This window comes from Condylostylus longicornis, unplaced genomic scaffold, assembly GCF_029603195.1.
Source record: "Condylostylus longicornis isolate FDR11 unplaced genomic scaffold, ASM2960319v2 ptg000027l, whole genome shotgun sequence".
NCBI classification, from domain to species: Eukaryota; Metazoa; Arthropoda; class Insecta; order Diptera; family Dolichopodidae; genus Condylostylus; species Condylostylus longicornis.
The window spans coordinates 7,620,742-7,688,862 of NW_026577996.1; the positions used below are offsets into that span (position 1 = coordinate 7,620,742).

General features: G+C 22.2%; 4 protein-coding genes across 4 annotated transcripts in view; 2 read left to right on the forward strand and 2 right to left on the reverse strand.

Annotated features, from left to right (window-relative positions):
- The first annotated feature begins 433 nt into the window (after positions 1 to 433).
- Positions 434 to 22,475, forward strand: LOC129607286 (SPARC-related modular calcium-binding protein 1). The gene is made up of 10 exons (XM_055518175.1): positions 434 to 562; positions 19,512 to 19,671; positions 19,739 to 20,208; positions 20,316 to 20,430; positions 20,511 to 20,723; positions 20,824 to 20,927; positions 21,039 to 21,316; positions 21,399 to 21,533; positions 21,611 to 21,741; positions 22,231 to 22,475. Exons 1-10 carry the CDS (start codon positions 476 to 478, stop codon positions 22,293 to 22,295), a joined length of 1,758 nt encoding a protein of 585 aa, XP_055374150.1. The 5' UTR covers positions 434 to 475; the 3' UTR covers positions 22,296 to 22,475.
- A 1,810-nt stretch (positions 22,476 to 24,285) lies between these two features.
- LOC129607518 (cyclic GMP-AMP synthase-like receptor) lies at positions 24,286 to 26,019 on the reverse strand. Its single transcript, XM_055518550.1, has 4 exons — positions 25,829 to 26,019; positions 24,913 to 25,682; positions 24,626 to 24,800; positions 24,286 to 24,533 (listed from the first exon to the last, which is right to left on the reverse strand). Exons 1-4 carry the CDS (start codon positions 26,010 to 26,012, stop codon positions 24,286 to 24,288), a joined length of 1,377 nt encoding a protein of 458 aa, XP_055374525.1. The 5' UTR covers positions 26,013 to 26,019.
- Positions 26,020 to 27,300: 1,281 nt separating this feature from the next.
- LOC129607519 (uncharacterized) lies at positions 27,301 to 33,007 on the reverse strand. The gene is made up of 5 exons (XM_055518551.1): positions 32,611 to 33,007; positions 30,344 to 30,500; positions 29,661 to 29,979; positions 28,511 to 28,562; positions 27,301 to 27,353 (listed from the first exon to the last, which is right to left on the reverse strand). Exons 1-5 carry the CDS (start codon positions 32,990 to 32,992, stop codon positions 27,301 to 27,303), a joined length of 963 nt encoding a protein of 320 aa, XP_055374526.1. The 5' UTR covers positions 32,993 to 33,007.
- A 33,717-nt stretch (positions 33,008 to 66,724) lies between these two features.
- Positions 66,725 to 68,121, forward strand: part of LOC129607520 (cyclic GMP-AMP synthase-like receptor) — a gene marked incomplete at both ends in the record, with an annotated part of 2,100 nt that continues 703 nt past the window's right edge. Inside the window, one exon of the mRNA XM_055518552.1 lies at positions 66,725 to 66,805. Within this exon, the coding sequence (XP_055374527.1) occupies positions 66,725 to 66,805 (81 nt within the window). The remainder of the gene's footprint in view (positions 66,806 to 68,121) is intronic.

Below are 68,121 nucleotides of genomic sequence, written 5' to 3' on the forward strand. Positions count from 1 at the left end.
ACAATACCATAGTGCTTATGTAGAATAAAATTTTTTTCTTTTTACCTTCTATAAATTGTTTATGTTTAATATTATTTTTAATTTAAATTCTCCATATTTAACATATGTATTTAAATTTTTTTTCTCAATTTTTTTTTTACAGATATCTTCAGAGAAAAAACGATGCATTGATTGAAAATGAACGAATTTCGATTATAAAGAGGAGATCTTTTTCCTAAAAGTGAAAATAAACCAATTACAATAATACCGAAAAAAAAAATTGTTTGCAAAAAAAAAAATAATTGATTTTTATTATTTATTTTTTGTGTTTGTTTGCTGTTTTTCATTTATTTTTTGCAAAAAAAAAAAAATACTGTTATCATTTTAAAAATTTATTAGTTTATTTTTACTTTCAAAATAATATTTACATTAACAGAATAAAGAAAATAACAGAATATATATATATAAAATAAATATATAAATAAGGAAAACAAAAATGATTATAAGAAGTTTTATGGTATTATTTTTATTTATTAATATTGGTTTAACGGCAGCACCAGACAAGGAAAAAAAAGAACCTCCCGTAAGTCTTTCTAAAAATAATTGAAATTAATTTTGAAATTATTAAAATTGTATACTTTCTGTGACTCTTAAAAATAATTATCAATTCAAATACAAAAGGTTATGGCCTTTAGGAACAAATGCTTTCTATATAATATTTTAATACACGCGTTTATTATACATAATATATATATTTACATATATTATTTATTTGTTTATTATATTGTAAATTTATATATATTTAAATGTTTAAGGGTGGAACGAAAGTATACTAAAATCATTATTAAAGTTTTGATGGAAAATTGACTGAAGCTCACAAGACCAATCAGTAATTAGGAAACGTTGCTTAAGCGTCATACAGCGAAACCAAATCAAACAATTGTAACAAAACCGGGGTGATTCCATGTTGACAGCTGTATGACTTAAACGTTGAAGTTTGTTTTGGAGAAAAGGCGAGAAAAAGATTTATTTTACAAAATTGCAATACAAAAAATCTATTATACAATATTTTTGGTTATGCTTTATTTGGTATATGCTTTATAAGGTATTGCTTGATAAGATCGCCACTAATTTATATAGAAAAATAAGTGAGCATGTTTTAAAATATCAAGTTTATGAGAAGAGATAGATGAAATCTCATTACAACTTCTAGTGGAGATCACCAATACGCTTATAAAAGAATGGAGTTTTAACATATTCGTATTTAATACAGAATGATAGGTGTCAACAGTTTACTTAAATTTCAATAAAATTTTCAATAATTAATTTTTATTGTTAGACCACCTTTTGTAGTGTACATACATACATATATAACAAGTTTTTACAAAGGAAAAAATAAGAAAGAAAAAGAATAAAAATAGAGTTCAATCCGTGTTCTTTTTAAATTTTATTTTATTTACATATTTATTTTTCTGCGATAATATTATAATGTGTTTTACAAAAAGTACTGGAATATTTAATTTATGATGGGGAGAAGTATAAGTGTTTTTTTTTTTTTGTGCAAAAGTTATTATGTGATTGTCAATGTCACGCGTTTGAATGTTTACGGAGGATGATCTAAAATAATGACGTTTTATATTTTGATTAATCGATTCGTAATAAAATTTTATGCAATATAATAATATTATACAGAAATTTTATATACATACATACATATTATTATTTATTATGTAGTTTATAGTACATAAATAATACCTGTGAAGGTTATTATATAGGGTATATAAAATATTTTTTTATGGGAGTATGGTGCTCTGATGCGTATAATATTTTCATATACTGGTACCTACAAATTTTATGGTATACGTATATGAATATCATTTCTTTACAAACTAATGAACTAAAAATATTCAATATTTTTTCATATTAGAAATTAACACTCTCTTTGAGCCATTAACATTCTCGTAATGAGTGTAAAAGTTATAATAACATTTATAACAGTTTATGGGATAGTATAATTATTATACAATGATTCGATATAAAATGTTATACAAAATTATATTTTTTTGTGCTTTAGAAATAATTATAGGAAGAGAAAAAAGAGGAAGAATTTTTTTCCTCATTTTGAAAATTCGGGCGTTCGTACAAAATTTTCAATCAAACAAAAATTTTAATTTGAGTGACACATGTATTTATGCAAAAATGAAATATCTTAATACTTCGTTCGTTCTTTCAGAATTCATATTATATATTCAGAATACATATTCAGTTCTTCAGAATTCAGATTATTTTCTTAATCTTCGGAAAAAATCTACTGTTCGACTTTCTGAACATTGAACAGTGTAGCAGGGTTAAAAAATGTCCGCAATTTTTTTTTTTGTATAATTTTACGTCGCTGATACTTACACTTTTTCATTTGAATTATTTATGTATACCTGTTAAAGCGATTATATAACATTAACGCTCGCTATACGCAGCTATTGATCCTAGATAAAATTTTTGCTTTTTCTATACTTTATTCTTTTATATTATACAAAATATTTTATAATGTAGCTATATAAAAACTCAATGAAAATTTACCTAATTACCAATGCGATAAACGTATATAAAAGATATTGATAAAAATCTTTGGTGTTAAAATAATTTTTTCTTTTTGTTTTTTTCTATTGAGTATTTGCGATTTATTTTATTATGTTTTGAAATTTATAAGCTTAACATTTTAATTGGAATTTTAAATAAACACAAGTAAAATAGTACGAAGTATTCAACCTTCAAATTAATTATTTTATAAAAATTTTTTTGCTAATTAGTAAACTTTAGAGAGTAAAATATATTGCTGTTTAGTTCTCCAAATTAGAATTAGTATGTTTAGAAAATACATATTTAATAAGAAATTGTAAACAATAAAATTTTTTTTTGAATTGTTTCGAAACAATGCAAGTCTGTTTCTTTTTTAAATCTTATGACAGATTAAACTATCATAGCAAAATGTCATCAATGCTTTTTTAAACTTCGTATTTTTGCAATTTTTCTTAAAAATTTTTGATTGCTCTAAGTCGTGATTTATTTTATAAACTTATACGATACGTATACGAGGTGTGTTCATCTTAAGTGTCGTTCACGACAAGTATATATCGTGTATAACACCTAGAATTATCATGCGAGTGTCAAGTATTACACAGTTGCAGGGTAATTCTAAGTGCACTGTTACGGCATATGCATTCTAAATAATATAAAATAAAGATGGGTGGAGATTGAAGAAAACGAGAATAAATAAAATAACGAACCCATTTTAAGCTACACTTACTTAATTTTGCAAAATTTAAGAAATTTGATATTGTATGTACTTTGCAACTATGCAAGTATGGCAATACTGTACAGCAAGCATACCTTTGTATATTTTTGCAGATTATTTATAATTATTTTATAATTTTATATTTATTTAAAAAGTATCAAGAGTGTATACTTAACATAAATTCCCACCAATATTATAAAAGCAATGAAAAAGAGAAAATCAAAAAAAAAACTATTGAATTCCCTTATTAATTTAAAACATGTTAAATTGTTATAAACATTTTCGATTTCGCACATATCAAATTAATAAGACAACAAAAATAGTGTACATAAATGTAGTTGCTTTATATTGTTTGAAAATCAATGATTACACGTTCACACATGCATACGAGACGTATAATTGCCAGTCAATTCATAGTTATTTGTAGTTGTTTACATGCAAAGCTTACGATGATACAGAAGAGGAACGGGTTCAGGTATTTTTAAAATATAATGTGTAGGTTTGCGTATAGGGTAAATTTATCAAATTCATCAAAATGCTAATATATTTTGTTTAAGGAAGGGGTGTGTCAAATAAAAGTAGTTATGCACAATTCAATATAAGGAATTGAATAGAATGAATGAATTGTGTAATCTGTAATAAAATGAACTTGTTAAAAAATTTATTTTTTTTTTATTATCATTTTATGGTTCATTTAACGAAAAATAACATGGCATAATAATATATTTTAACAATATACAATTGAATAGATGTGCAATCTAATCAGATATCATTGGATAAATTGAACATTTTGATGCACTTTTCTAAATTGACTTTTCTATATGTAACCAAGGCTATAAAACACAATAATTCTTATTATGATAAATGGGTTGTTGGGAAATACTACAACAATCGGATTATAAATAATAAAAAATACTGGACAGGCAGATAACAATTATATTGAGTATTAATTTTACAATATCGCATAGTGAAGTATCAGCTGTAACTGGATTTTTTATTATCACTTTCTTTAGTCACCTTCACATTTGAATTCTTATATTTTTAACTGCACTTGCCATTTTTCCCGAAAGATTACTCATTTTTTAATGGGAGTTCTTAAATTTTTCTCAATATTTAGTTTTCTCATTTTTGAAATATCACTTTTCAAAACAAAGCCACTGCGAACGTTGACTAAAATTGGTATAATTATGTTTTGATAAAGAGCGGAGTCCGTGACCGTATAGTACAAAATTACTGGCTTTGTGAGTTCACTCACTCACTTTTTTTTTGTTCTGTAATGAAAAAGCGGGATACGGAATGAGGCTTTAAATATTGGAGTAAGACACTGTTTTTTTTACTATTTCTCATGCATATACACACATAAATACATACATATTTAATATATACAAGTAACAGAAAAATATTTACAAAAATAAAGAAGAGGTTCTTTAAAGATCTAAATCTTTACAATAAAGTAAAAAGACAAAATATAAGACAAAAAAAAAAAAACAAGAAAAAAAATGAAAAAGAACCACAAAAAACATAAAATTGAACACCTGTGCGTAACAATAGCGCAAACTGCTGAGATGTGAATTGATCGAATCGAAAGTGTATAAAACATAAAAGTGAAACACTCAAAGTCAAGAGTTTTCTGTTCTTTTTTTATTTTTATGTCTTTTTTTTCTTTTTCATTATTGTTTGGTTGTTGTTATTTGTTCTTCTTTTGTATATCTTTTATGTATTTTCTTTTTTTGTCAGTTCAATAATCGACATCCCAAGTACTTACTCTTCGTTGCCGTTGTTTTGTGAAAAAAGAAGTAAAAAGAAAATAAAAACGTAAATGATAAACAAAAAAAAAAAAAGAAGAAAACCAAAATCAATTCGACATTTGAAAGAAGATGCGACGACGAGATCTTCGTAAACGTATTTGGTACTATAGAGAAGACGCTGTTTCGTCTGGTTGGTTTGCTTTGGTATTTTTTGATTATTTTTTTTATTCATTTCATTGCTATTTCATGTCTTGTCTTCAAAAAATGAAAAGAAAAAAATGACCTGTGCTGTGACCAAAAAACAAAACCAAGAAGAGAATGAAATTGTAGATGAAAAAAAAAAGAATACCCATTTAATTCTTAATAACTTTGAACAAATACAAACCGACAGTTCGACTTTTTTTTCGCTTCGCTATTTTGTTTTGTTGTTTTGTATTTGGTTATACCTGCATATCTTATTTTGGTTCCTAATTTTAAGTAAATTTTTATTTACAAAGCTTGCCATCCCTCATTTCTCATCTCTTCTCAATGTCCGCTGAAACATTTAATTCTACCAATTTTTAGTTTTAGTTTAAAATTTTAACACTAGCATCAAAAAAACGCTTAATATATTTTTAATGCTTGACATACATGTACAAGATAAGATTTAGAAGATAATATTGGAATTAGTCAACAAATTAAAAAATTATGTGATATTTCTGACTAAAGCCTTCAAAATAAACCAGTTTACAGAATTAAAACCGATATTTTTTGAGTAAATAAAGGTGCGAGCTTTGTGTCAAAACACAAAAACCTATTTTTTTTGAAAATATGAAAATGTTACTTAACATCTTCGTTTCCTTTCACTTTCTTTAGAAAAACTGCGTGTATTTTCCTTTGAAAATTGATGTCTTCTGTATTATATTTGTTTATATAAAAGTAGGTCTGAATAAAATTTTATGCATTCTCAATTTTTTTTTAATTTTTATATCGTTTATACCTTTACTATTTATGTATTGTTGTTATATACATATTACGGACTAATGTTGCGTCGAATTAAAATGTAATGTCGAACTATCCCAATTCTCAAGCCAGTCAGAGTCAGGATTTCAATATTATTATTCGTCTAAACATCCAGTGAACAATATAATAAGGAATATTACTATAATATTTCACTTTATGTGTCCGCTTTTTTGTGATATGGCAACCTCATTTCATATTGCATATTTTTTTGTTTTCAATATTTAATTTATCAAAAATTATCTCACCATTTTTCGTATACCTATACAATGTATAAAATATTTTTTATTTTATTATATTGCATACTTGTATTTAGAGTTATGTACATGTATGTGTGTGTAGTATTAAAAATTCACAAATTATAAATTGTTTACATGTGTATAAGTGTATAAAAATAAAAATTGTTATCCTGAATTTGTAAAATCTTTGAATTTTCACAGTTGATATTTTGTGGTTTCGATCAAAAGAAGAGGATTTCAATAGATTGCATTGGACTTAAAAGGCAACAGAACAATTTGTATTCATCGTATTTTGTTATTATTTTTTAATTTTTTTTTTCCACTTGTATTCATAATGGTAAAGTTTATGTTCCACTTTTTTAAAATTCTACAAAAATATTTGAAAGTATAAAAAAAAAATATTAAATTCCTTGGAGATTTGTCTGTCTGCTGTTATTAAAAGTGTCATAAAATATTAGATTTTATTTAATGTGAGCTTATATTAAAAATAGTTATTATAATTATATGAAATATGATATTATTATATTTAGATTGTATAAGGTAATAAGAGAAATTGAATAACATTTGTGCTAGATTGTTAATTAAATTTAATGTAAAAGTGCAAAAATGTGCCAATTCAAAGGAGTCTTTGACTGCCTCAATTTCAAATGTACTTTTCATCTTTATAATGAATTTGAATATTATTGATTTAAAATAATTAATTAATTAGAATATGAAATTGAAATTTTAATTGAAAATATTAATTTAGATCATAATTTTTTCAATAAATTTTAAAAAATGTGTCAATCATGATTAGAATCTAAGTATTTTCCATGACATGCTTATGGCTCACTTATTTTATTTTAAAGAAATAAATTTTAATTTTTTATTTGTATATAATGCATTTTAAGAATATTAAAATAAAATATGTCCTTGTTTTATTGATAGCACCCTACATTATATTATCATAGTCTGTAAAGCTGATAAATCCAGTTATTTCCTCATAGAAATACAAAATTTCTTTTATTTCTTTTAGAAATTGAATTTTATATAAAATTTATAAATTGCATTTTGTATACAATAAATTGTATGACATTTAAATAGCATACACTATTCTGTGGTACTAAGAAAAAACTTCGTAACTTATTAAGTTAAAAAGGGTTGTATAACACAATTTTTACAAATTATACAATACGGCATAAGGTATGAGAATATTAATAGTATGTATTATGATATAATAAAATACATATGAAGATCTATTACCAAATTAGCTCTTTCAGGGCTCAGGCAAACATTAAATTTTTAGTTTTGCAATTTTTTATTGTTTATTTGTGTTTCATAGGTTTATATTCAAGTCCGCATACTGTTACAAATTAACAAAACGTTAATTTAGTAATTGCTTATACCGAATGAGTTTCTTCATGGTGAAAATCAAACTAATTCTATTTGACACCAACGAAAGGCTGTCTTGAATTTAATAAAATGTAAAATGTTAAAAAAAAAGTAAACTTAAACCGAACAGTAACGAAATTGCTCTTAAGAAAATTATAAAATGAAAATATAAATATTGTTATGTTAGAGCAGAAATATTAATTTCATAGATTAAAATTTGTTGAGAGAAATATTGTGGTTACAGTTATTAAAATTTTAATTTTTATTTTGTGACAAAACAAATGTTTGTTTGTGTAAAAAACTTTAAAAAGAAAAAAAAAACTTTACGAAAAATTCATTTTGGAGAATTGTGGAGAGAAAAAAAAAATCAAACAGTCAAAGAAATCCTACATAAATAAATTAAAATCAAAAATATATGGAGAAGAAAAAGTGAAGTTGACATTGTTTTTGTAATTATAATTTATGTTTTCGGTACTCTTTTGTCTCTTATTTTTTTTTTTCTTTTCTTAGTTTTGTTTTCTTAACGTTTCTATTCTATTCCACTCGAGGCATTTAAAAACCTGATTATTTTCGTTAGGAGTGCTTCTTTTATCATATTTTCTTGTTTTTAATATACATTCAACATTGATATACAGAAATAAATATATATTATTACTAACATCTGCAACATAATGGTTAAATTTTTGAAAAAAGCTACACATACATATGTTACACCGTATATTTGTAGTGCAGTAATGGGACGAAAGACTAAATTCAAAATTTTTGTTTAGGGTTACAAGTTTATTGTGTTTTTTTTTTTTATTATTTCATCTTCTTTCAGAAGAAGAACTTGAAGAAATTTTGCACAAACAATAAAGAAAAAGAGAGAAAAAAAAAACAAATTTCTACTGTCACGATGATCGAGTTTGTGAACAAGTCACACACATGCATAAGTGTATGTAGATGACATTCGTATGTGTTGGTATTGTATTGGTGAAAAAAAAATCTCTGTTTTCTTGCTAGACAATTTGTAGCCAAAGGATGGCCTCGCCGTTGTTTAACAGGTAGTTTTAAATATTTGATCCCTTTAAATACCAAGAAGAAAACGTATTTTTCTTGGAAATAAAATGGTTTTTTCATTTTCTTCTTCTTCTTATTCTTCTTCTTCTTTTGTTTTATAATAATAATGCTATTGATAGTGATGAGACTTTGGATTTGTTTCTGTTATAATAATCATATATGAATGCACATGTATAGGTGACTGTATATATATTGCCGAAGATAAATAATATTTTCTTTACATGATCATTTTTATTTATAGAGCATGCTTTTTTTTCGCAATGATTTTGTTTTTGTAAAATTTTTTGAAAATAAAGAGAAGCATTAATAAAGAATTTGTAGCGGATAATTTAAAAATGAAAAGGAACTAAAAAGGTGGAAAAAAGGCGAAGAAGTTAAAATGAGATTTGTAAGAATGCTTGTGTGTACATCCATATGTATGTATGTATATACATATGTATTTATAGAAGGTTCATTTCATATTATAATTTATAGCTTATAAGTATGTATGTACATTATGTCGCGCAAATGCTTGTATATAGAAAACATATTCAAAGGTATGACCGGATAATGTAAAAGAAACTTTTTTTTTGGTTTAAAAAATTTTAAAATAAATTTCTTTTTTTGTGTTTAATTTTTAAAAAAATTTCAATATAAAAACAAAAACTTAATAATTTGTAATGTGCGCGCTTAGTAAATTTTATGTATTGAGAATAAATTTTGTTCCACTGAGGATACAAATTACAAATGCAATTGAGATTTCTCTCAATTATTCATCAATTACTCTCTCTATTATTAATAGTAATAATTTTATTTTTATAAAATAATTGAAATTTTAATTTGAATTTCAATAATAATTGTAAAAGCAGAACGAAAACGGTGAACAGTAACGGCGGACGATTTTTGTTGTTAACCCTGAACAGCATTATAATGGTGAAATCAACTGCTCTGTATTTTGCATGTAACGTTACACACACATGAAAACAGGTTATGATATGAAAATTGCAAGCAGTAAAAAAGAATTTTAGACTATTAATCCGTCTATGGGTTTGTCGGTTAAATTCGTAGCTGTAATTTCGCTTAATTTTTTTTTAAGACAATCACTTGAGCGATAAATGTTTTTCCTTTATTTTCTTTGTTTGTAAATAATTGAAATGTTTAAAATTTTCTTTAATAGATATTTTTATTATTTCTGTTTTTTTTTTGTTGTTGTTGAAATGCTCTTTATGATCTAGAATTTTGATTATTTTTAATGGACACTAAGAATCTGACTAATGAACTGCGGTTGATTAATACTGTATAGTTGAGCATTTGTATGTATGTACATATAAGATTTGATAGAATACAATCTGAATAGTTAAATACGTCATTTATGATAATCATCAGATGAAATTTATAATTGAATTAAATCCCACCTCCGTTTCCGTTTGTAGAATTAATATAATATTACATCAAGAAAATTAAAACACTATTATAGTATAGTTCTACATTTTATATGTGCAGTATATTCGTATGTAGTGTAAAAGGAAATTTAAAATTTAATTTTATTTGTGTACATATAAAAATATTATTGTTTTGTTATGTTACATGAAATTCTGTAGATGTTTTTGCTCTGGAACATGTAAATTAAATATAAAATTAAATGAAATCTTTACATAAAATTTAAATATAAGAATAAATTATTTTATTGTTACTTTTTTTTTTTATAATTGAAATAAGAAAGTGGAATTTTTTTAATAGAATGACATTTAATTTGACGTAAAGTTAAATTTAATATGTCAAATTTTCAGTGAATTCACAAATTAACCAATATAAAATATTTTAGTCGTCATGATCACCTGACCTGATGCAATTGCTTAGGTATATGTGATGAGAATAAGTAAAAATATTTAATCTAAAAAGAAATTTTTTTATTAATTAGTTTTATTTTTTTTCAATATGGTATTTATTTTTGCTATAACGAGACTATTTTGCTATAAACAGAACACAGTTTTTAAAAGTACAAAATTTTGTTTCATTGTTAAAAAATTGCAAAACTTTATAGAAAAAAAAATATTTCTAAACTATGAAATTTTTCATTTTCAATTTATTTTTAATGTAATTAAATAATTTATCAATTGTATAAATTTCCCTTTTTTTTTCCTTGAAATAAAGTTTTCAATTATTGTCATTAAAAGTCAAATAGACAAAAACCTTTGACCAAACATGTGTAAAAATTTTTATTTTTCAATAATTCTTCAAATTGTCAACAAATCGTAATTCAACTCTCTTCAATAAAAATGACAACAACAAAATACTTAAAATAAAATTCTTTTCATTTATATTAATTTAGTTTTGACTTTGTTTTATAATGGGAATGATATTCCAACTTTGTACTGTATCGTTTATAATAACTGTAAATTAAATAGTCAATAAAAGTATTTTAAAATTTCTTTTATATATTTTGTCACAGAATAAATCATGATTATCATTAGAAATGACATATAGAATGACAAATTTTTGTTACACACAATTTGCAACGCTAGCGTCAAAAAGTAATAGATTTTGTTGAATTGTAGTTTTTGTTGCTTACGCTGATTGTTTTGTTTTGTCATTTTTCACTGCAGTTATAAAACCTAAATGTTAAAAATAATTGATTTTGATTAGAGGAAAGCAGGCTGCAGGGTTTTTTTTGCCGACTTTGAACAGGAGTTTACCAGCAAAAACTGTGGTGGAATTTTTTCACAGATCCAGTAAGACTCTGGAATTTCATTCCTGTTAGCGGTCCGCATGATGTATTCGATCTCTTTATTTTTCTTTCTCTATTAGTTTTGCTGATTAATTGTGATTAATGTTAATTTGGCAGGTTTGAATGAGTGTTAACTAGCTTTGCGTATGTTTTATCTGCAGTATGATCAAACAACACGTTGAACTTTACAGTGTTCCAACATAAAAAGATGACAATATAACGTTAAAACATGGTAGGTATATACAATACCCATTCCCAATTCATACATTTTCAATTCAAAAAACATGTACCGCATTCCCAATTGAAATTGAATTTTACCAATCTACCTACAGTTACAAGACTTAGTAATATATATTTTGTCAGCTAAAGTGGATAACATTTTAATGAATCAATAAAAAATGTCTTACAGTTGTCATTTCAAAAATTAAAATATTAAAAATAAAAAACAAAAAAATCCACTTTTTTTTATTATTCTTATTTTTTAAATTGTTGTTTTACATATTTTTCAATTTCAATTTTCCATGATTCAATTAAATGAAACCATCCATCATTAGAGCAATAACTTATTTTTATATTATACATATGTGTACAATGCACGTACATGTTGTGTATGATAAGTATCACTTATAATATATCTTAAACCCATTATTCTAATAATGAACTATTAGAGTTATTTGTATATAAGAACTTTGTCAACTTAATAATATAAAAATTGAAAATTAAAGCGCCATTTTGGTATATATAAGAGGGATAAAGATCATCTCATCATCATATGATATTAAATTTAATTTTATCTTGATGGCGCCAATAACTTTACTCAATAATAAAGCGCACTAAATGTATTTGCGAAAAAAAAAAATTGTCTATTTTAAATACCTAAGCTTTTTAATTAGGTGAATGATTTTGCAAAAAGAACAAGAAAAAAATATTGAAACGCTTAGTCTCTTTCTATGATATTCTAATTATTCTAATTTATAATTTAACTCAGGCATTTAAATTACTTATTGAAATTTTGCGATTAAATTATATTTAGAATAATAATTGTTAATTTAAATTAAAAAAAAAATATTCATAAAAATGATAATGAGGGTGAGAACATGAAAAAATAATGTTCATTTTAATAAAAAACAAAATTGATTTATTTTTGATATTAAAATATTAAAAAAATTTAAGCGTAACATTTTGTTCACCAAAACAAATTTTGTGCATTCAAACATGTTCGATAATGTATGATCAATATAATCTTTTGAAGAAATCTAAATATTTTCATTTCGTAAGTGTAATAATGTTAGATGAAGAAATAAAATCACTCCCATTAAGAAAAAATTTTGTTTTCAAATCATTAGATTTTCAATGTTTGAAGATTTGTTCGAGAGGGGTAACAATGCACCGTCACTGAATATAAGAATGTATTGCGTTCTAAATGCAGGACATGGCTCAATATAACTTATTCGAGATCTACTCTCCTGATGAACCAGAACACCTTGTGAGGTCAGGAAGACCGCAATTCCGCCATCGTGAGAGACCGCAATGCCGCCGTTGTATTAAAATAATAATGATTATGTTTTTAATATAAGAAATATTTTTTTTTTATTGTTACATCTTAATGTTAAGTTTATATATAAGACAAAATCTACGATTTGATCTTGATTAATTATTATTGTACCCCATTAGATTTACTATCAAATTTTTTAAAAGTAAAGTAGCGACATTAAATTTTTTGCGAAAGTTTTGAGCAACAATCGTCTATGATTTTTATTTTGGTAATAATTTTCGTAGTAAAGCTATTTAACTTTGATGTAAAGCCTGAGTGCTATTATATAATTTTAGTCTCATATATAAACAGTTGTCAGAGTTTATCATAGTCTTAGACTTGGCCGTATATTATGCAAAATGTACTTTATGTCAAAAGTAAAAAACAATGGTTTAAAATATTTTATGGTTTTTAATGTAAATTTATATAAATTTCAATTTTACAATCAACAACAAAAAGTGTCAAAATTTTTTTATTTATCAATAATTGAATAGTTTTATTTTTAGATATTAAGTTTAAAAGATAAATGTTCCTTATTGTGTTATACAAGTATATCTTTTTGTACCTATTTATACACATGAATACATATATATTTTGTATATTGAGGAATCAAATATATATACCTATACATCAATGAGTGTATTAAAACCATTTTCTCTTTATTAAAAAAAAACCAAATTATGTATTGCATGTATACTCGGCTCTACAGAATAAAAAAAATTTTTTTTTAAATAAATTTTTGTTAGAGTTTATATGCATAATAAATGCAATTGCATGTGCATTTATGCATATATTTTTATATAAAAATAACAAAAACAAAAAAACAAGAAGAATTAGAAATTTAACTAGGCCAAGTTAACAACAAAATTGCAATCAATCAATTTGACTTTGTTTAGATATTCAAAATAATGAATAAAAAAAAGTTAGGAAAAATTAATTTTTCCCCCCCTATATTCATGTCATAACAAAATTTTTATAAAAGTTGAATGAATTGAGTACTTTGTACCAAGTACTTTTATAGTTACTTTTTTCAAATATTTTAATGTTAAAATAAAATACATACATTATATATACATATATAAATAAAATCTTGTTAAAAAACAAATTTTTTATGATAACATTGAAGATAAAAGTTATAAAAAATAGTTTAAAAATAAATTATTCAATAAAAGAATAAAGGAAATTTTGTGATATTTTTATTTCAAAATGAATTTGAAGCAATTCAATCAGTATCTGACATTAAATTAAAATCAGTATTTGACATTATATATAATCGATTTACATTAATTATGTCAATAGTTGAGCTCATCTGACACTAAATTAAATTCGTCATGTAATACGTCATGTATACGAAAAAAATTGGGGATACGTATATTGCCATCATTAAAACTATTGGAGATAAATCTTAAAAAATGAACTTCTGCTAATAGCTGTGTTTATGCGATGACTTTTGCATCAATGGTTGGCATACCTTTCATTTATGTTTGCAAACCAAGCTCCTAGACATAAGGAGAATTAGACGAATGCCAATCATTGATGCAAAACTCGCCATGTAAACACAGGAAATAATGACAACACCGCTTCAGCTATTCAGCTACAATAGATGTATGAAAAAACTAATAGTTCAAATTTATTTCGGTAGATGGTTCTGTTTACGGTACATCAAAGAACTCATATTAATATAAAAAAGTATTTCTCTTATACTTGTTTGTATTTATGATATTGTACAATTACGCCTTGCTGCTGTATCTTCATATTTAATACATTTAAGCTAATTAGGCAATTGTATTAATAAATATAAATTTTAGTTAAATTTGCAGTTGCTTTTAGTATTCTCATAAAATATTTATTCTTATTAATATAACGTGAATTTTACAATAAAAATTTTATTGCCTAATGATGTTCTTATGTGTAGACAATTAATTAATTTCTAAAATAGTTGTAAAAATTTAAAATAGAAATAAATGATTACTAATTAATTTTTATTTTATTAAAGAACTATTAATGAATAGTCAATAAAATTGATTTTTTCTAAATGTTTTTGTTTTTGTTGCAACAGTAAAATTTCAACAAACTACTTACAATAAATACATCTACAAACTTATATATAAAAATAATAATTTTATAATATACATGAATATATTATTTAAATTTATAATAAACAATATTTTAATTAATTAATTTCAAATTTATGTGAGAATTTTATTACAAAAAATATAGAAATATAACATTAATAATTTTTAATTGATGTTAATTATACGTATTAATTTGAATTGACTGTCAATATCATGCTGTTAAATTGAAAGAAACCGGTTTTGCGCTATATCGACCTTATAAATCAAAATTATATAATTATTATATGTTTACGGTTTTTTTATATTTGCGTGATTGTATGTAAATATGTAGTGATTTTTGTTTTCATTTTAAAAACATAAAATGTTTTGTGCATAACTTAATTATTAAATTTATTGAAAACATATTATATATTTATTTTAACGATAATTATTTTAGATATAAAGATTATTAAATTTATTGCTGGTAATCGATACTTAAAATTATAGAGATCGAAAGGTAATTTCATTATGACTGTTAGGTAAAAATTTCAATTTGATTCATTAATATGAGAAAATATTTTTTTTATGGTAGTACTCAGTTTTTTACGGTATCGGCTGTGAATTACAAAAAAATGATTGTACTATATATTTCAATACTGATAAGTAAGGAAATTGTACTAAAGAATTTCTGGTATTGCGTTGTACATTTTAATATTAAAGTTTGAAAAATTAATATGAGCTGAACTGTCATCTATATTACACTTCTTTTTATGAACAATTACTAGCGATTTTTGATTAAACTTCAAATATCTGACAGTAATCCAGGATTATTTCAGATTTTAATTTGTATTTAGAAAAAAAATCGAATAAATTATTTTAATTTAACAAGTGCTAACAGTTTATAATGGTAACGTACAACAAGGTAGATAGATATAGTATATTGCTTTTATTTTGTTATATTTTTTTATTAAAAAAAAAATGGTTTTAATCAATTGACATTTTATGGTAATGTAATTGGAATTCCCTAACTCCATTATATTTACATAAATATATACATAAAACGGGAAAGTGTGTACGTTTATGTTTTTCATGACCAAGTGTTCTGTCATAGTATCTCACTCCACTAATTTAGCATAATATTCCGCCTGTCGGTAAAAGAGGTCTCTTGATTTTTTTCAAATATTAAACTCCAAAATAATTTGAACAATATTACCTAAATATTTTTTTTTGAAATGAAAATAAGATAAATTTAATAATTTATAACAATTAATGTTTAATTTTAAATATTTAAATATCCTACTAATATGATCAAATATTATGATTATTGAGTTAAGTGAAGTTTAAGTGACAGAAAACGAATGTCACAATTGTTATGGTATTTAAAAACATTAATGACAAATCACTTTTGAAATAAATTTCAGTTTTAATGACGGTCATACAAATTATTTATTTGCACAATTTAATTATTCTTTGAATTCAAGGGTTTTCTAAGAGAATCCTAACGGAGTTCTTAAAATTCTTATATTAAAGATATAAAATGAGAATACAATTAGACACACTGCAACTATATAGTGTGCATATTGTTCCATACATAATATGCTTAAGTTATTGTATTTTTTTAAATATATCTATATACCCATACATAATTTATAATATAATCCAATAAATAATATATGCAACGATAATTTGCTTTTTAATTTTAAAGAGAAAAACTATGTAATTACCATAAATGAAATTGACGCAAATCAAGTTATTTATTGTCAAATAGTGAATAATGTAGACGCCACATAATTGCCGTGTTATTATATTATATTAAAATAAATGTGTACAATATTTTATACATATATAAAATTATTATATTATTATTTATTGAATGTATTTGAGTTTTATATATGTTATTAGTCACATATTTTAAATTGGCATAAATAAATAAAGCAAAATATATTGCAAAAAAAAAAATTACGATTTTGGTAAATTTTGCTTTTTATAGCTTCTCCGAAATTGAAAACCAAATCATATTTCTTTTAATATTTCTACGGTATTCTTTTATTTTTATTGTTAAAATATCATTTATTTATACTATTATAATAAATATTTATAGTTAATTTTCTTGAGGAAAAAAAACTTAAATATTTGGTTAAAAATAAATTATACTTAATGATCGATCAATAAAGATCATCGCAACTGGCGCCTAAAATTTCGATTTTATTTTTTTTCTTTCTTTTTTTTTTATTATATATCTTTAAAATAATAAAGGTGTTAAAATATTTGACTTGGATAAAAATTAAAAAAAAAAGCCAAAAGAAATTTCATAAAACTTGGTTATTGATAAAAATCATAAGATATTGGTCTAAAATTTTATTTTTTTATTGTGACATAATTTGGAATACATAACGTGAAATATGTTAAGTGTCATATTCATGTATAATTTTAGTCATATTAAGTATGCTTTTTGCTAATTTTGTGGGCTGGTGAAGAAGTTCTTAGAACATGTGTGGATGAGGGCCTCAATTTGTAAGAAAAGCAGAACGCTAGGGAAAAATATATTATTGACTCTAGTTTAAAATTACGAATATTATAATTTTTTTAATATTCAAAATATTTGACATATGTATGTATTACACTATATTCTTATATAAAATGGTTAATAATTGGTTTCCAATAACGGGGCTTATATTGAGTCGCAATGTGCTAGTGATATTTTATTATAAAAGTGTCAAAAACTTTATTATAGACACTAATCATTTGTATGAACTGCCTTGTGTTTACATTAATAATACATAATATCGAAATTTTTACGATAATTATCCTTATCACTTTGTGATTCGATACGTAGAATAAGCCCCACTATTATGTGGGTTTTTCTAAGTAATCCCCCAATTGTTTTGCGACAAATGTCATATGCATATGTGTGTACAACACAATATTTCTTGAAATTTAGCAAAAATTTTTAATAAACTAAAAAAAATGAAGAAATATAATAAAAAAGAGATAATCCATTTTAATAAAGATTTATGAATTATCCATACTCAAATAATGTGTCAAAAAAAAAATAAATAAACAAATTCAAATATGACAAACAAAAAAAAACACCTTAAATAATAATTTATTCATTTTTATACGTACATATATACAAAAATATTAAATTACCCGGATTTTAAATGTCACAAGTACCAAAAATTTCAAATAAATTTTTAAGTTGAAATATGGGTTGTTTTAATATTTCGTTTTTTTCGACTATTTATTTTTAATATGCTTATTTTGTAAAGCATACATTCATTGTATAACATACACACATACAATGAATATAATGTCTAATATTAATTTAATTTCAATATTAAAGAACAAGGAAATTTCAAAAAAATTGATTTAAGAATAATTTAATGGAAATTTTTCGAAATGAGTATAATTTAAATTCAATATATGGATAAACATTTTATGGCAAAAAAAAATTAGCAAATATAAAATATATACGAACATATGTATATGTATGTATGTGTTTCGCGTGCTCTTTCTTTTGTTTTCTGATTTTAATTCTAATGAGTTCTTTGAATTATCTTTGCTTTAAAGTATAAGAATATTAAGTATGTACAATAATTTGATTATTATACGTCAAATCAGTTTAGAATGGATTTTTATAGATGGCATAAATGTATATACAAAAGTACTTTGGAAATTTTAATAGACTTTTAGATAAAGAATGATTGCTTACATATGCAGTATATACTGCAGTACATAGGGTATATATACATAAGTATAACATTTACATAATTTATGTGCATATACATATATATACATATATATATATATATACAAAATTTTATTATAATTGTCATGTACATATTTTAAATTCATGTTTTAACTAATAAAAGATTTCGTGCAAATTTATTAAATATACATATGTATATAAAAATCACTTGACATCAATAATTCATTCATATTCAAGAGACTCCCCCAGTGAAGGTACATAGTACTTACATATGTATGTATATGTAGATGACATGTTATGCAACTGCAATTTATTCTTTAATAAGAATAATAAAAAGAATAAATAAAATTTTATTTTTTACTTCTAACACACAATTATGTTAAGTTTACAATAATAAATTTTAATTTTTAAAGAATAATAATTTATTATATAAGTATAATGTTCTGCAAATAAAACAATATAAAAATGAAAATAAACAAATTATTTTGACATAATTTTAGTAAAATAAAAAAATCATTTGAATTGAAAATGTTATTATGCATAATAATTTGATGGGTAATTTTGCATATAAAATAAACAGTAGTAGACAGTAGGTGTAGCCATCACGCGTTTAATTCTGAAAGCTTCAATAATTTTTTAAATTTATTGATTACATTTCTTAAGCGAAATGATTAATTTCATTTTAAACTCTTATATCTCAACTATACACCAATAATATGTGTTTGTATTGTGATATTGTGCCAAAAGAACTTTTGTAATTTCATTTTCCCAAATTAGTACAAAATAATTAATTTAAATATTTTTGTTTTTCTTTTTCTAGATGTCAGAATGTGCAGCAAAAGGTGGAGAATGTGATGAACAAAAACATCGACCAGTTTGTGGTACCGATAATCGAACTTATCCTTCACGATGCCATTTGATTCGAACACAATGCCAAGGAAATCCTGTAAAATTAAAGCATGCTGGAGCATGTAAAAAAGGTAAAATTATAAATATTATTTTTATATTGAATTTTATTAATCTTATATTATGTATATTTTTTTATAGAATGTTTAGAAGTTCGACAGTATGCTTTAAAAACAAAAACACCATATCATCGATTTATACCAAAATGTAGACCAGATGGATCATATGCTGCTATACAATGTTTAGAAAATACTGGTTGTTGGTGTTCTGATAGTACTGGTAAACCAATACCAGATACATCAACAAGAAATGGTAAACCGAATTGTAGAAGATATACAAGATCAAATACAAGACGATCACCATCTAAAAATATGATGCAACGTAATAGACGACCATGTACACAAGCAGATCAAGCTGAATTTAATAATAATTTAATAAATATATTTGTTATGGAATATAAACGTTATCAGAGTGCTCGAGATCCATTGAATCCACCAAAAAATTTAGATGATAAAATTGTACTTGAATGGAAATTTATTTCATTAGATTTAAATAAAAATCAAATGTTGGATAAAATTGAATTTAGGGAATTGAAACGTTTAATTAAAAAGGTAATATTAGTTCAAGTACACACAGATGATATAGCAACTTCAATAATTTAGCTTGCATTTATATAAATGAAATTGTACAAGTAATGTAATTTTTAAATTTTTAATAGGTTATAAAACCAAAACGATGTGCTAGACTTTTTGGTAAATATTGTGATGTCGACACTGATGAAAGTTTAACTCGAGCTGAATGGAGTAACTGTTTGACGCGGGATGGAATAAATCGTACGTTGTTTATAAAATTCAATTTTAAAAAGATTTTAAGATTTAATTAAAAATTTATATATGTTTGTATATATATGTAGGTGGGGTATTTAATCGTAATGCTAATGGAGCTTCACCTCATTCAATAACATCAACATTACATCATTTAGATGATTCAGATGATGGTGATGAAGAAAGTTCACAACATTTAGAAGAATATGAAGATGAAGATTATGAAGAGGATGATGGTCATGCAGGTTCTGATACAATAGGTTCACCTTCTAGAAATTTATCCCCTAATCCTGCTGTGATACGTAAGTTTTTTCAAAGTAAATAAGAGCTAAAGAGTCCTTAAAATAATTTAATATTTTTCTTTACTACAATTATTAATTTGAATTTTTTTTTGTTAAATAGTTCTCTCTGTAAGACCAGAACCACATATCAGTCATAATCAGGAATCTGAAGCAGAAATATCAGATTGTACATCAGACAGAGCTGCTGCTTTAGAAGAACAGAATGTAAGTATATTTTTTTTTTAATTTTTATCGTAAGAAGTAAGGTTATTTAATGTAGAAAACGCTCATTCACTAACAAATTTCGTATTAATAAAAATTTTGTTTTCTTTTAAGAATGGTGGGGGATCTATGATGTATGTTCCTGAATGTACACCAGATGGACGTTATCAAAGAGTTCAATGTTATCGATCAACTGGATATTGTTGGTGTGTACATGAAGACACAGGAAAAAATATTCCCGGTACATCGGTTAAAGATAAAATACCAGCATGTGATTCAGTTTATCAGACATCTAGACCAATGAAAGGTTGTCCAGAACCAAAGAAATTGCAATTTCTAAAAGATTTGAAAGATTTCTTAAAGAAAGAAGTAACATCAAAAACAAATTTAGGGTAAAAAAATTTGAATAAACCAATAAATTATATAGAAAAGAATTATATTGTAACAAAAATTAATTTTTTAATAACATTTTAGATCAAACAGAACGATATTTAGTAGTGAAGATGAAAAATATGCTACACTTAGTTTTGTTTATTTGGATAAAAATAAAAACAGTGTTTGGGAACGCAAAGAATGGAAAATTTTCCGTGAAATGGTATCAGAAGTCAAGTAAGTTACAATTAAATTTTTTTGCACATTTAATAATTTTATTGTACAAATTTAAATAATTTTGAAATTTTTTTCAGACCATTGAGAAAATGTGGTAAAAAGATGCCAAGGTATTGTGATGTAAATAGTGATAAGAAGATTACTTTAGCTGAATGGTTAAATTGTATGCAAACTGAACGTGATACAGATATAACAAGATCAACAACAGGTAAATTAAATATTTTAAATAGTTAAAATATGAAAAATGAAAAATTTATTCGTTTATCTCTATATTATTGATATTTGAATTCTTTATTATTGTGTATTCCATATGATTTTTATTTAAAATATTGCATACTTTTAGGAGAGAGATTTTTTTTTTTTTAACGAAAAATCATATCAATTTAAATTTTTAAAATCGCGATAAAATTTAATTTTTCGTTTTCAATTGCTTTCTCCTGGATTTTGTTATATTATTAGATATACAAATGCATTTTTTATATCTTAAATGTATATCCATAAAAAATATACTTACTAAACAGACTGTTATACAATTAAACGTCTCAACAGACTGTTATACAATCAAACATATACAATTAAATTTTTCAATATTAATTTTAAAATTATGGTGTTAGTTAAATTATGTTAATATATTCATTTATAATAAATTTTATTACAAATTTATTTTAAAATTTATTTTTATATTTTATTTTTTTAGTTGGACCTACTAAATTATCAAAATTAAATGGACCAAATCCGTTACATGTACATTTGAAGGAGTGAATTCTGTTAATGTATTATCAATATTAAATGTATTAATTTTAAAGGAGAAAATATTTTTTTTTGTTAATTAATTGCATTAATTAATTTGAAAATAAATAATACTAATATACGAATTAAGGAATATCTGTTTAGTAATTGAACTATACAAATTGTAATATTGTACTAAATGTAGTATATTAGGAAATTGTGTAAACATTTTTTTGTTTTGTTGTTTTTCTTTAAAAAAAAAATAATAATTCTTCTTTTTTTTATGTAAAATAATATATTTAATTTTAATAATTTTTCATGAAAAATTTTTAAAATTTTATTTTTTCTTATAATGAAATTTTGTATAATTATTCAAAAACAAAAAAAATTTTTAAATTTTAAATGCACTTTAATACTAAAGTTCACTTCTTCCTTAAATTATTATTAATAAATTATACAAAATGAACACAGAATGAAAAATAAATATAATTATAATTAAATAAAATATAAAAGGCAAAATATAAAAATATTTTAAAATATAAAAACAAAAAAAAATCAGAAATAAAAAATTAATAGTTTGTTAAAAATTGTTTAAATTCATAAAAAAAAAAAAATATAAAATTTTAAATAATTATGAAAAAATTATAATGTAGAAGAAATTATTGTATAATTAAATATGAAAAGAAAAGAACATATTGTATTGTATTTAAATATAAAAGTTGCATATCGTTTTAAATTTATTTTATGAGAGAAAAAAAAAAGGAAAATAAATAATCATAAATTAATGTTGTAAAAATAAATTAATTAAATATATTTGTAATATAATATCTTATAATATTATCTAATTTCGAATATCATAATATCGTATATAAATTTATAAATAACAATTAAATTATATAAAAAATATTCAAAGAACATTCAAAGCGGTTCAAAAAATTTATATAATTTCAGAATAAAATATTATTTATAATTTATGTGTAAAATATATATTTTGTAGAATATTCTCCAATAATAAATATTATAACATTCGAAATTAGTGTATTAAACAAGTGAAATTATTAAATATATCTGAACTTTCATATATTAAATAACTTTCATATATCATATGAACATTTGAGAATTTAATATGTAAAATATACATATTAAATTCTCAAATTTAATTTAGTATTTACTAAAATTATATATTTTAAAAAGCATTTAAATATTTCAAATATGAGAAATGAACTCAAGACTTCTTACAAATCTTATATACCTATTTTGTATACATATATCGCATCATATTTTTAATATAAGAACCGCATAAAATTTTAAATAAATTCTAATTAATGTTCTTTGGTATTATATATATGTATATCAATTATAATAATATGTACAGAATGTTGATTTTAATATATTATTGTGTATTAAGTACATTGCTTAAATATTTTATTTAAAAATTGTGGAAACATTTATATAATATAGAAATGAATGCATTTGAAATTTTATCATATCATATAATAGTAATTTTCATAATTAATAATAATTTAATTTGTTAGCAATGTATTCATAGTATAAATATTTTACCGCATATGTTAACATACATATTATAATTATGTATATATGTATGTACGAGTTTAAGTTGTAGGATGCATGAAAAAAAAAAGAAAAAAGAACTCATAACCAGTGATTATAATTGTTGTTAATAATAAATTCAGACTTAAGTTTTATTTTTAATTTAAGATTGTAATAATATTAAAAATCGTATAGTTATTAATAAAAATTAAAAATCATTATTGAAAAAAAAAATAAAATAAAAAAATAATATTATAAATGAGTTTAAAAAACTTTTATTTTTTAATTCCAAGAAATTTTATCAGAAAACTAGAAAAATTAACAATCTTGCATCATTTTTAATTTGATTAATATGAAACTACCTAATTAATTCTTAATTTTAATTAAGTATTTATAAAAAAAAAATGTATTTAAAATGTTGTTTTATTCAAATGTAAAGTCAAATTTCTTTAAATCATTTAAAAATACATATTTAAAATCTCCTTGGTAAAAGTGCATAAGGTTTAGTAAATATAGTAAATGGATTTAAAAGTAGAAAACCATTTGGTGTATCAAAAGAACATAAAGGTATATGAGAATGCGATCTGTTTTCTTCAGATGATGAAGCCAACGGTTCGTTGTTGGTGTTTTCAATTACAATTGGATTTGAATTCAATTGAATTGCATTACAATTAAAATTTGCAAGATCTTCTTCAAGTTTCAATTGTTCAGCATATGTAACTAAAATGTAAAAAAAATAAAATTTATTTGCAAGCTCTTTTTCCAATAATTCTATCCGTTATTATTAGCCATTAAATAACTTTTATACTTACGAAACAAATTAAAAATTTCATTTGGTTGATTTATTAATATATCATATGCTTCATTTAATTCACTCAACATATGTTTTATATCATCTTCGGATAAATTTCCAAACATGTTTTGTTCTTTATGCCAAAAATATGGTAAATTTTTATTTTTCAAATGTTCAATAATTTTTAAAATCATCTAAAAATGAAATTATACAAAAATAATTTAAATTACTTTCTCTACATGAATACGAATTACATATGTGGAAAGTAGGTGCTTATGAAATAAAATTTTTTCAAAAAGTTCTTACATGTTTCAATACTTCAAATGATGATTGATCCCAAAATTTTCGATCTTGTATATCATTTTCCCATAGATAAACAGTTTTAATAAAATAACTTTTTAAATAATCAAGTTTTTTTCGATCACGTAATTTTTTTAACATTTTCAATGTATTTTTTAAATTATTTCGATCCGAAATTAAATGCCTTTCAATATCAACAAATGATGTTAAAAAACTTTTATTTGGTTTAGGTTTTCCTTTAATAGGTTTCGGTAATGCAATCCAATATAAATCTTCTTTTGGAATTATATTAGCTAATGTTGATGGTAGATTACGTTCTACTACCCATTTTGTTTCATCAAATATAAATGCTGGTACTAAATCAATTGATATTAATTTTCTATCAGTACGTATTAAATTTATTGTATGAGCTGGACCAGATGTAGAATATTTTATTGAATAAATTGTATTTTCATTTATTTTTAATTCACCATCTTTTAAATCTTCATATAATATATTAGCCATTAATCTTTCAATCCATTCATGGACTTTATCTTGAATTAAATAACTATTTTCATCTATTAAACTTTCGAAATGTTTATAATACCAAATTTTAGCTTCTTCTTTTTCACATTTCTCCTTTAATTTTAACATCATATCTTTTAAATTAATATTACAATAACCTGGAAAATCAGGATCTTCTGTAACTTCAATATCGTATGCACTATCTATTTTTAATTTAATAATTAAATCAAATTCATCAGCTTCACCAATTTTTAATTTGTCAGCATAGCTACCTAAAAGAAAAATAATATGTAAATTGAATTGTAGCTTTGAAATTTCAACTATAGGATATGAAATTTTAAAAAATCAATTAGAATAAAATATTACATATGATTTTATAATAATTATGGGAAAATATCTGTGGAAATTTTAAACTTACCAGCCAAACGATGTCCTTTATAAAGTTTATTAAAAGCAGGATCATAATTTTTTAATTTATCAATAAAAAATTTTGTTATATTATTGAAATCATCTGTTTTAGATGCTTTTTCAGTTTTAGGTAAGGTTATAAACCTGTTAATTTTCATTAAACGATTTATAACATCTGATTCAATCGATGACATTTTTCAATAATTTATTAAAATCGTCAAATTAAACTAGAAAAAAAAAATTAATTTATGCCCATAAATCTCACTATTTAAAATTTTTCTTAGAATTTAAATCTTATTTTTATATCATATTAATTTCAGATTTATTATAGAGCAAGTCAACAGATGATAATTTTACTATTTCTAACAAGACAATAATTTAATAACATTTTAAATTTTATTATTTTATATTTTTAATTGTGATCTTATTGTTATCAACTCTGTGGTATTGGAAGGTGAGCTGATTAATTATTGTTAAACTCACACATGCATAATAAATTCTGTGAATTTAACAATAATTGAGCAATGCGTGAATTTCTCACTTTTGTGAAATTCTATAAAATTTTTAACATAATATTTTATTTTTTTTTTTTTATGAAAAATTGCTAGTTGATACTCAAAACACATTTAAAATCAGACTAACGCCAATGTATTCAATCCGAATTATTTATATTGCAAATATTATCCAGATTGAAATAAGAGAATTTTACATTTTTAATAGTGTGTGGTGTAAAAAGTAAAATAAAAAGAATTTAATAATAAAGAGAAATCGAATACACAGCATTCATATCAGTTGTTAGTTGCTCAGAATTTCTTATCACCTCATCTTGCGCGTATTTATTTATAACTTAATAAAATAAAATGAGAGAGCGTAAACTGTAGAATAAATAATTTTGGTGCAAATGTTTTTTTTTGGAAAAAAAATGTGTAAGTACATTCACACTTATTCCCATCTGATGACGAAAATTCTTAATCTTTTTAATGTTTAATATAACATTGATTGCTAATTGAGCTGGTTTTTTAGAAAATGGTATGCGAGTAAGTCTACAATAAGTTAATGGTAATTTTGATGAGCTATTAACATCTTCTCCCCACAGTTACAATCACAATTTCAATAGAATTCTATTTATAGACATAAAATAAACAAATTATGTTATTATAACCAATATTTTTAAATTGATTCAAACTCAAACATTTAAATATCTCAATATATGAAAAAATTGACTGGTACCTTTTTTGAAAATAACCAGCTCAATTTTTCATTTTTATGGTTTCAATATTATCTTACAATTCCAAATAGTAAAAAGAATATTAATAAAAGTTTAATTCACAAAATTTGAATTTTCAGAAATATAAATTGGAAATCACAAAAAATTTATGACTAATAAATTTATAATCTTGTTTTTTATTCCTTATATCACTAAAATAGCTTTGATATCAAAATAGCTATCAACAGCATACGTACCTGTTAACATATATTAAACTAAACTTTGCGAGTTGGTAATACTCTGAGTAAATTTAAAACCATACTAACACCTTTTCGCATAAAATTTTTTAAAATTATTAAAATTGTCAAATTTTTATTTTGTTTTCATTTTAGTATAAGTGCCATACAAATATAAATGTATTTAGATGTGGAGTTGGTATACAAATTATTAACACAAACATTCAAATTTTGTGTTGTTGAATTTAAAAAATATACGAATTTTTCAACACAGAAAAATTAATCAGTGGAAAGATGAGTAATTTTTGCTCTACTAAGTGTAGAAAGATGTCGCTAAGGTTCTACTAAGGCTCTAGTGTATAATGGGAAAATTTAAAATAATAATAAAGAAGAAATGAGAGAGAAAAAATGTTTTAATTAATATTAAGATTTCAGGCTTATTAAATGTCATTGTTTCATTGATGATATTTTCAATTCTTCATAATATACAAAATTGTGAATATATTAACATTTAACGGACGGGCCGAATTTGCTCTGTCTTTCCTAGTTTTCGGAACTACAATAAAACTTTGTTAAATCAATTATGTTTCTTATAATTTTTTATAAGATTAAAGCGTTTCTTCATCAAAGTTCTCAAACTCAATATCACCTTCGGATAAGTTTTTTAAAAATTCTTTACTGCTTGCCATTTTTACCGTTATAAAATTATTTAGAAATACTTCCTAAAATCAAAACTATGGCATAGGAGCCTAGGGTGATAGCATCAAGAAAAAATAATACATTGTACATAAAATAAAAAAACTAACGCAACTTACATAAAATTCAATAAAAAACGTATATCTACGTGGGCCGTTTTAGGAAGTCAGAATAAAAAAAACGTAAATCTACGGACCTTGTCCGATAAGTGTTATATACATGCTTATATTATATGCGTAATAATTATTTGATACTTTCAGATTTTCATTTCGTATTTTAGGATATGTTGGCCATGTAGATTTATTCAATTTGAATATTCATATAGTTCTTGTGGCAGAGATCAAACGTCAAAATTACAATTGGAGTTTTCTTTTCATAAAGCAAAATGTAGTTTTTTTTTGTGTGTAGTTTAAATTAACCACTTGATTAAATAATAATTTAAGTTTAAATTAAAAGATTAACATTAATAGTTTTGAATTCGAAAAATTGTGTTTCTTTTCAAATAAGATTTTCCTAAAATAAAAATACTAAATTCACTTATATATTTTTTTACATTTTACATGAAAAGCTTGCTGTGGAACAATAGTAAGAGAACAACAATCAGCCTAAAAAATTAACATAATATGTTTAAGAACAACAAATAAGATCTAATATAATTAAGGACTGCAATTGTTAAAATAAACTATTTAGCATGTTATAGAATATTTTACATATGTAATTAAGAAGAAATGTACTTATTCTTAAAACCTAGTTTATTCTTATTAATTAGGTTATTCTTACACTCAATGTACATTTATACTTGGTGTAATTTCTGGTGTAAAAATCTTTTTTTATAATATCATTAACTAATCTGAACCTAACAATAAACAAACTTAAGTAAATTAAATAAATTAAAAAATTTTAATAATTAAAGAAGAAAATAAATAAAATTTGATATTATTTTTTGAAATAAATTTTTATTTATACTTCAACATATTATAGAATGCAATTCATAATGTTTTTGTTTTTACATTTTAAATAAAGTTTTCTCTATTTTATCCATAGAAATATTCTTATAGGAGGACAGAAGTATAGAATGTGAAATTTCAGTGTTTATACTACTACTATAATATCAATTTGATTTAAATTATAATTATAACATTCATTTATAACATTTATTTACTATATTTAATTTATATAACATTTTATTATATCATATAACATTTTTTAACAAAGCTTACAAATATAACAATAATAATTAAAATAAAATTTATATAATAAAAGTATGTATATTTCTAATAATATTAAGAAATATTTAATAAATAACAATTAAATTAATAGTAATAATTAAATTAATAAAAAAAAAACATTAATTTTTATTAATTAATTTTATTTAAAGTACCTTGTTTTTTTGAAACCTTAAGTATCTTTTTTTTTTTGTTTGAATTTTAAATTATTTTGCTGTAAATTTTAATTTTAATTTTTTTTTTTTCTTATTTAGTGATTTTAATATGTGAAAATAATACGTTTTTGGTCTTTTTATACCTACTATAATATTTTATTTTAATAATTTTTAAATAAAATTTTTAATAAATTTTGCTTGTTTGATTACATTATTAAATGTTAATAAATTAATTTGTTATATTTTTTATATATAATATTTTTTAATTATTATTTGGTTTATTTTTTTGATTTTTTTTAATTTCATGCTCTTCATGTGCAACAGTTTCAATTTCTTGTGCTCTAAGTTGTGCCATTTCAATTTCTTTTCTTTTTGCTAATAATTGCCTTAATTCAGTTGGTGTTAATAATCCTCTTAATACAGTTTCATATGAGACAGCAACACCTTTATTAGTCATTGTTTGAAATAATTTCCAACATTCACGTTCCTTTAATGATTTTACAAATTCTGGATATTGATAAGTTTCTTCATCAGTATTTTTATTAATACATGAATTTTCTTTTGATTCATCAGATAAATGATTTGATGTTAGATCATCATCTTTTATACAACTTTTTGATTTTTCATCCATTTTTGGTGTACTAAAATTAGAAAAAAGAAGGAAAATTTGAAAAAAAAAAAACATAAAACAATAAGATTATATCTCGTAACATTTCATTTGATGTTTTACGATATAACAGATTAAAGTTATTTAAGTTTGTTATTTATCGTAACATTTCATTGATATTTTACGATATAACAAATTGTATAACAGACAAAAGTTATTAAGTTTGTTATATATCGTAACATTTCATTGATATTTTACGATATAACAGATAAAAGTTATTTAAGTTTGTTATATATCGTAACATTTCATTGATATTTTACGATATTGAGAATTTTTCAAACAATATTCAAATTTTCATAAAAAATATTTTTAGCCTAGCCATATGCAATTTCTTTTACCTTTGTTCTATATCTGACATAAATATTGATACAGGTGGCGCTGTTGGTGGTCGATTTGATCTTAATTTTGCTGCTAATGGAGCAATAGAGCCACGTCTTAACATATGATTATATTCTCTTGTTGTTGTATTTGGTCCTTGATTTTCTTGAAAAGATACTGAAATAAATTTATACGAAATTTTGAAACGAAAAAAACCAACACAAAAGTAACAAAAATAAAAAAGTAATAAAAAAAAAATAATATTAAAATCATGCTTTAATTTTATATAATATGTACAAGTATAACTATTTATTTACATACCACATGTACATAAATTTACAAATTAAATTGTATGAAATATAGCAGTCTTTAGTTAAATATCACAATATTTATGTACGTTCCAAATGCATGGTTTATTATCAATGCACGGTACTAGCAAAAGTCCTAATTAAGTATAACATGTGTTCAGTTTCTCAATATGAAACTTGTTTTAATTTATGAACTACAAATGTGTAATTCAAACAAAGAGATAACAAGAGACACAGAAGAACATATCAACTGTCATTTGTAATTTAAATGCTCTTTGTTATGACGCACATACAATCATGTGATATATTGATATTCTCAAAAAACGCTAATACATGAAAATTATGATCATGCCTAGACCAGCTTGAATATATTTAATATAAATTTTACGTTTATATTTAAAAAAAAATAAGAAATGACATAATGATATAATGGTAATAATAAACATGATAACGCAAAAATTAACAGTTAAAACTCATGAAATGTCAGTAATATTCTTTAAAAAAAATTTGGTATATACGATATTAATTTCCTATTGAGACAACCGGAATTAAGATATTTTCACTGTCTTAATTGGAAAGGGCACAGAACAACATTATCGTTTTTAAGGAATATTTTGGTTTCGGTAATTAAATCCGAATTTAAAAATATTCAAATTATTTACTAAAATATTTTTTTTATATAAAGTTCATTTCATTTAACTAAAGATTGCAATATTTAAATTTAAAATTTTAAACATTTAATTCAATACATTCACATGCAAAACATGAAAATTTTTGCACACACATACATTCATTTAAGTCTACATATTATTATATTTGTATATACATTTTAACCCATACATAAATTTCATTTACATAATATATATATTTAGTTTCTTGAATATTTTAAAGCAAAATATTATTCATAATAAAAAAATGTATTTTAATTTGCTGCAATATTTACATTTGGGCATCAAGATAAAACTGCATTTTATGTAGAATTGATTTACAATAATAAATGATTTCAATGAGTTTTACATTTGAGATTCAGATGAAGATGATGAAGATGATTCTTCGTCTTAATTAAAGCCATAAAAGAATGGTAAAGAATGGAGAAAAAAAAATAATAAATTAAAAAAAAAATGAATAAACAAGTGAAAATTAAATAATAAATCGAAAAAAAATATTAAATGATTAAAATGTGAAAGGATGAAGAAAAGAAAATTGTCAAAATCATTATATTACAAAATCGATTTCCTTGAATTGTTAAATTTAATAATATCGATTTTCAATACAAAATATCGACACAAATAAAAATGAAATGTGATTTATTTTTATATGTTAATTGTCAAAATTATTGGGAAGAAATTTAAGGTTTTACTTTTATTTAACGTATGTTTTAGGGGTGGTATTTACATCTATATCGATTTTGTAATAATTTTCTCTGACATTTTAGTTGATAAAATTAATTTATTAAAATAAAAATATCAAGTGATTTAAATTTATTAATAATACGAGAACCAAATATTTTTAATTATAGCCATATTATATTTTACTTATATTACTCCTTAAATTTAGGTTTGTCATACAGCTAGGTATTACATATTTGTTTTGATTGCATAAACTAATCGTTAATAAAAAGCTATTTTGGGAAGCTCATACCGCATTTAAATATCAAATTTCCAAAATTTAAAATCAAAATAGAGCATAAATTTCAAACAAAAATTAATCACTTGATAATTTCATTGTCAAAATTTTATAACATATCAAAGTGAATTTAGCATATACAGAAACAGAAAATTGTACAAAAATGTGTAAACGTTTCTTTATATAATAATTCACAAAATAATAAAACAAATATTAAAGTTTAAATTTATGAAGAGGTGCAGTTTTTAGAAAATTTTCGTTCAACTCTATAACAATTTCTAAATATTATTAAATAATATACAATATACAACCGGTCTATACAAATAAATAATATATAAAATATATATGCATACCTGATTTACCAGATTTCCGTAATGGTGGCGCTCTTTTAGCAGGTGAACCAATTATTGGACTTAAAATATCTTCTTTTTCTGAATCACTTTCTTCAGAACTTATTAATGATACTAATGTAACAACATCAATTCCAATTGTTGATCTTGATCTTGTTAATGTATTTTTCGATGATGTATTTTTACGATTACGATTTTTTCCATTAAAATTTTCATCATTTTCATCATAATTATCAGTCGATTCAATTAATTTATTATCATCTTGATCATTATCATTAACACAAGTTGTTTGGGTACGTGTTAAAATTTTTCGACGTCTTGGTTTACGTTTATTTGCAAAAATATTTTTCGAATTTTCATCTAAAGTACGTATTGGTGCTGACATAGCCCGAATCAACGGTGGTCGTCTTTCAATAAGTAAAGATGGTGCTGCACTTATTTCTGTTTGTATTGTATTATTATTTGATTTTTTATTTGCTGATGAAATACGATTTGATGCTGATACAATTCTTACGTTTGATATTGATTTCTTACCAGATGATATTCTACTATTATTATTTGTATTTGTAATTGTAGCTGATGGTACTCTTGTTATACCAGATGATATTCTTTTATTAATTATTGTTGATTTTGAATTTATATTATTAATTGTATTATTTGAATTTAATTTATTATCTTGATTTTTATTTAATATTGTTGTTGTTGAATCGTTAGCATATGTTTGATCTTTATAACCTGGTGGTGAATAATTTACGCTATAATTAAGAATACTACTATCTTTGCTAGCTTTAAATAGAGCACGACGTGCTGCAGCTGTTAATGGTTTTCTAATATTACAATAATTTCCACTTGATTTATTTGATTCTACTTTTCCTGTAATTGATTCTGTATTTATATCTTCTAATTTAATATCAGTATTAGATATTGCGTTTTCCTCAATTCCTTTTACAGATCTCTGAAAAAATTTTATTAAAAATTATTATTAATTCAAATAATAATTTATGAATACTCAAAGACTTTTGATTTGTAAATGTATGCCATGTGTTAATTTTAATTTATTTTTAAGATTTCCAAAAAGTAAGATTAAGAAAATAATTACAATAATTAAATTTTGATCAATTCGGTTAGTGATTCAAATTTTTAAATAATTGAACTATAGAAAGAAACAAATTTCTGACTTTTTGAAATGAGAGTGCTACCGTGGAGCGTGAAATTTTATCCGAATAGAATTGCCAATTATATTAAATCATAATTGAATTGCTGTTATTAACGAAGAGAAATTATACTCGTACTTCTAAAGAGGGAGTGATCAATTAAAAATGCCAGAAAATAGAAAAATTGTTTACATATTATGTTAAAATATATAAAATCATTATAAATTAATTCACAAACTTACCACTGTTTTATTACTTGCACTTGAATTATCTTGATCATCACTACTATTATTTTCATCGTCGTCGTCGTCGTCGTCATCAGCGCCGTCGTCTTCTTCAAAATCAGATGAATTAATGTTTTGTGATAAAAATATATTTAAATTAACTTTATCATCAACAGAACCTTTACTAGATTTTCTTAATCTACTACCAGAACCCGTATTTTTTCTATAATAATAATAAGAGAACAATAAATAATATTTAATTGTGAATTAAAAAAAAAAGAATTATTTCAAAATTGTCAAAATTTCAGAGAGAGATTTAAAAAATTTTACTTTGAATCTGCATACAACAACATTAACTAAATATTTTTTATTATTTTATTTGATTTTCAATTGAACATTATTTTTTTTTTTGACAATAATTTTAATGGCGTATAATAAATTTTTGTATTCGCACCAAAATAAAATATTTGAAATAATTTAAAATTTTAGATTAAGATACACAAAATTTTTAATTATTTTTTTATTATTTTTATTAAGAGTATTTAATTAGAAAAAAGTTAGGATATCTACTTCTGAATATCAAAAGACAGAATAATCAATGACTTAAAAAATTTGATGAAGAATTTTTGTGTTATTGTTGTTCTTTTCATTGTTTTTTTTTTGTGCTAAAGGAGTTTACTTGGTAAGGTGGGTATAAGTGTATATATAGACAAGATTTTAGATTTAGAAGGTAAATTATTAAAATATGAATTGTATTTATATACATTTGTGTGTAGGCATGTATACGTTATTGTAAAAGATGTAGGGTAACAAAAAAAAGTTGTCTAAGTATAGTTAGCAAAAAAACACCTAATTCTTTTGTTTTCTTCACTTTTTGATTTTTCTTCTCACTTTTACTTTTATATTGCACATTTAAATCAAGTAATTTCGTGCGAACTTCAAAACCTAGAATCTCATTTTTTTTTATTTATTTTAATATAAAATATATTTTATAAAAATATAAATGTATTTTATATGTAGGCTCATATACATATATATATATGTATATATATAAACGACAGTATATACAGTGACAGAGTATACACTTACTTCTTATACATATATTTGGTAAATTATAAGATCATACCGTGTTAAACTAATTTATTGAATAAGTAAATAAATAAGTTATTTGTAGTTGTATTTTAAAAGTTAGAAATTTTAAAAAATTACAATTGAAATTATATAAGTATTCGAAAAAAAATCTGTGCTCAGGTAGACGGAATGGTCGCGAATCACAGAAGATATTCTTGGTTTAGATCGTAGGGTAAGAATTAAAAATATTTGCTGTTCGGAGTACACTAAAACACTTGAGTACACTGAAATATTTTCATTATGTCTAACTAATCGACGACAACTGACATTTTTAAATGATGATTGACAATTCTGTCCACTGTTAGTCCACTGAATGTCAAAATGTAAGTCGCTGGTAGAAAATTAAGCAGTTTTTTTTTGGTTTACTAAAAAAAGCAATATGACCTGGTTAAAAGCAATCGTTTTAAAGTGCGATCGTACATAAATTATATTTAAAGCAATTTAAATGAGCTTAACCAGCTCAGCATTTTTATACCGAACACCGATTTTAAAACGATTCTAATATTTACAATTTTTCTGCTTTGTTATCATTATTGCTTAACTTTTTTTATTTTGATTCTTTATTGGAATAAATTGATTAATAAAGAACAAAAAAAAAAAAAAATTAAAAATTCTAAGTTCTTGTTGCGCCATCTTAATTTGCAACCCAGAAAGAATTCTTAATCTCAATTATTTAATGGGAACACACTCTGTACATCAAAAGAGAAGAAAGAAAAATGAGTACCTACTTTATAATATAAAAATATCAAAATTGAATTTTGATTTTTTTTTTCCTTTTTCGATATTATAATGAGAGCATTAATAGAAAGATTTCATATTGTTCTAGATTTATTTATTATTATTTTTATATATACAAAGATATGTACATATATGTAAGTGTAAGTATGTAGAAAAAAATGACAGAAAATTGTGAAGTGTCGTTGTTTATACTCTTAGCTCCCACCTTTATAATACGGATAAGTGATATTATGTATGTTTGCTTTTATTTGTATTATTTTTATTGAAATTGATTATCGGCACGAGATATATGTACTTATACATTACATAAGTATATGTATATAATTATTATGTAAATAAAATATTTTATTAAAAATATATTATAACATTCTCGGATATTTTAATTCAGAATTATTTTAATTTCCAGTTTAGAAGGTATTTTTTAAATAAATATTAAGTTGTAAGAAAATGTTTTGAAAAATGCTTGAAATTCAAATTCAAAAATTTTAAATACAAAAATTTTATTGTAATAATTAAATATTCCATAATGATTTATTTTGGTAATTTAATTGTAGATTGAATTGAAGTGGAAGCCATAATACGTATTAACATATAATACAATTGCTACAAGTATGTTGAGGCGACATTTGGCAAGGGGTGTGTCAAACTGCACAGCAATATCCATTTTATGTGAATAACTGACATTTGTGTAAAATATCAAAAATAATTAAAATACTTTTTTTAAGTTTTGACATGAGACGTTTGGAGCTGTGGATTCGAATCGAATTTGATTGACATATGACAATTGTGGGATTCTTCATTTAAAATAAGACGAATACTGCGTTCATTTGCTGTTATAACACTTATTATGTTTTAAAATCAAAGTAGTTACTCAAAAAAAAAAAGAAAAAGAGAATAATTATTATTCTCTCATGCACTTGAATACTTTGTATTTAATGCACTCTTTAATTTGTAATAATTATATGTCAAATAATTTTTGAATCTTATCATTCGTCAAATTTAATTGAATCTTGTAATCTTTGTTTTTCAAAATTATAAAAAATTAGATCGAATATTAGATATTAGGATAACATAGAAAATATCTCGATCCTATATTTATAAGTTGAAATATTATATTTGAAATATATGCAGTTAACGTACACACACATTGATATAAATAAACTTTTATATTTATATGAAATCAAGCATAAGGTTCTCACTTATACGTTATATATTTGTAAGAGTGAAAATCTTTTTATAGAATATGAAATGTCTTTGAAATGAATTGAAAGGTTGAATGTGCCACTTATATTGATAATATAGTAAAAAATCTAACTATTAAATACTGGGTTTCCTATATATAGATTTATATATACATAAGTTATACAAGGTTAAAAGTTTATTTTTTAGGACATTTCTAATTTTTATTAAGGATAATATTAAAAATAAATAAAATATAGATCTATACTTAAATCAAATTAACATATGAATTCCATTTTACATAAACCATTAATAAAATTAAAGAAAATTCAAATACAATTAAAATTAAAGTAAAATGATGGCAAGTTTTATTAAAATTTTATTATACAATCAGGAAATTGGGTTAATTAAGAAAATAACGCGTGTTAATTAAATATTTATGAAATTACATCGACATTTTCTTTGACAATATAAGTGAGAATAAATTATTTATTTGCTTACAACTGTCATATGCCCTAATTGTCAGTTTTGAAGTATGTTCTCTTAATGATATGGTTGTTAAGTTAGAATATGATGTAGTGTTAAATTTTCAGTTAATAAACAGAAATTAATATGACATTCTATATGAGTAAGATCGAAAATTTATAATTGTTATAAGTTTAGAATAGAGAATAATTTAGCGATCAATATTTCTAATATTATATACTTAATTATAATTAATTTTTTTTGGGAAAGGATAAAATTTTGGTAAAATTTATTATTTCAAATCCTTGTAATTAACATAAAAATAAAATAATACAAGGTTGATTATATTTTCTATTTTTTTCATTTCGCTTATTTTAACATTCGATTTTTAATTATTTATTACATTTTACTGGCATTAATACAAATATCACACAAACCAAGTTTATATTAAAAGAGAGAGAGGCAGAGAAATTTTGACACAATACTTGTTTTTGATAAAATTATGGGTTATGTCAAAATTTTCGTATTCAAAAAAGATTTTTATATTTTAATTTGTGTATTAATTTTATTAATATTAAACTATATTGAAATCGAAACTCTAAATTAGAAGAAATTAAGGTATACATCTATGTAAATTTTCTCGCAAAAAGCAATGGTATAACCAAAAAATCCGAAATGATTCGAAATTTATACAAAGAAAAAAAAAAAAACGAGAAAAGGTAGAGTTGGCCATGTTAGCTCTCTGATACTCATGAGACTGAATGTTTTTTAAAACTTAAGTCGACCCGAACTACTGCTTCGATTACATTCAATTTTAATAGGGTTCGGCCACTTAGTATTTATAAATCATTTTTGAAAATTTAGTAAACTTAAGTGATTCGATTTTTGGGTTTTCGCTGGGATGAACGACAGAACAGACATAGCTAAATCGACTCAGAACTCAACGCTAATCAAAAATATAGACTTGAGCTTATATCAGGGCTATTATTTCTAAGCAATACAAACAGAGTGGCAAGTTTGTTCTCTTCATACACTCTCGTTTAAAAACGAAAAAATTTATATTTTGTTTTTAAAATTTAAAATTGTACTTGCAATAAAATATAGGAAAAGGTACTAAATTCGTTACACTTTTTAAGATTCGATTATTTATTTTTCAACTGTGGTGAAAAACGAAAGTTGTGTAATTATAATTAACTTTTAAATATTAAATTTCAATTTAATTAATTCATTAATAATAATTAAATTTGAAATTAATAATTTCTCAAAAAAAAAAAAATATTCATTGATTCATTTTATATCATTTTGTTATTGTATATGTATGTATTTGATGTGTGTTGAAAATGTTTATACTATGGTGAATTTCATTTTTTTTTTAAAAAGTAACGTTGATTTAATTTCTAAAAGCTTTCTACATTCTATAGAAAAAAGTTCTTAATAATATTGAGTATATTGTTATGTATAGACTTTTAGTAGAAATTATATACAATGCCTATGTGTTGGTATATACATACATATGTATAGCTATGTATGTATTCTATTATTTTGCGCTTTTTTTCTAATAAAAATGCCTACCTAATCATGTACATAACGGTAAAATATTTATATAAAATTTTATTTTGAAATTATTACAGCATATTTGAGTTAAAGATCATGCAATAAAAATATTAAAAAAGTAAAAATAAAATTTTTATACAGAGAGTAAAAAAGGAGAATCGTGTATGTTTATAATTTTATTAAAGGTTAAAAATGTAATAATGAAGGAGCCTGTCGGCATTTTATAAATGGTTTTTATTTTATTTTTATTTTTGTAACAAAAAACGTTAAGTTGAACAATAAAGCTTTTTAAATAAATCAAATAAATATTTTGCGTTTTTGTTTTTGTTGTTGTTAATTAACAGGGATGTAATAAGGATATTATACAAAAAATTTCAGAAATAATGTATTGCGAAGAATTCTTAATCGAATGTACAGGAAGCTACATAAATATACTGAGTTTTTTCGGCCGGGCTCATCAGATAACCAAATTGAATTAGCCTGGAAAACACCCATATTTATATTATCTACATATTTATATGCCTACAAATATAAGGCAGAAGTTCTTCTCTTGTAGCCATACAGGTTTTTTGATTCATCTGCAACGAACTAAAATTTTTTTTTATAGATAGGGGTTTCCCCATATTTCTATAGCGTATGTGATAGTGCTGTTGAACATTGAATGGTAAAAGGATTTTGCTAGGAGCAAATATATATACATAAAAACAAGTGACATGCATATTGAATGGCAGTTAGAGAAAAAGTTTTTTGTTTATTTTCAAGATTCTATATGAAACGGCAACACAACCTTCATTGAAAATAAAACCAATTTCGATTGAAAAATTTTTTTTAATAATTTTTTTTTATAGTACTTAATTAATATTAACGTGTTACCTGTGAAAAAACACTGGTTAATTTAATAAAAATGGCCTATTACGTATTTAGAAATGCATCATGGGGCAGATTATATTTAATGGACTGTTATAAATTTTTGATATTTAATTGTATACGGTTGGTAATTTTCTAATAATATTAATAGTGATATAACACTAAAATATTTATTGGTAATTTATTGTTCTTACAAAATAATTAAAATCTACTCATAAAATATTTAAATTCGAATGTTTAATAGTTAACGTAATCATAACACCCTTTAACAAATTAGGGCTATATATAATATTATGTAATCTCCATGATTCATAGTTTTAAATCTACAAATTTATTAATTTCATTTTTATATTTAAAATATCAGTATAACAAAATCATAATAATAATTATTACTACTGAAATTTTAATATGCAACAAATTATTTTTCTAAAAACGGGACATTTTTCGAAAAAATAAATTCTATTTTCTTAAATTTAAATTTCATTTATAAATTCAAAACGTTAACATGTAGAAATTTTTCTTCCGTATTTGCTTTAAAAAATATTATTTTGTCCAATCCTACTTGGAATTCAATTTTCTTCATGTTATATTCAAACATTGCTTTTGTAAAAGACCCTAAAAATTATAATGGTTATATCCCTAATTTTATAATGGTAGTATAAAATTTTATAAATTACAATAAATTCTATACATATAGTTAGGATTAATCTAGTAAGCGTTTTAAGTATTTGGAAATTTCCCCTTCATATTTTTGAAAAGAAGGCATAGAAAATCTATCTAAATAAATATTTTATAATGCACTTACTTTTTATTCATAAAACTGTACAGGATGTCTGTTTTCTAATTGTATTGATATATAAAAATGTATATAAATTATCTTGAGTAAAAAAAATGAGAACGAGTGGTAGATTTGTAAATTTCTACAACCAGCATAATAATGCACAAACATTGCGTACAAGGATCTATTGTATGCTACTCTGTCCTGCAACATCGCCATTCGAGACACATTTGCCTGATGAGCTCGAACAACCTGTGAACACTGTAACTCCGTTACTATAAAAGTAAGAGTATTTTTGTACGAGTTGCAGTTTTTTTTTTAACAATTTTAATTGGGCATTACTCATAATCTTTTCAAATTTAGAAAACGCTAATGTTTTAAAATTAGAAAAATTGAATTTATAATTTGATATTTGTGAATGGCAGTCTATATACAATGATTATGACAGTGCCCTCTTAGAAGTTACCCGCTTCACATTGCAGTAAGACAACCTGTATACATATAAAAAAATGCAATCAATTTATATTTGAGCTCACGAATCCTTAAATTATCAATCAAAAATTGCAAAATTAAATCGAATTTTTTTATGTAAGTGCATTCAAATAATTTGAGAATTTTAATTCTACTTTTTGCTGCCAATAATGCCAATATTAAATTATAATTAATTTGAATTTTTTTTTTTCATTTTTTTTTATTTTAGAGAAATAAAAATCAATATCCGTCGCAAAAATGTCTTCAATCCTTTTTTGTTGTAAATTAGTTTTTATTGTTTTTTTAATCAGAAAATCTAGGTCTTCCCAATAGTCTTATAATAAGGCTGTATGCAAAAAACAAAGAAATTTATCATGGTTTTCAAATTATTCTTGACGCAGGCAAGTCACAAAATTTTAAGTATACAATAGGAAAAAGCAGCAAAAATCTAGAAAAATTTTTGAAAATTCTGATTTGGAAAGATAAGCATTTTATTGCATACGCAGATATTTTTAGGTATTTTTCATTAAAAATTTAAAAAATTTAGTTTTAAATGAGAGTTAAAGAATTTATATTTTGTATATTTCAATTTTGTATAACAATTCAATAACATTGGCATTTATAGGCTGAATTGCCTAATTAATAAATGCTCTACATATTAATTATACAATTCTGATAAGAAGAATAGGAGAAATAAATTTCAAAATGGGTAAATTTCAACCAATGAGTGATTTCAATGAATACTAATAATATTTTTCTTTATCAATAATTTCCAAAATAAATTTATTAATTTCCAAATCTGAAATATTTAATAAATCTTGATATGAAATAGGGAAAATGAGTAAATTTCTTGTGAAACCAACAACACTCTTCATTTTAAACACAATTTTAAATTTTATTAATATAGAAAAATTTTGCATACTTTTAGGTTAAAATAAATATTACTTGTATTATTACAATAAATATTACTCATGTTGAAATCTCTATACATTATAGCTAGTGAAGAATTTTGAAGGAGAAAAATTAAACAATATTAATCAATCGAAAAACGATTAATGTACAATATAATATGTAGTTTCCCCAATTGGAGAGAGTCAATTTTATGTATTTTAAAAATTTTAATTTCTTAATTTTAACATAGAATTTTTGAAAATGGAGTAGACATAAAAAGTGGAAAATTATTTTAAAAATCGATTTCTATTCTAAGTGAACGAATAATAGTAAACGATTCATTTAAAATTATACGATTTAATTATACTATCTTTTTTAAATAACATTCGAAGTCAAATGAATTATAAAGTATAATTTTTAAAATATTCATGTTTTATATAATATTTATATATAACAGTTATCAAGCATTTGATTTGCATGTATATACGTTCCATATATATATATTACATTTATGTTAAAAATAATTTTATAGAATAGTGGGAGTTTGACATAGTTTTTCAAATAAACTTTCTGTTATATTACTTTTCTTTTCAAGATACACATACATATATACAATCATATGTATAGTATATGAGTTTTTATTTTGTTTTACTGAGATACTTTTTAAAGATTCCTAGACTCGCCTGTCAATAAAATAAATAAGAAATATAGTAAAATAAAAATATATAATTTAAAAATCTAAGACACGTCATGTATAACTTTTACTTTTATTAAAACTTTTATACAAGTATACATGTATATATTTTAGTTTTTATTATTGTCGATGATATATTTGGGTTTTAAGTTAAAAGTTGTTAAAAAATTACACTAAATATCTTATATAATAGTTTGTATATATTGTATATATATATATATATATATATATGTCATATATATTAAAAAATTGTACTAAACAGATATTAAAGACAGGCCTATAAAATTTAATATCACAATGGTACAAGTATTTATAGTATACAAGGTATATAGTATAACACATTAATACAGTATATAAGTTTGTAATTTAATCGTCATTTTAATAAATTAAGACTGCCGCATATAAACACATAAAAATATTAAGTAAATGTTATTTGTCATCAGAGAAATTATTTGTTTTTTCGAATTTCGAAAAATTATTGCTCGTATACAGTATTGATACAGTATGATAACTCCTAAGCAAGATGATAGCATCGGTTAAACTTCGACAAGCAAATAACATCAAGAGTGGCATTTTCGTTTTTTCATACTCTTTCTCAAGTTACGGGATCTCAAACTTGATTTTTCAGAAAATGCGTTCAGTTTTTACATTCTCTCTTTTATAACTCAAGAGATACGAGTATATAAATTAAATAGAGTTTTGAAAATTATGAGATGATTTTGCGAGTGTGAGATATAAGAATGTTTTAGTAAATTTTGAAAACACTTTCGTCAAGAAAAATTTAGATTATAAATTTGGCAACCTTTATTAATATTAAGAAAATTACAACACATTTATATGTATATGCATTGGTTTGCATGCACAAACATTTTTAATGTACTTTTGTCTATATATAACGGTATAATAGATTCATGACATGAAGTACTTTGAAATTTTCAGGTAAACTTTTTTAAGTTTTTTCCTATACTTTTTTGTCAACTTTTTTGTTAAATTTTTTTTTTTATAAAATATTTAGTTTATAAAAATATTTGGGTTCTGTATCCATAAATCTTGTTCTTTTTTTTTCTAAACAATTTAATATTTATATATGTACACACATACATACATAAATATACTTGTTGTGTTATTTCCAGTTTGTCTACTATATGCTTGTATAAATGTAAGTATTTCAGAATAGTAAAAAATAAGGTCAGGATTTTATTTAAATAAAAAATTACAAAAAGCTAAAAAATAAAAAAGTTGTATATGAAAGAACGAAAATAAAAAAAAAATTGGAAAAAAAATATTGAAATTGTTATTTCAAAAAAAATTGTTTCTCTTATAAAAAAAATAAAAATTTTCGAAATATTTATTAAAAATATTGATTGTCAATTCAAATTTTTTTTTTTTTTTTGAATAATTTTTATAAAAATATTTGATTAAAATTTTAAATAAATTTTATGTCATTGGCCTAGAATTGAAAATTTTCAACAATAATGAATGTATTAAGGATTAAGAATTGAAGAGAAATGAGAGAGTTAATCTATCACCAATGAACAAGTGAGGGGAATCTATCACCAATCATAGCAAGTGAGGGGAATATGTAAAACCAAACATAATTATATAAAATTGCTCTTACTCAACAGTTATCATATACATATTGTGTATGAGAGAGTGAGCTTTAAGAGAAATAATTAATTTTAAATTAAAATTTCAGAGTACCTTTATATCAAGTATGCGTTACACATAATAAATATAAATTCATATTAAATGCGAAATAGGGAGTAATGACGTTAAATGAGAGTAATTCATGGGTTAATAGAATGTAATTCAATTGAGAATGTCATATGTATATTTATAATAACATTTTGTATAAAAACTATTTTTACCGTAAATTTTACTAAATTATGTATTTAACAGCTTTATGATTTCTCATAATATGTCATTTTATTGTTAAAATATCGAATTTTGTTGTGTGTTTTTGATGTTTTGTGAATGTACAAATATTTAAATTTACTTGTGGAAAAATCACTAAATTAAACATTCTATATATTTTGTTTGAAATTATGAAATCCAAATCGCAACACGGGATTCAACATGTACTCAATATTGCAACATAGTACTCGTACATATATTGCCCTCATTACTAAATATCATATTATTTGACAAAGATCAAAATTTGTGTTTAAAAAAAAAATGTCTGTAATTTATTTTGTTTGATATATTATATGGGAGAGAGAGAGAGTAAAAGAGGGTAAATTTCATTAAATTTTGCGGGTAATTTTAATTGTTTCAAAATAGACTAATTAAATTTGAGAGTTGCTAATAAGAGTGTGGGTATTTTCAAATAAGAAAGTGGGTATTTTATAATTATAAATTTTTCATAAATTATGTAAACATATAAAAAATTTATCAAAAAAATTTTTAATATTTAGTATATAATAGTTATAAAAAAATTATTTTACGTCATCAGAATAAATAAATATGTATGTAAATTAGATTATAATTTGGCTGAAGGTTAATTTCCTTTAACTACATACACATGTATAAAATATTCCTCTTTTAAAGAACCACCATTATATTATATGTATATACGTTAAAGAATAGAGAGACAAGAAAAAAAAGAAAACATTCACCTTATCCTTGATACTTGTACATTTGTACTATATATATATATATATAATATATACATATGTACTTATTTAATTAAGTAAAAAGAAAAACAAACCAAAAAAAAAAAACTTTTTCATGATCTTGAAAATTTTCTTTTTAATAGTAATAATAGTAATAAGACTTTTTACCATGTTGAATTCATTAACAATTAAAATTTACCATGTATACATATATTTACATACATATATATATATACATATATATATATATATATATATATATGTGGTAAATTATGTATATATATATAAAATATGTATATATATATCTATCTATATATATATATCTATATATATATATATATCTATATATATATATATATATATATATGAGAAAGTATATATATAGTAATGATAGTAATAAGACTTTTTACCATGTTGAATTCATTAACAATTAAAATTTACCATATATACATATATATATATATATATATATATATGAGAAAGCAAGAGAAAACGAAAAAACAATAAATAATTTAACTTTTATTTAAAATATTTTTAATTCACATGTAAACTGTTTAAATGAGACTTTTATTTTCATAATGTGATTTAATAATAAAAACAAGAATAGGTAGAGTTGACCGTAGAAACTCTGTGATACCCCTGTAAGTTCTATGAAAATTGTCACTCTGTTTTAAACAATCTCCTGCTTTTTTATATGAATTGGTTATATTTTATACATTTATAGCAGTTACAGAATATACTCATATCATTTTCAATAGTTTCAATAGTTCAATTCATAATATAAGACCTAATGACTTTCGAAGTTTTATGAGAGCAACAACAATGAGTCAAAAAATTTCAACGAGTTTTATCAAATATAGCCGAATAATTTTTCAAGTTCTGGAATTTATTATAATTAATCAATTGTGAAAATTTGGTGAACTTAACTTAATTCAACAGACAGAGAAATAAGCATATAACTAAATCAACTCAGAATTCAAAACTGTAGTAGCAAATTTATAATACCTTTCCAAGATACGTTCGTATGAGCATAAACAAATTATACGTACGCACGTAAACGTCTCAAAATATATGTAGGTAAATATATACATATATGTTGACATACGTGTGTTGTGTATTCGTGCAAATAGAAAAAAGATGACATTTCCTTGATTATATTAACATTGTGGTGGAAAAATGTATGTATAAATTATGGTAATCATAAAATTTTTTTATGTTTTTAATTAATCATGTTAATAAAATATATGCTTGCAAAAATATTAATGTTAAAACTTTTAATTTGCCTTAGAATGTGTTTTCTTGTTTTGTTTATAATGTAAACAATTTAAAGGAAATAGAAATATAAATTTAATTGTATTTTTGAAATAAAATGATTACACATAATATGTAAATGTTGAACTCAACATATCGTCGACTAATCCAAAACGCACTAACTCTAACAATTCTGTTTTGAATAAAACTTTTTTTTTAAATTTCTCTGGCCGAATATTTTTAAAATATTACAAACAAAAAAAGAACTGTGATTAGCTAAGAACAGCAAAACATTAACTCAACTAGGTGAGATTTATATTTTGTGAGGTGATTAACTAGGTGAGATTTAATAAGAGAAAAATTGCATACTTTTAGGATTTTTATTTCAATTTCAAAATTCTAAATTAATTAAATTATAATTTTAATATTTAGAATAATTACAGAAATTGACATTAAAAAATAATTTTCCTTGACGTAGAACAAAAATTATTTTTTAAGAAATTTCAGAAGAAAAATTTTAGAATATTTACTTGCATATTGCTCAAAGAATAATAAGTAAATAATTAAACACAATTAAATATTGCAGGATTTTAAGTAAAATGAGAGTGAGAATAAAAATGAAATTTCAAGCAGCTTCTCTTCGTATTGTTTCTCTTTTATACCGTCACCATATACAATAAAAAATTTCAAGGTTGAGTTCAATGATATTACGAGTATCTTAATACATCTTTTGTTCGTGTAACATTCGAGTTTTACAAAAACTCATTATGATGATTTTAAATGTTATGTAGATTAATATGTTCACATACACATAAAAAAATAAATAGATGGGTGTATAGTGTTAGGACTCACATTCGTCAATATAAAACACAATACGAAATTAAAGAGAGGAGAAGACAGACTTTCAATATTATTGAGTTTTTCTTTTTGAAATACAATACATTTTATTTACCAGTATAAAGCTTAAGTACCGCTATAAAGGCTAAGTTGATATATATTTATAGTAAGCTAATATTGAAATATTCTATTTTAATATATATACAATATATAAATATACACATATATATTTGTATAACACTTACTCCTTTTTATAATCTCCATAATTTTTACTGCTATTGCTACGATAGTAACTTTGTTTTCTTTTAACATAATATTCTGATGTTGATGTTAGTATCTTGTTATCATTATTATTGTTATTGTTGTTATTATTATTACTATTATTGTAATTGTTATTGTTATTATTACTTAAATTATTTGTATCATTTTTATTATAAGAATTTTGTATTATATTTTTACTAATTAATAATTGTTGATCATTATTATTTGAATTATAATTTAAATTGATTTCATTATTTATATCATTATTATTATTAATTAAATTTATTTGATTAAAATTTTGTATTCTATTATATGTATTAGTATTATTATTAAAACTTTTATTAAAAAAATTTTGATTACGATTATTATAATTATTATTACTTGTTATAATATGTTTATTATTAATATTAGGACTATTATTATTATTTGAACTCGAATTTAATATTTGATCTACTGATGCTTGTTTTTTAATAAATGAATATTTTAAACGAGAATTACTGTTATTGTTGTTATTATTATTACCATTAATATTATTTATTTTATCATTATTTGTATTATTATTATTATTATTATTGTAATTAATTCGAAATAAATTTATACCATTAATTGTTGGTTCATTTATAAAATTATTATTATTATTATTATTATTTGATTGAATTGAAATAGGTGATGTTATCGTATTTGTTGTTGATGATGATGTTGTTAATTGTGTTGTAGCTGTTGTTGAACTAATTGTTTTACTATCAATATATAAGGATTTATGCCTTCTTAATGGATGATCATTATTAATATTATGATTTGGCCAAAGCTGGCGTCGATTTGTTAATGACATTGAAGGAAACGACATTTTTTTTCTTTTTTATTTTTTTTTTTTAGTGTTTATTCAAAAACAGAAAAAAAAAGTAATACAAAAATAGTAATAAAATTGTATATTATTTAATATATAACACTTTATATCCGATATAAATGTTTTTAAATATATAATATAAAAAAAAAAAAACACGTAATTTGGTGATAATAAAATCACTTATTTTTCTTGTATATTATTTACATATTGCTACATACTTTTATATTCTGTTATAATATACTGTTATATCTGAAAATATTAATATATCAGCTAAGTGTTTTCATAAAAAAAAAAGTCAAAGATTTTACTATAACTTTGTTTATCTGCTATATATCAATAATATTAGTTAATAATTATATATATATAACATATAACATAATATATGCTACGATATTACATACATATATGAATTTTTTTTTTATGAAAATATGTTTAACACGTTAATAGAATTGTTTTATTATTTTTATATTCGAAATTAATATTCGATTCTTAAAATTCTTATACGTATATATTTTTAATATTATTATTATTTTATATATATATAATATGTGAATATATATGTTATATATATTATGCATTATTGTTATACATATATTATAATTCTTTTGCATATTAATAATATATATTATTAAGAATTAACACGCATATAATAATCAATTTTCAAAAATATTTATGTATTTTTAGATTTTTTCGAAAAAGCATATTAAAATAAATATTAAATAAAAAATATATATATATATATATTTTTTTTGTTTTATATTACAGTTTATAACTAGTGTATATATGTATATATACATTATATATATACATTATGTATGTATATATGTATGTATACATGTATTAATCAATAATTATGATTTATTTTATTATTAAAAATTATAAATAATAACAAAATTTCTATTAAATAATATTATACATTCTCATTATAATATATAATATATGTATAACAATATTTAGAAGAGAGACGACCGACAATCAAATATGTTATAATATTATAAAAAAAAAATATCATATAAATTAATTCATAATTCGTATTATTTTTATTTTTAACATTATTGTTATTGTCATCAATGTAAATGCATAATATACGTATACGGCACAGTAAAAATATACAATTTACGCATTATTATTCATATATATGCAATATATAAGAGAGTAAACAGAGAAATTTTGATACTCAAGAGTTTTTATTACCTATTTTCTATGTTATAAGTGTAATGCAAATGTTAATGACATTGACACTATTTTAAGATCACACCATATACTGTTATATTGTATATAAGAAAATCAATGTTAAATAAAGGATAAACCAAGAGAAATCTAAAATTAGAAAAAAAAATAATAATAATAAGAAAATAGAATAAAAAAAAAATTAGTTTTTTTTTTGTTATATTTTTATTTTTCACACAAAATATATTATTATATATGAACACTTTTATATTTTTTTTATTATCAGAAAAGGAGAGAGAAAGTTGTTTTGTTTTTTTTTTTTTTATACAAATATAATATAATTAATTATATATATATACATATATATACATATATTTACAAATATACAATATTCTTTTAATATACTATATACACACTGTTATACTAAAAAAAAAAAAAATAAAAAAAATAACATAAATAATAAAATTATATTTATTATACACAATTTTTATTGTTATATTATTATTAATATTAACCATATCAGTAGTATAGTCCCAATATATTTTTAAAATTAGAAAAATTATTTCACATAATTATACAAAAATATTTAAGCATTGTATGTATGTATGCCATAAGCGTGTGTATATTTAAATACGAGTATAACATTATACATTTGTATGTAGGAAAAAAAAAACTGTTATATTACACATTTTAATAATAAATTTTGTATAAATAATATTAATAAATATGCGTTTTTTACATTTATGTAGAATGAATAAATAAAATTTAAATAATAAAAAAAAAAAAATTTAATATAGAAAAAAAAAAAAATTTTTTTTGGCTTATATTTTTTTTTTATTCCTCTTTCTTTTTGCTTCTTTTTCTTTTATTTTTTTTGTGTTGAGACCAATATCAATGGTAATTCATGACTAAAAATGAAATCAACAGTACAAAAATATAAACAACGTAAAAAAAAAAACAAAACCAAAAAAAAAAATATTAGAAGAACAAAAATAAACACAAAATGGAAAAATGAAAGAGAAAAAAAATCCCTGTTCAAAGGAATTGTGTAGAAAAATAAAAGAGAAAAAATTGAAAAATGAAAAAGGAAAATAAAAAAGACAATATTGAGCCCATAAAAATAAAATTATTTTTTTTTTTTAATTTTCTCCTTTTTTTTTCTCATTTGATATTTTGTGCTCCTTTTTTTTTCATTTTTTTATTTTGTTTTTGTTTTCAATTGTTTTTTAAGTCTCAATAAATTTTTTTTTTCCACTACCATTGCGTTCAATGCCCTCACATGTTATAACTATTAAATTTTATTATTTTTTCTATTTTTGTTTTTTTTTTTTTGAAATAGAAAATCAAAATGTATTGGAGGGTAATAAAGAAGAGAAGAGAATTGAATGTATTTAAAATTTTTGTTAGAGGTGTTAGAACAAAAGGATTCAATTGAAATTTTCGAAAAGGAGAAATGTAGGGTAGCACCTACTTTTTGTACGATTTATTCAAATCATGTATCTAGGGTTTTCTGTCAGAACATAATCTCTACAATTTTGACAAAAAAAAAGTTATGAATGCAGTATTACTTAAAATTTGAAGCGCTCAAGTAGTTCCAGTTAACTAATTGCTATAAAGATTTTTCTGACAAAACTAGATATCAATAGTTATTCACTTTTCGAGGCGATAAAATTTTCTAAGAAGGCATTGAAATATAGATATGTCATGTTATACACTTTTGAAACGAAAATGTATTCTAGTATTTTTACTGTTTCGTTTCAAGTTGGTGTTTTACTCGGAATGGCAAAAATGCAGATATCATTATCTGACAGAAAAGCCTTCAAGCTTATGTAGTTGTAGTTCTATAATGTACGTAGTACATAGTATTTAATTTTAATTTTTCAAAATAATGATTTTTTTTTTTAGTTTCATTTTTAATTTGATTCTGTTCAAATCAAAGAGAATTTTTAGATGATTTTTCGTAATTGTAAAAAAATTGCACACTTTTAGGCTCAATGGACTTCAGAATTACATTTAAATTTTACTGCAAAACTATTTTAGTAATTACAACTCATATACAACAGCAACCTCAATAAAATATAATAAATAAATAAATTTTAAAGTTGCCGTATGCTATTGAGATTAAAAATTATATTGCGATTCCATTTAATGAGAAACCCACATTTGAATTACAGTACCATTGTATTAAGAGCATTGTTAAAACGAAATAAAATTTAATTATTGAATAAATCAAGTTGACATTAGGTTTGTGTCCAAGTAAACTATCTAAATAATTGTTAATGTTATAAATGAAAAATGAAATAAATTACGAAAATATTTTTGAATTCGATAATATGAAAGCCTGAAAATAAATTTTTAAAAGAAAAACAACAAAAAAATAACAGTTTAGATATTTGATTTCTAAATTTGCAAAAAAAAACTAGAAAATAACCAACTTAAATGTTGTACACACGCTTGTTTATATTTGGAGCGCTATGGTAAAACTTAACAATTATTGCTATCACTATGGGGTTGCGAAAGGGGTTTTTCCAATATTTTTTCTTATTTTTGTTGTTTTTTTTCCGTTATGTTTTTTGTTTTGTAATTTTCCTTTTGTTCTTTTTCTTCCTTTTTCTTTGTACGTCGCTATTTTATATATTGACAAAAATATAACGGGGTATAAGTTTTATATTAAGAATATCGAAAATTTTAGGTTAGATTAAAAGGAATTATTTATTTTTACTTTTAAATTTTTGTTTTCTATCAAAAAAATGAGTTCATTTTCAAATGAAAATGTTAGTCTAAAATATTGAAAACATTGGAATTTAATTGCCAAAAAAAAAAAATTTATAAAAATTTATAAAATAAAAAAATTTTTTGATGGGAAATAATTAATTTGGTGATTATATTTAAAACTTACTTTAAGCGAGAATAGGGTATGTATACTGTGACTGTGATTGTTATTTTATTTCTATGATTGTAGATTGGACGATGATGCACCTCGATCTAAAAAATTTATTTAAGGGAAATTTCCGAGATGTCTACCAGCAAAAGGTCTAGCCAAAGTGTCCCTTCTCCACGGTCTCTAAGAAAGGGAATCCAGGTTTTTTTACCTTCCTCAAAAGAACTAGCAGTCTGTGAATCCATTTTACTTAGACGTTTTTTAAGCTGCCTGCAATGCTCTGTTACAAAACCAGTGAGAAGTTTCATATGATTCTCCAGTATCTTTTTGATCGTCTTAAAGCGCTCTCAATTGTAATTATTCAAAAGCTTTTGTGCTTGTACCGCTTTCCATAGTTCAAATCTTTTATCCTTATTCTTAGCACCTTTAAATTTTCAAAGACTTTGCTTTATACAAAACCACAAAAGGACTCTAACCCAACAAATGAGAAATTGGTTCGTCGCTTCGCCAGCATATCTGCTTCCTCATTTCCTCCTTCGTCAAGGGATTCTGTCACACTAGTACAAAGTGAATTTCAATTTATAAATTGGGTTGCTGAAATTAGAAATAAATTTTTGTTAGATTTTATTGTTCATAAAAATCATAATTAACAAGTGTAATATGCACATATGTTCTCGAACCCTTAGTCTAACATTTTATGTTCAATCATATAATATGAATTATATATATAGATACAAATGTACTTGTAATTGTAAAACTATATAAATTTGACTTTATGTTTTGGCAACAAAAAAAAATGATAAATTTTTCGATTTTTTGTTACATGAAAAATTATTATTACCATTATTACTACCATTCACTAAAATTGTTTTTGTAGTTTTCTCTTTTATTATCATTATAGAACTATAGGATATATTACCAAAATATTTATATAAGTATGGATGTATGTAATTATTTAAGTTATTATCAATATTTTATAATCAAATAAAAAAAGATTTCAATCGTTTAAAAGAAATCTCATTTAACATTTCTTTATTTTTTATTCATTTTAATAGGATATACAGTAAAGTCTGGGTGGATACGTCCTACAGAAGAGAATAAATCATAAAATCATAAAACAACAATAGTTAAAGTTAAATTAAAACCTCAACTTTACGACACTCACTTGCATTGTAAACACCAAGGGAGTGAACGGCAACAATGGACGATTTTCGTTGTTATCTCGATAGTTCCATTGTTGTTAAACAGATGATATCAAAAAGAAAACTAAAGCGTTTGGCGAAATTTGCGGCGATAACTTCGCTTTATTCATTGCAGTCTCATTTATATTATTGTATTTTATATAAATTTTGACATTTCTTCAGGGAAAATCGCACTCTTGTTCTGCTTTCAACTTAAACGTTTTAATCCAAAAATTAAAATGTGTTGCTTATTATATTGCAATTTGAAATTTACCATTTACTACATGTATAAAAAGATTAAGAAAGAAAGAAACATCGCTAAGAGAAAATTTAATTTCAAAACAATTACAGGATATACTTTTCAATACGGAACTCAAAATGTTGTAATAATGAATTGTAAATGCCTAAAACAAATCAGTGACATCTGGATGTGAATATTTAAGGTAAAGATCTAGAAATTTTTTTGAATGAAATACAAATCGCAACAAAAATTCTATACTCACAAAAATAGACCTCACTGTCTACTAGTACAGCTTTATCCAATAATATTTTTCTTTTCATAATGAAAATATTTTATTAAAAGAATTTAATGTTATGATAGTATACATATAATAATATACAACAAGAACACCCTAATGTCTAGCGGTGAATAGTAACATTAAAATTACAATAAAATTATTTATTTATTTTGATTAATAGTTATATTGATTAATAAGAGCACACACTTGAAATTAAAGCTCTCAAATAAATATACTCGACTATTTATTAATTTTTTAATAAAAAAATTAAATAACTTAGTAAATAAACGATAACATTTCCGTTTAAATAAAAAAAAATATATACATATATTTATTTTTTATTGTATACTAATGATAATTTATAATTTAAAATTTATTATGTCATCTAAATAATAGTTTTGTGCATACGCCATTTTGTGCTTTTCAAATCCTATAACAGTTAATCCTATACACATGGAGCTACAAAGTTTGCTCTTTCAAAATCTGTTACTCATTTTTTATTCTCAAATTTAAGTTTCAGTTGTTGAGAAACCCCTTAAACTGTTATAATATAATGTAAAATATTTTCGATTTTTCATTTCCGAAACGTTCAAGACAATTGAATAAAATAAATATTTAATTGATCTATATTCGTATATAAGTATAAATTGATTGATTGGTTGAAATTGATTGAGTGATATCAGTTTTCCGGTTTTCTTTTTTTGATAAAAGAATACATACATATATTTTTGCATTTAAATATTTAAGGGGTATAGTGGGACAAATTTTTCATTTTTATCATTTCTATCGCGTATATCAATATGCACTTATGAAGTGTATACTTGTATGTACGTATTATATCTGATGTAAAACTAAAATAAATGATGATGTAATCAGAAAATAATCGACCGTAGCTTGTGTTGTTTAATTTAGCAAAAATCACTTCTTTCAAATTTTATGGACACTAGCAAGATTTTTAATTAGTATACCAATACAAAAATATAAATATAGCCCTTAGTATAACTTTATGCTATCCGAATTCTTTGAAAATTTTGCTAGTTAATTTTGGTAGCAAACTGAACTCAAATATTAAATTTCAAGAACTTCAATCAATTAGTTGCTTAGATATAATGGTAAATAATGTAAAACCGGCTCCCGGTTCATTTTCCGAACCGTGATATTCACAATAAATTTTTAAGTTCATTGTTTTTAAAAAAAAGTGGTATAAATATTCCACTGGAGTATTATAAAATTCACTGTGATAAAAGTAATTGTTATACTAATATATATTTTTAATTTTTTTCTCTAATGCTACTACAAGTACTTAATTGTAAGCACATATTTAATACTGATAACCGCGTGGTGTTTTGATACGATTCCATTTTGCATTTAAAGCATATTTACTTATTATATGAGTACCTATATTAATGTTACAAATACCAAAAAGAAATTATTTGTTTTTTTTTTTATTTTTTGTTACTTTACAATTTTTTATATTATTAAAATCAAATTTTATAATAATAATTATTTTCAATCTTAATTGGACAGCTCAATAATTTAATTGAATTTAAAAATTTCCTTTATTGAAAATGAATGTGTGCAAGTACATAAGAATTTCCAATAAAAATAAAATTAAAGTGCTTAATTTAGATTTTCTCATAAGACAAATTAGAAATTCTTATAATTATTTCTACATTCATGAAAAGTTAAAAGCACACAACAAAATTCGATAGTATAACCATAAAATGAGAAATCATAAAAGAAACATTTTACAAATAAAATTAAAATAAATAAATAAACATTCTACAAATAAAAGATCGTGCCGTGCATAATACTTTTTTCATCAGTATTGACAATAATTTATAAAAATTCTCATTTTTCAAATTCAATTTTTGTTTCAAATTCTCATAATATAAGAGAAAAATCTCTCAATATCGGGAAATTATCATTATTAGTTTAATTTTTAATCACGTTTTCTTATGTTTTTCTACTTTGCTCTCTCAAATATCATAGAGAATCAAGAATTATTAGATTTAGATAAATATACCTACTTGATTTTGGCTAAGTGATTATTGTGAATTCAATTTCAAGAGAAATATCATTTAAAATTATAAGAGAATTCATATTAATATTTCAATATGACGGACACTAATGATTTTTTCGCTTTGTTGACACCAGTAGAAATTTTGAAAACTTCAGCTACAAAAAATGAAAAACCAAGCTGCTCAAAAAGTCTAAAGATTTCTAAACAGTTTTAGCGACATTGAAGGAAAATTAAGATGTGAATGTATACTAACTACATAAATAATTAAAATATGAGTATTACATCCATATACCAGTCCAACAGCACTCATTGTAATCAATCAATTAACATAATGATTTGAAATCATTTTAAATTTTAAAAAAAAATTACAAAAATCTACATAATGTTCATATAAATAGTATGTTCAGCATAAATACATCAGAAACTCATATTCAGCAATATTCATATTCCAATCAAGCTATACGTTATCACCAATGCACACAGTATTCTGTCCTATTCGCATATAAACTTTAATATAACATGTTATAATAATTTAATTTTCACACTATATATTAATTTGCAAGAAAATATACATTTTTGGCATTTTATACAATTTGAAAAATGAATAATGTAATCACAAGTCATAAGAACATCTTCTTCAACTCATAAGTCATAAGAACACTTGTTTACAAATACACTTTATACGACACGAACACGATATATGTATATACATAATATACTTTGAAGTTGTTTACACATTGCCTTTCATACTCTTTCTTTGTATATATGTTGTTTTCTTTCTCATTATAAAAATCTGGCTACAATTATTATTGCATACCTGCAAGTGTTTTAAAATTTTTTGGAAATCAAATGCATGTACGATTTTAATCGAACTGAATATATTATAACTCATATGAATGTTTTGCTAAAGTATATTTAAACGTAACTAATTATATGTAGATTTGATAAACCTTTATAAATTTCAAGTATATAAGTCACTTAATTCCACTGTTTACCATACAGTGGTTCAGAATGTAAGCAATTTTTTTTACACACCGAATATGAAATTATCAATAAGAGAATAAACTACAAATAATATTAATCATAGACTAAATGTTTATTAAGTACATTTATTAGTTTTATTAAAGTGTTCATACAAGTATAAATATGTATTCAAAGACTATACATTTAATAATTAATATTGTACTAAAGGAAATATGTATATCAAAGTAAATAATTGAACTATAAAAGTTAATTCATAAGTATGTATAACTATAATAATTCAATTGCAAAAAGAAAATTTATTAGTAAGTATAAAATAAATAGCATTGCTATTGTTGAATCGAGTTGTTTGTTCTACTTACAACTTGTATAAAATTTGAATTTGAGTACTTGCATAAAATAAATTTTCTTGTTACCACAAGGGACATGAGAAACTTACTTGGATATTTTATATCAAGAAAAGTGTTATAAGTAATTCGAAAACTATTGAATTTAAATAAGAGTTGACACATCAAATATTGCTCATTTATATTATGAATTTTACTAATACAACATTATAGTTGCGGAATTGATAAGAATGTGCTTATTGCACTACTAATTAATCTTAATGGAAATTTCTTCATGCAACTGCAGAACAGATGGATGACGTAATCAAAGGAACGAGTTAAAGGCGGAAGAATTCATTAAAAAAATTTTTCTCCTCGAACTGGACTCGAACCAGTGACCTACCGCTTTCTAGGCGGACTTGATACTGTAATTCACATGATTACTTAGTAATCATGTGAATTACAGTATAAGCAATGTAGAGAACATTTCGTCGGCAATTTCTTCATGCCTCTGTAGCTCAGTTGGTAGAGCGTCCGCCTAGAAAGCGGTAGGTCACTGGTTCGAGTCCAGTTCGAGGAGAAAAATTTTTTTAATGAATTTTTCTGCCTTTAACTCGTTCCTTTGATTACGTCATCCATCTGTTCTGCAGTTGCTCATTTATTTTATTTGATTTGATTATAATTTGTGTTAGATATGATGTTTAAGCGACCACACAATATTTTTAATCGAGAAATGAATAAAATTTTTATATCTAAACTATGTAAATTGATTAATTTGTTTTATATTTGTAGGGTTTGTTTTTTGTGGAATTCGTAATATAGGGTAAGAAACAGATTTTTTAAAACTATCGTCAATTGAATTTCACTTCAGTTGGTTTAAGACAATTTCTGGTGTACTAATTCATCATTATTAAGCTGATTTTTTTCATTTAGGTCACCAATGAACACAGGAAAACAAAAACAATAGAAAATATTAACTATTTTTAATGTTAATTTGTCTAAATTTTCATTAGCGACTTGGCTTCTCATTTTTTGTAGCTGTAGTTTTAAAAACACATGTAAACAAATAGCTTCAATGTCTGTCATACTGAAATTTCAAAATATAATTCTCTTATAGTTTTTAAATAATATTTCTCTTGAAATTGAATTCACAATAATCGTTTAGATCAAATCAAGTATATGTAGGTATACAAATTGTATAATACAATAATGACATTACGAGTATAATATTGAACGCTTGTCTAAATTTAAATCTAATACATCTCTATTCTCTATGAAAATCGGGAGAGAGGTATACACATAAAGTTGTGAGCAATATTTATGTTGTATTACTTTGAATATATTACTATTGAATATTATTATAAATAATGCAAGTATAAACATGTAAATTTAATAAATAATAACTGTGATATTCTATAATATACTGAAATTTTTATGAGTATATAAATGGAATTTTCAAGTTCAATAAATTTATATGATTTATTTCTAAATAGGTACTTTGACTGCAAAAATTTCATTTCGTTTTTCCAAAAAAAAAATGCAAATTGCTTGATCGACAACAACGGATAACTTTTTCCCTTTATAACATGAACTTGTATTTTGCTTTACTGTTATACAAAATATTTTACGAGTAAATTTAAAAAGAGAAAAAAATTTGACAGCATTTATTTACGTGTTATTATTTTTTTTTATTTTGATATTTTGTTATTCGAATTTTTAGTACTAGCTGGTATTAATAATAAGAAATAAAAAAACATGAAAAGAGCAAAAACATGACATTTTTGAAAAAAGAAAAGAAAAAATTCAACAAGGTTTCGCATAACACAAAATAAATTTAGAAGTAAATTCAAGGTTACAAAAAAAAAAACTCAAGGACATTAATTTTTTCTAATAAATTGAAATTTTCAATAAATTTTGAGAACATTTGTATACCTTTTCTGAATTATCGATTAACTATAAAATGTATATATATATTTTTTTGCAAAAAAACATTTACATTTGTATAAACAGCAAATACGCAGGTATAATCTGGCTTGGATCACATTGGCTTTAGATTTTGTCAGCTTCATTTGAAATAATATAACAAATAAAAGCGTTTCAGTTGGACAGAATCGACTGATATATACCCTGCAAACCTTAACAATATTTCTATACAAAATATTCTACAAAAATTTCACGGATATATTTGACCTAAAGCAGGGCATACAACTAACAAATTTAATGCGGAATCAAGAAATTAATTCTTGATTAATAATTTTTCCAAGAAATTAATATCAACTTTTAAAGTTGTATAGCAGTTACGCGGTTGCCATTCTAAAAAAAAACCAAGGAAATATATGACCTATAATTAGACACACGTCTGCCAACTTTTAGAGAATTAACTAATTATATAATTCTCTCTTTTGGATAGTATGCGAAAATTATGTATGGGGTGGGAATGAAAATAAGCATTAGAATTAAGATTGAATTTATATAACAATAATAATTAAGATATCAATAATTCTATTTTTTATAGAAAAAATATTTTATTGTTATATTTTTTGGTTTCATAAATATTTGGAAAAATATTACAGTTTCAAAGAAATAAGAGAAGTAATTAAGTATTAGAAGAAGTTCGAAAAATTTTTATTCCAATAAAATAAAATACGTATAGGTAATTTATTAATGGTTATACACCGGTCGCAAACTGATAAATTCAGAGATTTCTACAATCTAAAATCTACAAGAGAAAAATGATTTTAAAAATTTGTAAAAAAATTATTCAAAATAGGTGGTTACTTCAATGTATATCGCGGTTATTTCCCTATACCCAATGCTTTTTATCTAATTCAAAGAAAAATTTCATTGAACTCGTTTATATGATTAATTTTTTTTAGGGGACATAAAGAAGACAATATATATATCCATTGTTAAATATGGTGGATGCATCAGTTTTTTTATGGGGTTACATAGTAGATGAAAGAATTAGTAATCAACAATTTAGAGATGGGAACATGTTTGAAAATATGTTTCTTACAATTAACAAGATAATTTTCTAGAAAATGTGAAAAAAATTGAGGTTCGAAACGTTGTTTTCAGATTATAAGACAAAGTGAACCGAAGATTGTACAAGAGTGGGCACTATATAATTAACCAAAGACAATTAAAATACAGTCCCAGTGTAAAGATTTAAAAGTTATCGATTATATAAAGGATTACTTAAACGAAACGTAAGAAAACATACAATAAAAACTAAATTAGATACTGGAAGGCGAATGGCTGAAAATATCATTCGAATTTCTTCCAAAAACCTTCGTACAACATATGTTTGTACTACATTATTTTATTTTTAATATTACTTTTATTAATACTGGATCATTTTCACATTGAATCTTTTATTAATTTGTTAAATTTTTTAAGAAATTAAAAATTAAATAATTATATATAAGATAACTATTAATTAACTGTTATATATAATTTTCTATGTAATTCCAAACAATAAAATTTTATATAAAAAATTAAAAAAAAAAAAAAACTTAACTTGATTACCCCATTTAGATAAAAATCAAATTAAATAAAAATATCAATTAAGTACTATTTTTAAGTATATAAATATATATACTAAATATACTGCAATTACTGTTATACGAATATAAAATATAAATAATTTAATATTCAGTTATCAAGGTAATATCAAATTCAAAAATTTTTAAATTTTATCATAATTTTTTTCAATTGCAAATTATATTATAACACTTAACAATTACTTAAACAATAAAATCAGTAATGTAAATTGTTGAAGTACCTAAATCTACATTTATAACAGTAATTATATTGATATAACAATATATATACTTAATTAATATATTTTAGAATTAAATAATTTCAGATAATTTTGCATAAAACAATTTATGTGCGCCTTCATAATATGTTCATATTGTATACAATAAATGTCATTTAATATATCGAAAATCTTTTAATATAACAAAATAAATAATATATAAGATTAAAGAGGTATAATACCTTTTAGCCAATCTTAATAATTAACTTTAGTATATATACAAATTCACACATGAAAATTCCCTTCTTAATTCGATTCATGTTGAAATTATTTCAACAAAAAAAAAATTATTCTCAAATTTTCTCATATTTTAATATGAAATAGCAAAAAAAAAACAAAAATACGATTAAGAACGCAATCTTTTATATTATCAATAACAGTATAAATCATATAAAGTGGAATATACATTTATAAGGCAGTACGTATAATAGGCACGCGCTTAATACTTTATTATAAGTACATTAACAGTATTTATACAGATACAAAGTTCACAATATTTGAGAGAAATTATTATATATTTTTATATGTCATACAATTGTATATAGTACGTATTATAATATAATAACTGTAAAGTTCGATATTACTGTAAAAATCAAAAATTGAGCAGGGAATGTTATATAAGACATGAGTGCGAAGAATCGACTATATAATATACTTGCAACATAATTAATTCTATTCTCTCAAAAATTATTATATATATTTTATGAATGTAAATATACAATTTTCAATGTATTGGCGTGTGTATACATAATATTAACGCCGATTAAAATAAAAAAATTTCAAAAGTTTTTCACAATTTCTCATTAATCCTATTCAAATTTATTATTATTTGAGTATAAAAAGAGATCTCGGTTATTCCCCAATAAATTTATGCTCTATACATTTTGAATGAGAGAAAGATAAATATTTATTTTAGATATTCTTTATAGTTTTGGGGAAATTAGAAAATTTTATTGAATTTTTTCAATTTTCATGTTATAATTTTGTTCTTCTTTATTTTTGAATACTAAGAAAATATTTTAAAAATTACCCCTTTAATTTAAAATATTTTATATAAGTAATATACATACATATTTATTTATTTAATTATAATTATATACTAAATCTTTTATTTTATTTTCAATATTTTACAGAATGGATCAAATTTTGTTCATCAATCAATAATTTAAAACTAATCATAATAATTGTGGTATTGTACGATATTAAGGCTCATGTATATTGCCGGTATCATCTGAAAAATGTTTATATACATTGTTATTATTGTCATATGTATGTTGCATATATTTAAAATCTAGGATATTTGTAAAATGTCAAACATCAATATTGTAAATAATATTTTTAATTATTTAAGGAATATAACATTATGAATTTATATTATAAGAGTTAAAATTTAATATTTAATTAATTATTTTTTGAAGTATAATTAAATTTGGAATCTTTAAATGTGTCTGAATATATTATGTACATATTGTTAAATATTCAATATGAAAAAAATTTAAAATTTTATAATTATTATTTATAAAATAAGAAAAAAATTGTAATAAATATTAAAAAAAATATGTGATTATTTCAACTATAAAATGTTTTATTTTTAATTCAACTCTTAATATAATTATATCAGACAATTACAGTATACAAGAATTTAGTACGTAGAGCAAAATAAATGTTACATTGTACGTGACCAAAATAGTTACTATAACTAAAATCTTCATCATTTTATAGATGGAAAATCAAAGGGGGGAAAGAGAAAACAAAAGGCTTTCAAGGCTTTCCATTTTTAATCCTCAAGAAATTGATAAAAAAAAAAATTTATCTTATCGAATTGCATATGATAAGCCAACCATCCGTGTTCTCCGTGTCACCTTTTTCATTACAAATAATTTTCGACCGCCTTTTCATTGCAAAAATATTTTGCACAACACTATCAGAATTTTCCAAGAAAAAGAAAAATAATTTTCTTTTTTTAAGGTCAAGAAAAACCATCTAAAAATCGTACTTATAAATGTCCAATAACTCTTTCTATTCTTGGTATAACAGTTCCTTTTTCATTATAATTATAAACTATTAGTATAACCAAAAATTTTATAATTTTATAGAAAACTGAAATATAGAAGAAGAAAATTTAATTTTAATAATAAAATTGTTATAATAATATTGTATATATGTATATGTGATTAATCATTTTAATTCAATTAAATTTTAAAGCACATTAATGAAATGGTAAATAATATTAAAAAATATTTTTTCCTTTTTTAAAGTACCTTATGTGTTATACAGTTTAACCGGATATCAAAGATTTTGATAACGTTAGAGTAAAAATTTTCAATTGATTTCTTATTACTTACTGATTACTTCTATATGATTGTGTTATATGATTTTGTATTTGTATAATAGTTTCAGATAATGTTGATATTAAAATTGATGATGAATAATTTTTATGTTGACTGTATTTTTATGTACAAATCTAAATGATATTCGGTTTTTACTCTAAAATTCAAATTCGTTTTCATTTAAAATGGGATTTTATGCGTTAAGGATTGATAGGAATATATTTAAGGAAGCTCAACATATTAGTTGTTATCATTTTAAAATTGAATTTTAAAAGTGTAACACAATAATATATTAACAATTAATAATTTAATTTAAAATAAAAATAATTAAGAAATAAAAAAAAAAAATTGATTTATAAAATTAAAAAATAAAGATATTAAAAATTTTTTTAAAAATAATTTTAATTTAATTATAAATTTAATAATTAATAATATTAACAATAATTGAAAATAAAAAATAATTTTAATAATTAATTAGAAATTTAAAATTTTTTTATTTTATTAAATTTATTTTATTTTCCAAATTGAGTTTATTTTAAAATTTAGTGAGTAAAATTGAATTTTTTAAAAATTATTGGCCCCATAATTAAAATTTTATTTGGAAATTAGAAAATTTTAACACGAATTTTATTAATATATTTTTAATATCCTTAAAGGACCCACTTCATTATTTACTAATAACAATTAAATAAAAAAATTTTTAAATTGTGGCAACTTGGCATCCTTATATAACAATTTCTTACTAATTTTATTTTACAATTTAATAAATATTAAAAAAATTTTTCATTTCGAAATTTCATTTTTGTTAATTTTTTTCTGGTATAACACTTGACAATCAAAAAGTGTTATACAAGAAAATTTTGAATTTCAATTTAGCTTATCTTAATTTAATTTGATTTTGTTTATTATTTAAAAAATGGCATTTATTTTTTTTTTTTTAATTTGAATTTTAAGTGTTGCAATTGTGTATTTAATTTATATAGTGTGATTGATATATATAGAAAAAAATTTTTGGCGCTATTTTAAATTAAAAACAATTACTGACAATAGCGCCAATTAATCACTCAATTAAAAGAATTAGTTCGTTGATTTATTTGAAAAAATTGCCTTTAACACCATGGTGTTACCGTTTTCACATCAATAGAATTTATACCTACATAATATACATATAACACTTATAGATTTTAATATTCAATTTCATATATTACAGTTTAATTTAAATTTATATGTAGGACTTCAATTTTAATTTTCATAATAATTTTTTCCTTAGTATTTACTATATTTTTTGTATATATACATATATATATGTATATATATATATATATATATATATATATGTGTGTGTGATGTATATATATGAATAATTCTTATAATCGAAAATAATAATTTAAATAAAGTTTTATCTGGATATATATATATATATATATGAATTTTAAATGATCATTATACAAAAAATTTCTGTAATTATTTTTTAATATTAATTTTAATCTAGTATATATATTGCAATATGAGTAAAATACTTACTTATACAATAATATAACACTCATTTATTAGTCTAAAATTAATATTTAAATAAACGCATGTATGTATATATACTAAAATTATTTTTAAAGATTTTTGAATTTTGATCATTAATATTTTGAACAATTATAATTAATATATATATATATATAAATGTATATATATATATATGCATGATATATAATACTAATACGGGGGAAATAACGGGATTTAAGAACATATTTATGATAGGAATATGTAGATTTTCACGGGGGAAATAAAACCTGCTTATAAGATCCTAATGAATATAATTATTTTTAAGAGAAATTATTTGTTATTAATATGACAAATTTTTTACAATTTTTTTTTCATAATAATAATTTTGTAATAATTTTAAAAATAATTAACAATATTAATGAAGTGGGTTTGTTAAGGTTAATCATTTTAATTTAAAAATTTTTGTGTGTTCGAAAAAAATCAAAATCAATTAAATTTAAAAAAAATTATTTATATATTTCAGTTTATACATATATATATATATATATATATATATATTCATCATTAATATATATTATAAAAGATCTTCGAAGAAAAATAAAATAATGGATATTAAAAGTCAACATTTGAATACAATTAATGAATTAATAACATTAAAACAAGATGATAAAATTATTTATTCAACAATATTTAATGAAATTACTAATATAATAATTAAAAAAATGTGTAAAATTGATCCAATATTTAAAAAATTTTATTATAATTCAATTTTAGCTGGTAGCTATCCAGATCAATTAAAAATTAATAAACCAGATGAATTCGATATACTTATTTGTATAAAATTTGAAAATTTCTTAAATAATTATTTTCAAATTATATATAATGAAAATTTACCAGGTTATGCACAAATAAATATTAAAAATTTATTAGAATTATTAAAAAATGATGATAATTCAAAATTAATATATAAACATTTTAAACAATTAACCGATTCAAATGGCTATTTAATACAAAATAAAATATCTGGTTGGTATGAATCATTATTTACAATAATATTAAAGAAATATTTTAAAAATCGTATAATTAAAACAATTTATGGTAATATAAAAATTTTAAAATATAAAAAATCTGGACCAGCTAATACATTATTTATAAAATATAAGAATATAAAATTATCAATTGATTTTGTACCAGCAATTGCATTTAATGAAAATAAATGGTTTAATAATTTACGTAATTCACCACAATCAAATAAAAATAATAAGAATGAAAAATTAAATGAAAATATTTTTGTATTAATACCAAAACCATTTAAAAAAATTCAAATTTTAAATAATAATAATTTAAATTTAATTAATAATAGTTTTGTAATATCAAATGTTGATGCTGAACGTCCATTATTTTTAAATAAAACAAATGTTATTAAAATAATAAAAATTATAAAAAAATTACGTGATCGAAGAAATTTAAATAACTTAAAAAGTTATTTTATAAAAACAATATTATTGTGGGAAATTGAAAATCAAAAAAATAATGATGAATTTTGGAATAAGAATTTATATTTTCTAATACAATATGTAAGTAGAAATGTTTTATATAACAGTAAATATAAATTAAAAACAAAATATTTATTAGAAGAGAAGAACAAGCATAGCTTAAAATTTTTCTCTTTATAATTAAAAACCGATGTGGTGAATATTTTAAAAATGTCAATCAAAATTTTACTAGTCGTTCGACATTCTACCATTGGTGTAACTACAACATTTTTTTTTGACAATAAATTATAATTAAAAATAAAAAATGAGAAAGAAATTAAAAAAAAAATTTTATAAAATATAGAAAAAGGAAAAAAATTTAATTATTTTATTATAAAAAATTTTTCATATATTTATTGTTATCTATACATATATATATATATAGAATTATGTATGTTTTAGACGGTGGTAATCATGGAAATAAAAAGACCTCTATTAGCCCTCATATATTTATATTCTATCAGTTAACAATTGTTTTTAATTATATTTAATTTGAAAAAAGAAAAATCAGAGTGATTTTCTGCGAGACTGTCCAGAACCAATTTGCATTTCTATGACCACCATTGTATATAATTTTTAATATGTATAAATAAAATACAAATCTATATACATAAGAAAAAAATTTTATTTTTTAGTATTTGTGATAGGAAAAGCACATAATTGTATTGATTTATAAGATACTTAAATATATAAAGATTTTTTTAAATAAATATTTATATACTTATATAGAGTGAAAAATTATATAAAATGTATAGTGCCCAGTTAATTATAAAAATGTATTAGATACATATTTACAAAACATATTTTAGTAACAAAATTAACCAAATCAAAAAAATTACATATATTATGTATTATATATATAATATATATAATATATATAATATATATATATATATATATATATATATATATATATATATATAATATATAATATATATATATATATATATATATATATATTTATATATATATATATATATATATATATATTATATATATATATATATATAATATATAATATATATATATATATATATATATATATATATATATATATATATATATATATATATATATATATATATATATATTATATATATAATATATATATTTATATATATTATATATATATTTTTTTATTTAAATATTTAAAGAGTTATTAAAGCGTTTCCTCAAAAATTGCGTATAGCATTAAAAGTTTTAATAAAATAAATGTTTTTGTTTGACGTCTTTAAGTAGATTAGTGTGTAATGCGTGCTTAAAATAATGCTGGAAAATAAATTACATATAAGAAAATT

Coding starts and splice junctions, on each gene's coding strand:
- LOC129607519 (XM_055518551.1), bottom strand. CDS start 32,992: ATGTCAGCACCAATACGTACTTTAGATGAAAATTCGAAAAATATTTTT. Junction 30,501..32,610: donor ACGGAAATCTGGTAAATCAG/GTATGCATATAT, acceptor AATTTATTTCAG/TATCTTTTCAAGAAAATCAA. Junction 28,563..29,660: donor GAGCACAAGAAATTGAAACT/GTTGCACATGAA, acceptor TTAATTTTTTAG/GCTGATTGTTGTTCTCTTAC.
- LOC129607286 (XM_055518175.1), top strand. CDS start 476: ATGATTATAAGAAGTTTTATGGTATTATTTTTATTTATTAATATTGGT. Junction 20,724..20,823: donor CCCTAATCCTGCTGTGATAC/GTAAGTTTTTTC, acceptor TTTGTTAAATAG/TTCTCTCTGTAAGACCAGAA. Junction 21,317..21,398: donor ACATCAAAAACAAATTTAGG/GTAAAAAAATTT, acceptor ATAACATTTTAG/ATCAAACAGAACGATATTTA.
- LOC129607518 (XM_055518550.1), bottom strand. CDS start 26,012: ATGTCATCGATTGAATCAGATGTTATAAATCGTTTAATGAAAATTAAC. Junction 25,683..25,828: donor TAAAGGACATCGTTTGGCTG/GTAAGTTTAAAA, acceptor TTTTTCTTTTAG/GTAGCTATGCTGACAAATTA. Junction 24,534..24,625: donor TGAAATTTTTAATTTGTTTC/GTAAGTATAAAA, acceptor TTTACATTTTAG/TTACATATGCTGAACAATTG.